This window comes from Pteropus medius, unplaced genomic scaffold (genome assembly GCF_902729225.1).
Source record: "Pteropus medius unplaced genomic scaffold, Ma_sr-lr_union100, whole genome shotgun sequence".
In the NCBI taxonomy this organism is placed as follows: Eukaryota; Metazoa; Chordata; class Mammalia; order Chiroptera; family Pteropodidae; genus Pteropus; species Pteropus medius.
In genome coordinates this window covers 17,522,269-17,582,258 of record NW_024349802.1, presented here as the reverse complement: position 1 = coordinate 17,582,258, position 59,990 = coordinate 17,522,269, and the positions used below count along the sequence as shown (strand labels likewise).

The 59,990-nt window shown below is 45.4% G+C and overlaps 1 protein-coding gene, 1 non-coding gene and 1 pseudogene across 7 annotated transcripts; 2 read left to right on the top strand and 1 right to left on the bottom strand.

The window, feature by feature from the left end:
* Nucleotides 1-18,708: 18,708 nt before the first annotated feature.
* On the bottom strand, nucleotides 18,709-54,850 carry ARHGEF37 (Rho guanine nucleotide exchange factor 37). 6 transcript variants are annotated; one of them, XM_039836516.1, is made up of 14 exons: nucleotides 54,570-54,850; nucleotides 53,838-53,935; nucleotides 42,224-42,420; nucleotides 40,921-41,044; nucleotides 37,804-37,951; nucleotides 34,746-34,945; nucleotides 33,242-33,372; nucleotides 32,447-32,551; nucleotides 30,627-30,713; nucleotides 29,619-29,948; nucleotides 27,018-27,146; nucleotides 23,860-24,055; nucleotides 22,227-22,384; nucleotides 18,709-21,548 (listed from the first exon to the last, which is right to left on the bottom strand). In XM_039836516.1, the coding sequence occupies exons 3-14, from the start codon at nucleotides 42,407-42,409 to the stop codon at nucleotides 21,339-21,341; spliced, it is 2,004 nt and encodes a 667-aa protein (XP_039692450.1). In that variant the 5' UTR covers nucleotides 42,410-42,420; nucleotides 53,838-53,935; nucleotides 54,570-54,850; the 3' UTR covers nucleotides 18,709-21,338. The 6 variants fall into 6 exon arrangements, with proteins under 6 accessions (XP_039692450.1, XP_039692447.1, XP_039692445.1 ...); XM_039836513.1 differs by having other exon boundaries at nucleotides 30,627-30,737; nucleotides 53,825-53,935; nucleotides 54,570-54,848; XM_039836511.1 differs by having other exon boundaries at nucleotides 30,627-30,737; nucleotides 54,570-54,848.
* Nucleotides 26,173-26,290, top strand: LOC120581682 (uncharacterized; annotated as a pseudogene).
* Nucleotides 39,151-39,258, top strand: LOC120581878 (U6 spliceosomal RNA). The gene has a single exon (XR_005647395.1). It is a non-coding gene; the product is annotated as a U6 spliceosomal RNA (small nuclear RNA).
* Nucleotides 54,851-59,990: the final 5,140 nt, after the last annotated feature.

The window sequence follows — 59,990 nt, the reverse complement described above, 5'->3', positions numbered from 1 at the left end:
TCTTGAAAAATAAGCTAACTTGTCTCGATAATGGAAGGAAAGAGTAAGAGAAGTATAAATTTATGTTAGTCCTTAAGCCAGAAAATGGAAGCTTTGGAGAAACTGCATGGGAGAAGATTGGACCCAGTGGAGGGCCTGATGGGGGTGGGGGGTGGGGTGCTCCGATTCTAAAAGTGACAAAGTTCACCTTCTTCTCCAAACAGTAATTTTTTTCAAAAGCAATTTATAAAACCATTTTTAGCAGTCAACAGCAATAACAATGCCAATAACAAAAAGCACCTCTTTGGTAAACAGGAGAAGAAACTGCAGAGTAGTTGAAAAAGCATCTGACGTGTAGCAGGGAGAGAGATGTAACCCTTGGTAGAAATGGGGTTTTGGAGCAAGGCAATTGCTCTAGCAAAGATCTCCACACATATAAATTTAGGGTTCACAAAGGTCGTAAACTACTAGTCTGGAGAAGATTGGAGGCCCCCTGGGAAGTCTTGCCTCACCCCATCTACCTGCTCATTTTTTCATTTTACCCCCACTCCCAGCCTATCCCAATTGGGCTGTCATGGTGGCACGCCATCTCGTGGTCAAAATGATTACTGCAAGTACTGCCTCGGGCTTTCTGGTTTGATTTCATTACACCTTCACTTAATTTTTCATTCAATGGATTGTACCATGTGCCTGATGCTGAGAATATACTAGAGAACAATATACACATGGTCTTTCCTTCAGAAACCTTATAGTCTAGCGTGGTGATCAGACATATAATATATATGATATGAAGGCAGGATCATGACGTATTATAGGGAGCTACAGAACACAGAGGAGGTGACACTTAAGCCAGATTCGGTGGTCAGGGAAGACTTCCCAGAGAAAGGGCCATCAATGCTGGGGCCTGAAGGATGAGAAGTTCCTTAAGCAAAGGAGAGGTATGGAAGAGACAGCCTTCCAGGCAGAGGCAACAGCATGCTTAAAAGCCAGGTGTTGAGAGAGTGCGACCAGCTCTCCGGGCTTTGAGATTTGTTAAAAACTTTGAACTTCATCCTCGGGAATAGTGAGAGCTATTTCTTTTCAGGGAAAAATAAAGAAAGCCTATAGAATTTGAATTTCCCCCAGGTGCTGGCTTACACCTCTTCCTCTTAGAGTTCCTACCCTTACAACCACCATCCCCTCCGGGAGTGGCCTGATGTTACTCTTTATTTTTTTTGCTTTTGTCCCAGGCAGGAGTTACTCATCCCGCATGCCCTTGATCTCCCTTTTCCTTCTGTCAGCAAAGAAGTTTTTCTTGCATTGCAATCATTCCTAAGCCAGAGCAAAGATTCGGCTCCTGCAAGAATAGGTCTGGGAATGTCAAACTCTTTTCTAAGGCCAAAGCCCTTGATGGGACAATAGCTACTCTCCTGACAGATTCCGGAACCTTTGTGCATCAGAATCCTCTGAAGCATTTGTTAAAGAGGTAGCTTCCCAGATCCCATCTTGGGCCTGCTCAGTCCTTATACAGAGCAGGGTGGTCCTGGAATGGGCCCGGTGCCCCCGGGGACCCTGCTGCTCTCTCAGGTTAGAAGCATAGGTGCCATGGTCAAGAGCACAGGCTGAGGGGTCATTCCCTCCGTGTCTGGCCACAGCCCTGCCCTAACCTGTGTGCAGCTCAGCTGTTTGACCTTAGGCCAGTTACTTCATCTCCCTAAGCCACCACTTCCTCTTCTTGAAAGTGAAAATGATAATCATAAAACGTACTTGTTAGGGTTATTGAGAGGAGTAGATGAGGTTATGCGTGTTACTCAAGTGACACAGAGTCTGGCATACAGGAGGTGTTCCATAAAGGTTAAAGAATGATAATGGTCCTGTCTTGGACCCCGTTTCAGTCATAAATGAGCATGGAGGTTAATGGCAGCAGGCCTGCATAATCAAGAGGCTAGAATCTACGATTAAACACATCCAGAGGAGTGGGCTGGTGCTGAGGGGAGGAGAGAAAGCCTAGTCACGTTAGACACGTTGCCCGGAGAGGGTGGGAAGCAGCAGGTCAGACAAGCAGACTGCCTCCGGGCAGCTGGGAAGGGTAACAGAGGGTCCCAAGTGCACAGCAAAAAGGGGTGGAAATAAAATCTCCACGAATTGTTCAGAGAATCTGATAAGAAGCTCGTCTCTGCCGACCTGAGTAACAACCATGATTCTTGCCACTACAAACCAACTAAGCAAAGAAAAAAAAAAAAGGAACATTTGGTTCATTTAACTAAGAAGACCAGGGGTAGCTGAATCCAATTTAAACAGTATCATCAGAAACCAATTACTAGTTCTCGGTTCTATTCCTTCTGTCTTAGCTTTGTCCTCAGGCAGACTCGCTCTTTGCAGTGGCCGAGGTAAACCAGCAGCTCCTAGGGTAGCTCTGCAAGCTACAGCCCCTTCGAAGAGGACCTTTCCCGCGATAGCGCAAGCGAAAATCCTAAGGCTGACAGTCATTAGCTTGGTCTGGCTCACACGCCCATCTCTGAACCAATCACCGTGACCAGAGAAATAAAATGTTCTGATTGGTCAGACCTGTACCACGTGTCCAACCTGGTTGAGCCCCACCCAACTGCATAGACTGAGCATAAAGTGTTCCCTGAATCAGATAAGGGCTCTGTTTCTGGAAGAAGGGATGAGGGCAAGCACAAAAACAGTCGTCCTCAGTTTGCCCTTGTATGAGACACTCGTGTTGTCTTCTGTGCCTGGAGCCAAGTACCTAGACACCTGAACATCCATGTACCTCTGCTGCAGCCACCACGGGCTTGGTCCTTGGGCAGGGGACTCTCGCAGCACTGAAGGGCAGGCAGGAGTCTAATCCGTAGAGAGAGATGACACCACAGATGGTGCTTGCCGAAAGGCGGTTGGAGGGAGCAGCAGACACAGCTGGTTTGCATAAGGCCTCAGCTAGATGCCCCTAGCGTCCTTCAAGAGAGATTGTAAAAAGGACAAAAAATTGGGGACCTGATGGGGGAGGAGGGGGAGAGATTCAAATGCCTCCAGCTCTCAGAAAGGCTAGGGCTTCTCAACCGAACTACCGACAGACTGTGGGGAGTTAGCAGCCTTGGCTGGAGGAGGCGCTCGGCATGATGTCCCTGTTTAGCCACTCTTGCCTTCCCTCTCCCTTCCTCCCAGGACATCCTGCCCCACCCCAGCACCCTCTGCACTATGCATTCCTCCTCTGAGTGCACCCTGCAGACACATCTCTTGGGCACTCGTATTCATTCAATAACCAGATTAGTGCCAACAATAAGCCACACCCTGTGCCTGGAGCTACACTGAGTCCCCACATAACTCAAAACCTCGAAGAATGCACAGCTCTAGAAAATGTACATTCTTTGAGGTTTTGAATTGCACAAGTTATACATGAAGTGATTCTCCTTGTAAAATATTCCAATGTTTACTACTGAAGCTGCTTGCCTCCCGATTCCCCAGCCAGCCTCTTTCTCAAAGTAACCTTGGATATTCATTCGGCATATAGCGGTTGAGATATTTTCCTGCATATGAACATCCTAATATGTTCACACATGGAAATATAGTGCTTTTGGTTGATTGACACTTTTAATATTGGTGAAAAGCCTCCCTCCTGCCCCATCCCCCAGCTCCTCGGTGCCCTTTGGAGCCCAAGTCACCAGTTTCCAGTGCTTCCTTCCAGATAAGCTAGGCCAGAAGTCAGCAAACCTTGTCTGTAAGTGGCCAGATCATAAATATTTCAGGCTTTGCAGGCTTATGGTCTCTGTCACGACTAATCAACTTTTCCATTATATTGAAAGAGCAGCCACAGATAATACACAAATGACTAAGTGTGGCTGTGTGCCAATAAAACTTTATTTATGGGCAATGACATTTGAATTTCATATCATTTTCACATGCAATGGAATATTATTCTTCTTTTGATTGTTTTCCAGCTGTTGAAAAATCTAAACACCATTCTCAGCTCAACAACTGTATCAAGATAGGCAGCAGGTTGGATTTGGCCCATGGGCTGTAGTTCCCCCTCCTGGTCTAGGCGCATAAAAAACAAAGTGTCACATGAGGGGGGCATGTTATACACATTGTTCTAGACCTTGGTTCTCTCACTTCATGATATGTCTCTAAGATCATACCACATCAGGTCATACAGAACTTCGTGTTGCCCTCTAAACCTTGAAGAAATAAACCACGATCTTCCACTGGCCCAGGAAGCAATTCTCCAGTAACCAGCAGGACTAGAACATCTGGTCAGGCAGGAACACGGAACACGGAAGTGTTTCAGAACAGAGCCTAGGATCCCGGGAAGCAGGTTCTTCTGCTGGAAACTTCCTCATAGACCATTATCCAAGCAGGACTACCAAAAAAAACCCGTAGGGGCCAATTAAAGCCAACCTCTTGTACAGATTGGGGTACTCAGGCCCCAGCTAGGGAAGTGACTTGCTTCGGGTCACACAGCTAATCAAGAGTAAAGCTGTGAGTGCAGCCTGGGTTCTGATTCTAGGTTGGTGCTCTTTCCTCAAAATGTGTGGGATCAGCGGATTCTCCTCTAAACCCCTCCCCGAGTTTTACTCCTAACTGGAGACCACGACCTTTCCTATGCAGCAGCATAGGATGGTGCTCGAGGCCCTAGTTTTTGAACCAGACAGCCCTGGATTCAAATCCCAGCTCAGCCACTGAGCTCTGCTTTACCCTTTGACCTTCAATGTCCTCCTCTTTGAGAGTTAATATTACCTACTTATCAGCTTGAGTTGCTGCCTCCCAAGTCCTTTAATAAACCGTCATTCACAGCAGGGGGACTGTCCACATCCTTGTTTATCTCCACTGCATAAAGTAGAAGGTGCTGAAAGTAAGAGCTCCTCTGAGCTCAGCGGTGCTTTCGATGTTGGCCACCATTAGAATCACACACTAGGGGAACATTTCTAAAATGCCAAGGACTGGGCCCCATCCCCGCTCTTATCCTGATCAGATTCGTTGGGAGTGGGGTCCAGGCATCGTCAAAGCTCCCCAGGTGGTTCTAATGGAAGTCAGGTGCGAGATCCACTGGTTTACATGGTCTTCCAAATTTACCATGCATTTGAACCATCTGTAGGACTGGGCCTCTTCCACTCTGTAGGTCTGGATTGGGGCCTATGAATTTGCATTTCCAACAAGTTACCATGTGATGTTGATGGTGGTGATCTGGGGAAAACAATTTGATAATTGCCGATATAGATGAACCTGAGAAGACCCCCATCACGGCTCCCGACTTGCCTTTGGTCAAGTACCGCTCCTCACCTCTTAGGCCCTAAAGAATAAGTGATACTCACCCTGCCTCCCAGCTTCAGGAGTGAGGACATGACCAAGCCTAGCCAGTCAACAGAATTAAACCCCAGCTCCAGTGAGTGAGTGGCGCAGCGATGGGCATGTCGCTTATCAGAGTCCAATGAGAGTCAGTGCTGGGACTTTCACTGGAACCCTTGGGAAGAGACACTAAGCGGGCAAGATGTCAGCCTGGAGCTGCTGGTGACTATCTGTCTTTGCATAAGAACCTTCCTGAGGATGAAGCAGGCAAAGGAAAGCAGAAGAGACTAACAGAGACCAAGTCCTGATGCTGCCCTTTTATCCTCTGGATCCAGCCACGCCTGACTTCAGGTCTAAAATTTTCAGTTATATGAACCAATGAATTTCCTTGTTTCTTAAGCAAGTTTGATGTGGGTTTTTGTCCTGTGCGACTTAAAGAGGGCTGACTACGTGGGACATGTAAGTGTCTTTCCCCCAGAGAGTAGGATTTCAGCTTCTCTCCTGGATGCAGCTGACATCAGGCAATGAACTTCAGAAAGGCCCCAGGATTGAGCAGTAGAACTCTTAGAGGTCATTTAGTCCCGTCTCTTGCTTGTTCGTGTGGGGAGAGCTGGGGGGCTAGGAGGGGGGAGGACTTCTACGTTACGCATACAACAAAGCCAAGGGGATATCAGCCCTCGCTTCTGTCAATAACTACACCCCTCCCAGCGGGTGATAACGGCCAGCAGTGCAGTGCCAAAACCCTGACTAAGTCTCCTTCTCAAGGACACCCACGCAGGGACACAAGGGGGACAGGGGCTCACTCCTTCAGCATGACAAAGGGCTTTATTGCCCTTTTCTTAGTATCTCAGTTTCTCTCATTGCAATTGTATAAACGCACATGGAAATGTTGTTGTTTTAATCATAAATGGAGTGTACGAACATGGACATGGGAAAAATTTTTTCAGAAGACAAAGATGAACGGAAGAAGGAAAATAAAATCCTTTAGTAATCTTACCACCTGCACTGACCCTTACAACATTTTGGAAGCATATTCTTTTGTGTTTATTTGCTTTTTCCTAGAAAAATTTATGTTAGGAAATTTGGGGATTAGCTTCGGGGGACCCAAACCATCTTCTTAAGAAAGAAATTGGAAGAGAGGGAGAGAGACCTTTCATTCTTGGGGGTTGTATCAGACAGAGTTCTTGGTGCGAGCACCACAAACTAAAGTGAAGGGGATTTTTTTGGAAGGCCAGTGAAAGCCTATGTAATTGATGAAAGGCTAGAATAGCAGGCTTGAGTCAGCAGGAATTAAGGGAACTCTGAGGGCCAGAAGCAGAAAGTAGGAAAAACAGTCACTGCCTTTAACGGGGACAGAGGTGGAGATGCTATCAATGACCCCACAACTGCTGGTGCCACAAAGAATAGCCAGAAACCATTTCCTTGTCCTTGCCAGAGTCAACACCCTGGGAAAGCTCCATTTAGATCAATGTCCCCAGAGATTCACCCAGGTGAAGAGAGGAAAGAGATGATCCCTTTGACTTTAGGCCAGCAGTGGGAGGAAGGAGCCAAGAAGGACCCCTGCCCCAAGACCCAAGGCAGTGGGGGAGAGGCAATTTTCCTTAATGAAACTCTTTAATGAGGCTCTTTTAGGAGGGGATGGGTTCTGTGCAGTCTCAAATCAAGAGCTACCCATAAGTGAGCCTAGAATGAGCCAGCGCTTGGGGGCTGCTGCTTCTGGAGATAGCGTGTATGTGAGTCAGGAGTCTTGGTCCTAGCTTGGCCATTAGCCTGCTGCGTGATCTTCGTGAGTTGCTGGAGCTCTCTGTGCTCCACATCCCTCCTCAGGCAAATGACCTCTGCACTGCCCATCTCAGGGTCTACTCGTTCATTGGTTTGAATGAAGTTAAGGTTATGGAAAGCTAGAAAAGACAAAATAAATAAAGGATTATTAACAATTAGTAACACAGGGAAACTTTCTGCTGCAATATTGGTTTTTCTGTGCCCGCAAAGTTGAGGAACTAGGAAATAGGGTTCTGGTTCAGAAAAACAGTTGTCACAGGATGTTTCTTTGTGAGCTCTGTGCCTGTGTCTCCATCTCTCTCTGACTCCACGTTTCTTTCTGTCTCTCTGTTGCTCTCTTTGCCCCTCTGCTCTGTCTCTCTCCCTCCTCCATGCCTTCCCCCACCTTCTTTTCCCAGTCTTATCCAGGTCAGAGCTGAGGGTTCTCACCAGTGGCAGCTCAGGGCCCTTTTAGACCAGATTCGCCTTCCCCTAATGGCTGTGGTTGGCAAGATCAGACCAAGGCAAGATAGTCTCTGGCTTTTTCTGGGGCTCTGGCTCCAGACTTGCACGGCAGAACATTTTAGTGTGTTGCGAGTCTCAGGAGTGTGTGAAAATAGAACCTTAGTGACAGATCAAGGCAGAGAGGCCCCAGGCTGCTGCACTGAGCTCCTGCGGGAAGAGAGGGAGGAAGAAGGGGGATCCTCCAGCATTTGGTGCATGATGGTTTCAAGCCAAGGTAGGCAGCACTGATTCTCTCCCCCCCCCGCCACCCCCCCCCAGCCCTCACGCTCAGCCTGCTTCCTGCCCACCCCAGGACTCTGCCAGCTGTCCTGTCACTCAAACCTCTGTGTCAAGACAAACCTGGGTGAGAATCCTGACTCTCCCACCTACTCACTGTGTAATCTTGGGCAAGTCATTAACCTCTCCTAACCTCGATTTCTTAGTCTGAAAAATGGAGCTAGTAAAAGGTGAATTGTAAGGATCTTGTTGAACAATAGCATAAGCATAGAGCAGCAGTCAGCACACGACAGCCTGCAGGCCAAGTCCGGCTCACCACCTGTTTTTATGTGACCTGCAAGCAAAGAAAGGAGTTTATATTTCTAAATGGTTGGGAGTGGGGGGAGTGGTGAGAATCCAAAGAAGAGCAATATTTTATGACATTGAAGATGATGCAAAATTCAAATCTTAGTGTCTCTAAATAAAGTTTTATTCACACATAGTCATGTCCATTCATTTACGTATTGTCTATGAGTGCTTTTGTACTCCAATGACAGACCTGAGGACTTAGGACAGAGACTATGTATGGCACTCAAATATCTAAAATACCGCTGGCCTTTTATAGAAAAAGTTTGCCTATCCTTAGCATAGGTTTAAGAGTACAAACTACCTGGGTTCAAATCTCTGCTCTGTCGCTCATTCTGTGACTTTGGAAAGGTCACCTAATCTACAAAATCTACAATTTCTTCTTCTGTAAAATGGGAATAACAATTGTTACTGTGGGTTGTTTTGAGGATTAAATGAGTTAATATTTGTAGAGCAGCAGGATCGATGTCTGTACATAGTATTATTTAAATTTTAAAAATGAGATCATATATATGAAGAATTAAGCTTGTATCGTGTGTTTTGGATTTGGTTGAAAACAAAATCAGAAAGAATAGTGGCTTCGTCCCTATTAGACACACAAGTGAAGACCTCTTTTACAAGACAGTGGAATGCACGGAGCATGTGCAGGTGGACAGGGTCACCGGGGAGGAACAGAACTGGATTCCCAGAGGCTCTGTCAGGAACAAATGCACCAAGTGTATAGACGATGGTTTGGAGACATAAACCTAAGTGTGTCCAGTTACTTTACAAAGATATCAATATGTGTTTGTTTTGTTTTGTTTTGTTTGCTGATATTGAAAAATAAAAAAGAATGAGAGCTGGTTTCTTATCTCCTCCTTGACCACTCCACCTTCTGAAGAGGACAAGATTTTGACTCATGGTCTCTAAAAAAGGAGTTGAACATAGAGTCATTTTTCCCAAGGTGGGAGAGGGCTTTGAAGAATTAGGGTGACTGGGGAGACATGACATAGTAGCAACATGTATGACATGGTTTAAATACAAAGCATAATGGGCTGCCACCAAAGCGAGTGTAATCTCAGACTACATTAATAGAAGTAGGTCTTGTAGGAGAAGGGAGGTGATGTTCTTCCCACTACTGCTCCTGTCCTATTCTGGGCAATTCAAGAGGGATGAGGACACATTTGTTGATATCCCAAGACCTTCCCATCAATTGCACTGGGTTTCTCCCCACCCTTATTATCCCTGGCCAACAGGAGCAATTGATAAATGCCAATAGTTCCTGTCTTCCAATTACACAGAACTCACCCAACTCTCCCCTGGTGAAAGCATGCCTGGAGGGTCAATCCTGCCTCAGGTCAAGATTTCTACTTTATCGGCAGCTACAAAAACATTAACCTGATCCCTGGGGGCAAAGTTCAGCCTGTTTGGCAACTCCTGGAATCACCTGGCCTCAGGAGCCCCTGCATTCCCCCTGGTTTTAGAGACAGGATGGTCCATCTCAGTCTTCAAGGCCCCCTGCCATGTATCCGCAGCCTAATTTCCCAATCTTATCTCTCGTTAGTTACTCCCCTTTACACATATACAACTCAGCCAAAGGAGAGCACAGTTCAACTTTTTCAAAAACACATGCTATATTAGCTGTTTTTCAGTGCAAGGGGCAGAATGCCAACTCAGACCAGTTGACCAAGAAAGGAAAGTTTATTGGTTCATGTGACTGAGATGTACAGGGTTGTTTGGCATCAGGCCCAGTTGGATACAGCAGCTTAGTCTCTCTGTCTCGGTTTCTCAGCTCTGTGTTAGCTTCATTCTCAGACCAGCTTTCCCCTTGGAAGTTACAAAATGGTTGCTGAAAGCTCCAGACTCAAAGCTTGTAGTTCAACAACGTTAGCAGAAATCGAATTTCTCTCCTCCAAGAGTTTGAGCCCAAGGCCCAGGATTGGCTCTCATAGAACAGACTGGGGTTCTGTGAAGACAATTATTATTCCCATTCTACTGAAGAAGAAACTGAGGCACATATAGATTAAATGACCTTCCCAAAGTTACAAAATTAATGATGGAAAAGAGATTTATCTACCCCAAGCCAAGTCCTATGGCAAGAGCCATTGAACACAGTAACTGAATAGACCTAAGTCACATGCCCCAGGATGCAGGGGAAGAGACTTCCTAAGATTGGGGGTACCATAAGAGCCAGTGTTGCTTATGTTGCAGAAAAATCAGACTGGCAAGAAACCAAGCACCACTCAGAGAGTTGGAAAATTCAGGTTTATTATGCCAGTGGCCTCAGAAGAGCTAGCACTCTGAAGCTCTGGGCCCCGAGCTCAGGGGTAACCTTACTTTTTATAGGGCTCAACAAACAAAGGCAATAATACATCTGTTAATCTAGACAGAACAAGCAAAAGGAAGGGTAAGTCTTCAGTTGTTCTGAGATCTCCCTGCCCTCCAGCCTATGCAGCAAGCATGTCTACAGAAGCAGAACAAAGAGCTGATTACAAGGTTAGCCATTTCAATGGAAAATTCCTCTTCACTTATACCACGGCGCTTGAGAGTGAGAAAGGGTGAGTCTCTAAGGGAAATGTGCATTCTGTAATTAGGAGCAGGAAAACCAGGTGATGGGCAAGCAACAGCACGTGCTCACTACCACACAAGCCGTGTCAGTCTTCCTAGCACCCCAGTGAACTGGTAGTAAAGGAAGTCAAGCCAGGAAGAGCACCTCTGGGTGCTGGAGGGAAAGTCCCGCATTCTTTCAGAACGCCCCACTGGCTGTGGGCGAGGACTGGAAGAAAAGGCAAGGGAGCTACAGAGAGGAATTTGAACTTTGACCTCCTGGCAAGGATCATGACTTATGAAAACAGAGATGCCTCTGGAGCCTGGCCTCAGAATCAGGGGGGGAGCCCCAGGGGGCAGGAGAGGAATTGCGCGCAAATACTACCCAGCACCTTTTATCCCCCTCCTTCCTTCCTGGAGAGCCCTGTACTGTATTCAGGTGTCCACTCAGCCCAGCCTAGGGGTGAACCATGATTGGTCAAAGCCCCATGGTGATGCTCAACCACTCTCGCCAATGACTGGACTAGGTATGAACATGGGATGCGACTCTGACCAATGATATGCGGGGCGGGGAAGCACGGTTGCTTTCCAGAACCATTTTCTTCACTGATAAAGAAACACAGAGGAATAAACAGACCAAAACCTTATGCTGGACATTGTTGTGTCTGGAAGTGCAGCATCTATGTTATAACCAAGAGGAGAGCCTCCCTGAAGGTTGGCTGACCACTGAAGAGGACAGAGCAGAAAAATGGAAAGAACCCGAGGCCTTATGACATCGAGACACTGGATTAATCAACCCTGGAGCCGTCCTACATTGGGACCTCTTAGAGTGTAGTGTGATAAATTTCCCTTTTTGTTTAAGCCAATTGTACTAGCATCCTGTTTTATCATAGCCATAGTACACTAAGTGACTCAAATAGGCTTTACTGATTGAGAGAGAGTCTAAAGAGAGAGGACATTTTCAACACCAGCTATTGAGGCCCTCGGCAAGGCGCACCACCATCCTGGGAAGTGTAATATGGTGAACAGAGGACCAGCTTCAGAGACTCATACTCCTAGGTCCATGCCCTTGGACACATTAATTCACCTCTCTAGGCCTCAGTATTTTCATCTCTAAAATGGAAGAGTAACCTGCACTTGAACAACCTGTGAGAATTGAGACCACATGTAGGGTTCTAACATATAGTTATAATGGCCATTAATGGAAAGATCATTTTTATCTGTGTGACATTGGACCAGGATCTCAAATACAACCCAACAATGCCTTATAAAGTGATGACATTTTATCAGAATTCCTTCGGAAGCTTTTTGAAAAGTCCAGATTCCTGGACTCAATCCATGGAGATCACGGTGTTGATAGATCTGAGATGGGGTCTGTGGATTAATCAGGACTCTCTCAATTGCAAGTGGCAGAACCCCAATTCAAACTGGCTGAAGCCCCACCACCACCAAAAAAAAAGAGCAATTTATTGGCTCACATATCTGAATAGCTCAGAGGGATAAGCTTAAGACATAGCTGGATCCAGGTGCTCATAACATGTCAGAAAGTGGGTGAATGAGTGTCTGTCTCTAATTTCTGGTTATGGTTTGTCTCTGTGTTGGCTCTATTCTTAACCAGCAGTTCCAAATTGAGAACTACCAGCCTAGAGCCTCCGATAAAGAGAGCATCTCTTCCCATAGAGCTCTGCCAAGATTCTGGGGCTGCCGCTCTGGCGAGCTTTCGCCCTGGACTGATTATTCTGCCCATGACTGGCCCAGCCTGAGAAACATTCTCGCCTCTGGAAACTTAGTGAGCAGAGTCTTTGCTCAAACCACAGGGGTTGTGTGTAGGGCAGGGAGGACTCTGTAAGAGAACACAGAGGCCATTCCTTGGGGGAAGAGGAAGTGGATGCTGAGCAGGCAAACACCCTACAGGGCTCAGAATTCCTATCTCTTACCAAGTCACCCAGTTGATTTTGATACACAGACACAGTGGAGAAAGACTGCTGGATAGATCACTGGTTTCAGGACCTACTGGAGCCATGGAATCCCTTTCTTCCTAAAAAAAAAATAAAAAATAAAAAATAAAAAAATCTTAAACAGGAGCAAATAAAATAGATCTCAAAAGGGCCCTGTGCTGGTAGATGGAGGGGTCTGGGAGCTTCCATCATCCCCCAAGCAACCCTGAAGGAGTCCAAGGGCTCCCCTGAGCGCCCTGATTTTATTGCTCTCCGAGGTCCCTTTTGTTCTGATTCTCCAACCCTGCATTTGGTGCATGAGCAGAGTGGTGGTGGTGGCGGCCAGTCTCATAGAGCTCACCTAATGCTGTCCCCACTCCGGTCCCTGCCCCTGCCCCTGCCTTAGTAGCCAGTGCCAGAGGAGTGGACAGAGACAGGAGGGGCCAGTGGCTGACTTAGAAGGTGTATCAGACATGCCACATCGGATGCTTCTGGCTTTGAAAGCCCATCCTGGCCTGAGGCCAAACAGCTTCACGGGCTCTGCAGATTGCTGGGCCCTTGGGCTGCGTGGGCGTTGATGACCCGCCTGTCTGCCAGTGACAGAGGGGACGGCGACAGCACTTGCATCAGCTGAAGCAGAGGGAGTGCTACAGGGACACACTGGCTGGGAGACGTGGCAGAGGATGAAGTCAATTTCACACTTTATTAGTCAGTCTGAGCCAACCGAGGCCATCCTGAAACGGAGCTGAGGCCCTGACTCTCCCTCCTCCCTTCGCCAGCAAGAAAGGCCTCTATTGCCTAGAACACTTCGTGTGGAAGGAACAGTATATATATTTTTTTCTGTTCAAAACCCCACAACATTCAAACAAGGAGTTGGGATCCCTTTTATTCTGCAAGGGACTGCTGCAGCTGAAAGGCCCACAAGGCTGAGAGGTGAACAAATCTGATGTGTGCGTCAGAGGGAAGGGAGGAATGAGCTGAGACGTGGGACCGTGAGCTTCAAGTAGGATCACCAGCTAAATCACAGGGCAATTAGTTAAATTTAGATTTCAGGTAAATCATCAGTGATTTTTCAGTATAAGCATGTTCCATTTGGGCCATCCTAAAGCATATTTGAATTTAGCATTAAATAAGATGGATAAAATGCCCACCTTTGAGGACCTTCCTTTCTAATGGGGAAATCAGACAACAAACAAACAAGAATGTAACAAGGAGTGATATCTATATAAACAAGAATAGAGAGGGAATCTATAACCACAGTAAGATAGGAGGATGCATGAATGAGGGATGGGGGACAGGGTGGGGACGGTGGGAGGCTTCCCAGATGCAGTGGCCAGTGAAGGCATCACCGAAGAGTTGACCTGCGTGGCGAGAAGCCAGCCTTGAGCAGACCTGGGAGAAGAGCATCCCAGGGAAGGGAAGGGCCAGTGCAAAGGCCCCGGGTCGGGAATGAGCTTAGAGTCACTGAGGGATGGAAAGGGAGCAAACGAATACAGTGAGAAAGTCGTAGCACGGTGATGAAGGCAGAGGGAGCAGCGAGAGGGAGGCAGGAGGCCCATCAAGCAGGGCTTTTTTGGTCAGAGCAAGGAGCTTGGGTTTTGTTCGGTTTTGAGCAGAGGCGTGACAGCCTCTAATTTCCTTCTTTCAAAGACTCATTCTTCTCTATGGAGAGTAGGCTGAGGGCGAAGGACAAAAGCAGAAACCTAGAGACTATCAGGAGGCACCTGCAGGGGACCAGGTGAGGGACGATGCCGCTCTGCCTGAGCGGAGGCTGTGGAAATGGGAGAAGTGAACCAATCTGGGAAAGATTTTAGAGGCCTCGCCGAAGAATTAAATGTGAAGGGCAGAGAGGAAGAGAGGAATCGGGGCGAATCCCAAGTTTTTGGCATGAACAGCTGAATGGATGATGGCAGCATTTACTGAGAGGGGAAGAGTGGCTTTGGGGTTGCAGTTGCAGGTTAGGTATTTGTTGGCACTGTCCCTTATAGGAGGCAAAGGAGCATGACAGACTCTCAAGGGAGAGGGCTATAATCCAAATTCCATATTCAACTCTATTAAAAATAATGTATTACATGCATGCAGCAATACCTTAAAAAAAAAAAACAGAGCACATTATTGTCACAATACAAGCTATGAAGAGGAAATCTGGACCAACTGTTTTTAGCTGGTAGCTCTGATTCTCTAGGCGGGAGTGGGGACACATGGCCCCTAAGGAAAGTGCCATACCTTGGAACCTCTGGCCTGGGAGGTGGCCAGGAGAGTGGTGTCAAGGGGAAGAGGATGAGTGTTGAAATTTTTCCACTAGTTTTTGTGCGTGCGTTGTATTTGTTTTTTAATTACGTAGTTGCCATTCTGACCTATGGCTTCTTTTTTTTTTTTTTTTTGGCTGGAAGAGAGGAGATGAAAAAGAATTTGTGATAAAAACATTTCGAAATTTGATTATAGTGGACAATTTGGTGACAGACAGAGGAGAGAGGGGTTGGGAGGCTGAGAGAATGGGGTGAAGGGTTAAAGAAGTACAAATTCGCAGTTGATAGTTGGTCATGGGGATGGGGAGCACAGCAGAGGCAACGCAGTTAATATTAATGTCATGGCTAGGTGGAGGGCCAGGGGAGGGAGGGAGCAATTGGAGGGATCATTTTATGAACTATATAGATGTCTACCCAATGTATTGTATACTTGAAACTAATTTAAATAAATAAATTAAAAAAAAAACATTTAGAAATTTGAAAAAAAATAAAATAAAGGTAGGGGGAAGGTAGACTCACAAGCACTGGCCCTACCAGAAGACTATCTACAAATGAGCTGTGGGCTGGCGAAGAAGCTTCTTGAGAGAATAAAGTAATTCAAGATGGCTGACTCTAATCACCGGAGAGCATCTGAGGACATGGTCACAGCTACGTTGTCAGGGGAGCAACCTTTGGCCTCTTATGACATCCACTAGTTTTCAGTTTTGAAAGAGATCACGCAGACTCTTGAACCTATTTTTCAGAGTCTGAAGTGGTGAAGGGTCAGAAGCACAGACATGAGAGGAGAGTTTGAAGGCACAGGGGAGTGTCAGCCCAGAGAAGAGAAAATTCGGGCATGGGATCCCTGCCTGCAGTTTGGAAGGATACCGCCGAGGGAGTGGGAGGCAGTAGTATGGGCTTGTACGATCAAGCACTCATATGTCCCAGATACAGTACCAAACGCTTCCATGCCTTATCCCATTTCAACATCCCAACAACACTTCGAGGTAAGGCTATTTCCTGGGTTTACCCACAAAGAGGAAAGTGAGGTTTTAGAGAGATGAAGTAACTCGTTCAGAGGTTACACAGCTGGTAAGTGTGAAGTCAGGATTTGAACTCAGGCACTGGCATTGTGAAGTCTGGGCTCCTGACCTCCCCTGCCTCTTTCCCAGAACTGCTCCCAGGTCCAACCCAACTTGCTCCCTCGGTCCAATCCTGTCCTCAGATAGGACGGTTTCAAGCAGTCCCTAGGGTTCAATACAAAGTCCCCTGTGCTCAAAGCTGGACCCTAAGCTTGTGCCCAGCTCTCGATCCTGCCTCCTGCCATGATCTGCATATCTTTAGGGAGCCTCATCCTGGAGTCCCCAGGACCTGATACTTGAACCTCAACCCAAAGACTGGAACCCCACTGCCCACTCAGTGAGCTGGCCTATATCTCTATCCTGTCCTCAATTGCCCCCTTGGGGCTCTGACTGTCTGCTGGACATCTGCCGCCTCCCCCACATCCCTGGAGAGTGTGCCCGGGGGTCGCTGCCTCCCAGCCTCACAACTCTGTCACTTGACTTGACCCTCTTCTAGGACTGACAGCTGGATCTGTGTCCCCAACCTCAGTCTTGCCGCGTGGTAGAGACAAAGACCTCAATCCCGACGGCAACACCAGCGCATCTGGTGAAATGCCTGCAGAATGAGGTCCACCGTGGCTGGCTACTGTCGAGCTTTGTATTTGGTTTTTTAATTTGCAGTTCTTGAGAGCTTCCTATGCGCCAGGTTCTGGATTAATCCTATAAAGTGGATGCTATCACGTAAACCTCCAACCGTCCTGGGAGTAGCGAATTGAAGGTACGGTGGTTGTTATTAACACACCAGTTCTTTTTTCAGGCCAGAGGCTCTGCTGACACGCCCAGAAGCCCTGAGACCCCAGAATCAAGACAAGCAGCCTTTTCCCTAGACGCCTCACCCCCACTTCCCATCCTCCTGACCTGGGGCTCACTGCCCTCCCATCCCCCCCAGGATCGTCAACCCACACTCAGGCAGAAGATGCAAGAATGGGTTTTTGAGACCCACACAATCTCCGCACAGAATACTTCACATCAAAAGGTTAAAACAAACAAACAAACAAAACCCTGGTTTCTGGCTTCTCTTGAAAAATCAGAATGTCTGGCCCCACTGAGCCCTGATTCTGATGTGGCAACGTAGATGGGAGCCAAGAAGTTGCTCCTTCAGACTGAGTATGTATGCTTGGGTCCAACACAGTCCCCACCACTCCCTAATGTCCTTCACCTGGCTCTTCCTCTCATTTGTACCACTTGCCCAGCGCCAATGGGCATTTATTTGACTCCACAGCGCCTCCCAGCCCTCCCTCAGCTGGCCAGTGGAGCTCTGCTGCCACCTGATGGCCATAGTTCACATGTTCCCTCACTGCCCGTTGGTGATGCTCCTGATGTGGTCCAGGACCACATGCACTGTCATTTACTCCTCTCGGCCATCCTGTGAGGACAGGAATTGTACCCACTTTACAGATGAGAAAAAATGGAAAGATAAGTTCAGAAATTACAGATAAAAAACAGATGAGAAAGGTTAAGTGAATGGATTGTTCGGGATCCTAGCTCCTGGTGATGTGCCAGGAGGGGAAATCAGCTCTTTCTCTCCTTAACACCAGTCCAAGGCATTTCAGTCTCCTCCTTGCCTTAACAGGCCCTAAAATGACTCTTCTACACTGGAAGTTGGGTCCTGGAAGAGGGAGCCAGGGACTCGAGATAAGCCAGAACTGTACAGTGAGTACTTCAGGGGCTGAGTGGGAAGGACAGGGGAGGCTGGGGACCCTCATCAAACTTTGTCATATGCAGAAATCATAAGAGCATTTGCTACTTGCCTATGGTCAAGTAGGCCTTGAACTCGGGTTTTCTAAGGCCAAATAAGTTCCAGGCACTTTTCACAGCACCACACTACCTCCCCAGGCCTGCAAAGGCCTCTCTTTCCCCTTTTGCTTTCTTCAATCTTATTTGTCCTGCATGGCCCAGCACCTGCCCCACCTCCTCCAGGAAGGCTCCTTAACCACCTCAGCCCCCGTCCCCTGCTCCCACCAAATCTCCCCCTTGTCTCCTGCCCTGGAGTGCCAAGTAACTGCCTGATGCTTGCATGTCTTGCCTCTCCAGCTGGCTGGGAGGTTCCTCAGAAACTGGGCCTCTGTGTTCCCATCCCCTCTGGGATGTTTATCTGAGCAATATGTATAGAACTTGAGGCACAAGACGGATGCTTAGGGAGAGTCTGGGGTGAACGAGAGCTTGCATCCTAAAATAGAAACCCTGGATGTGTCACTCCTCCGCTTCAAACCTCTTAGTGCCCCACCCTCACTGCCCTTAGAATAAAACCCAAAGCTCCTTACCATGTTGACCTAAACCATCTCTCACTGCACCCACCACCTCTACCCATACCCTGTGTTTTAGCTCTACAGCATTTCAATTCCCATACTCGCTCTTACCTCTGGGCCTCTGCACACGCCCTGTCTCCCAACTTCTCGTAACCCTAGTTCCTCATCGGGCCTCAGCTTGGATGTCACTTCTTTCAGAAAGCCTTCATTAGCCACCACATCCAAGTAGGGGCTGGCCCCACCCCTGGGCTCCAGTGGCACCTGTTATTGCCCTATCCTAACACTTAATGCTGCATTTGACTGACTCTTGACTTGCTTCTCTCGCCAGACTGTGGGCTTAGGGAGGAAAGCATAGCCCCACCACCACATCTGTATGGTTTCTTGCTGTGACCTAAGGTCAACTCCCGGAGGCATCAAAGGTGTGTTGTAGATACTTCTTAAATAAACACGTGGATGAATGAGGTACCATTTTTATGTACAGCAAGTGTCCAGCAAACAAATGTCACACTGGGGTAACTGACTATCCAATGGATAGAGCACACAAATTCCAGAGACATTTTCACCTTTGAAGTTCTTTATTCCCAGTAGTTCACATCAGTTATTCACCAAGCTAGATCTCATTGTATTAACCGAGAATTCACTCATCTTTCCTTTGATATTGTAATCTTGTCCTCATGTCCAAAACTGGGCTGGGGCCCAAAAGCTTAAAGAGGTCTCACTCCGCTGCAGGGAGCAAGAGGCACCCCTGTGAATCAGTCTTCAACTCCTAGAAGTCTTGTTGGGTTTATAGGCAAACACCTTAGCAAGTTCAATATGTGACAGCCCAACAGTGAAATAAACAAGACACAATACAACGGTTCTAGGCATTTTGGTGGGGAAAGGCACATTATACAGAGTCCCCTGGAGAAAATACAGGCCATTCTTCATCTTCTCAATATGCATTTTCTCACCCTTCAGTGACTTTTAATCTCATCCACGAGAAACTGCAACCCATGTGCTACTGAATACTTTATTTTCCCTTCACGAGATAGATTTGGTTCCAAGTGTATTTCAGTTTTCTCCCTTATGCCTACAAAACATCCAGTTTTGTTCGGGTCCCTTTTAATGGCACTTATAAATATACATTCTGGGACCTGACAGAACAGGCTGTCCTATTTCAAACCACCTCTAGAGCTGCCTGTTCCAAACATCAGAGCTAGTACAAAACTCGGATGGGGCATGTCCTAGCTTATAGCTTGTGGTCATTTCTGACCCCAGGTCTCTCTCATCCACCACTGGGTATCTAGGGTAGAGGTCTCCAACCCTGGCCACACAGTAAGCACCTGAGTTCCGGAGGCCTGGGCCGCACCCCAAACCAATTACATCAGAATCTCCAGGTGGGGTCCTGGTGTCAGTCATAGTGGAAAGCTGCCCAGGTGACTACAACTGGTAGCCACGTTAAGAAGCCCCGAGCTAAGGTTCTAGCACACAGCAGACTCTCAGTGAGTGTTGTGGAACCACAAATGGATTTCTCATTTTATTATCTGCTCTCCTATGCTTCCTGTTTGTATCAGAAATCTGAGCGCGAAAGAGAAAGGAAAACGAGTCAAGAGCATCTTTTAAAGTGAATTTGGGGCTGGGAAAGGGGTTATGGGGACTGAGTTTCTCCTGCATTATGTAGTCTTCACGCTTTCACAAGCCCAAAGGAGGTGAGTTACAGGCTGACACTGATCTGTATATGTTTCTTAAATGCCCTCTAAAAACTGGAGCTTATCGTTACATTAACAAAAGATATTCTTGGAAATAAGTCTTAACTGACACCTGTTTTTACACATACTGTATCTTGGGTTGGTTCCAAAATTTGTATTAAGGACCATGTTGGATCACCTTTATACTCTTCTGTGACTCCTGTAATTTATCTTAGCCCAACCTAGTGACAACCTAGAGATCATGATTCAACAGTGGCCGCACCCAAAATCGCCCCAGTGGGTCGGTCTTTCTTGAACAGGAACCATTTTCAGGGGCTTCCCTTTCCAGGTTCTACAAAGGGATGATAATAGGTTTGATCTCACGAAGTTCGAGAGTTTGGCTACCCAGAATGCAGTACTGAGAAGGCTCCTGCGGCAGATGCTGGGTTGGTGGGAAAGGACGCCACGCTGACGAACAGTGCCTGCCATGGGCGCAGGAATGGAAAGTGGGCAGAGATGCTGATGCTGAGACCACTCCCCAAACATCCTGCAACTAAAGGCAATTTAGTTGCCTTTATAGATGGGAGACCGGAGATTGTGTCCTATGTCTAAGGTCCCACAGCCAACTGACATCATGTCTACGGTTGCTTCCAGGCCCTCAGTGGCCTCCTGAAATTACTGGGGGTTCCCCTGCCTCTCCTTCTTCCAGAAACAAGCCATGACCAAGTCTCCCCCACCCACCAGGCCTGTAATCACCTGCTTCACAGTCTCCTCTGTGATTTGCATGCTCCTTTGTCCCCTAGTCCAAAGAAAACAGTAGCAGTGTATAACTGCTGCCAGCAGCCTCACACACCCCACTTAACACACCCTCAAAAATCCCCTCCTCCCTGGGACAGTTCTGAATTTGCCTACACACATTCCAGAACTGTGACTTGGTCACACCCACTCCCAGGCCCCGGCAAGAGTCTCCTGGGAACCCCTCCTCTGCCCCACAAGCCCTTGCTCTCCCGCTAGGGGGTGCTGTCTGGGGTTCACCGCCCAAGATAACTCAGCTCCCAGAGAGGAGAAAGAAAAGAGGACTGGCTGGCTGTGGTGCCTCCTGATGCCACACGCAGAAAAGTGAGCTGTCAGACCTGGCAGTTTGAGGATTCTCCAGCGCCCCTCCCTGCAACCACACAGCACACAGGTAACGTTCACTGGGTGACTCTCTCCATGGCGCACATGGGGGCACGGGAAAGACTGGCCTTCAGCTATGGCAAGTCCTGATCGCCCTGACTTGCCATCCAGGGTGTTGTGACTCCGGGTTGGAACGACTTCATGAGTGGTCCCAGCTGGAGCCTTTCACGCCCATCCACACCAGGGCACACCCTCCTCTTCTGGCTGCCTTCTGGGTGCCTGTCACCCCACCCTGGCCTGATGTCCCTTTCTACCCCACCTTCTCGTTGCTTTTTCTCCCTCCCAGAGTCATAGCCTCCAAGCCTGTCCATCCCTTGGTAACATGGGCTCTAAGGAAGGCGCCCTAGGAGGGCAGACTCCAGCCCCACGGAGCTGGGCTTGGGGCCCTGGCCAGGAAGCTAGAAGGCACGTATCCCCTCTGTCCGTTCACTTCTACGAGGCTCCATTCCGGGTTTCCTTTCTTGTCCTGGGCCTCCAGGACAGTCACAGACTGGCCTGCCTGCAGACTCACTTCATGGCTGCTTCTGGCCACAAAGGGGTACACCGCCACCATCTGAAACACATGGGGAGCGACACAGAATCGATCAGGGTGGGAAGACAGACAGATGCAATCCAGAGAAGCTGTTTAACTTCATCCCTCCCAGCAACTCGGTCCCTCTTGCCGGGCAGTCGTCACCAGCTAAACATAGCCTCTGTGCTAAAGACGATGGCTCCTTCTGCTACCTCCACCCCTAACATCTACAACGCGATAGGCTCTGTTCTAGCACTTTGTGTGGCTTTGACTTTCACAATTCTAAAACTATTTGGCCCATTTTTTAGGTAAGGGAATTGAGACTGAGAGAAGTCAAGGAACTTATTCAAAATCACACAGGTAGTTTTCAATGTGCTCACAAGGTTGTGCAACCATCACTAGTTAGCAGTTACTTCCCATTGCCCCTGCCCCCAGCCCCTGCCAACCGCGGATCTATTTTCCATGTCTATGCATTTGCCTCTTCCGGACATTTCGTATCAATAGAGTCAGACAAAATGCGGCCTTCTGTGTCTAACTACACGTGGTAGTAGGTATCGGCACTTCCTTTCTCCAGGACCCACCCCCGGCCAGGACACTGGTGTGGCCATTGATCAAGGCCCTGGCCTCACAGGATGGTAGCCCCCCCAGGCAGGAGGAAAATCAGAGCCCCACTCCAGGTGGCCATTGGAAGGCAAGCCCCTACCCCTCTCCCAGACTCACCTGGGTCCCGGTTGGGACAGAGGGGACTGGGACTGGGGTGGGTTCTGGAGATAGATGTCGGAAGCTCTCATGAGGTCCAGCCTGCCCTCTGAGCTTCTCCTCACCGGGGACGACGCGGTACTGCTCCAGTCTCCCAGCAGGCACATATCCTCGATGTCCTACAGGACATGCAGAATGTTACCTGGCTGTGGGCCACCTTTTCCACCCCTTTAATGACAGAGGAGGTCACCACCATTCATAGATGTTCAATGCCTCCAACACAGCTTCTTAGCAGTAAAGAGGGCTTGAAAAGCTCACCTAGGAAGCTCACAAACCCACCCCGCACCCTGCACTCACAGTCTCTAGCTTCCGCTTGCACACCTCCAGAGACAGGGAGCTCACTCCCTCTTGAGGCAGCCCACTCTGCTTTGAACAGCTCTGACAGAGAGAAAAAGCGTTTCCTCAGACTGGGATAAAGACTGCTTTCCCGGTGCTGGTGCCGCTGGCCCCCTTCCCTCTGGTGGCATCCCTGAGCAAGGCTGCTGTCCCAGGAGGCAGAAATTGCCTTTCTCTTCTCCAAGTGCTCCCAGTTTCTTCCTCATGGAACCACTCCTCCAGTGCCGCTCTGGTTGCTGTCATTATGAATGGCCACCACTGCCCAAGAGCGCCCTAGGCACAAGGACTGGCACTGATTACCTAGACTTCACAGCGCCCTGGTCGGTGCTGTCTCCATTTCCTGCTGAGCCAACCAAGCTCCGAGCTCTGAGAGGCTCTGTGACCTCTCCAAGGTCGTAGGGCTAGTAAAGTGGCATTGCTGGGAGCCACGCCCAGTCCTCTTGACCCCAGGAGCCTTGTTTTAACCCCCGTTCAGCTGTTTTTCAACATGAATCATGATTTCTGCTGAATTTGTGCTGTTTCCTTAATTTTTTAACAGGCTCACTTCTTTAAAATTCTTCTTGCACTATGCAATACGAATAAAATCATGGTTTTATGTACTAATTTTGATTTTTTCCAATACACATTAAGGTCCTTAAGTAACAATTATAATAATAAACTGTCTGAAGTGGGAAAACTGTAGCTACGTCACCTCCCAACAATCCTGTGTAACCCTCATCCTGCCTGTCACATGTCCTCTGCTGGGCCATCTCCTCCCGGGTTCACGCTGCCACTTGCCTCTGGTTGCACTGGGGCACCCAAACCTGAGCGGCACACCGCAAGGGTGTGACCAGTGCAGAGGGGACAGGATAACACCTCTCTCGATCTGGATGTGAGACATCCGTTCACGTAGCCGAGAGCTAAGCATCCCCTCTCTGCGTATCTCCATCTTCCAGGGTGACGCTGAAGTTGCTGAAGTCTTTCCACCCCAGTGGTTTGTGGGGTCCCCCAGGCAGGGTCCTTGTCTTCCTTGCATAGCACCCAGCACACAGTAGGTGCTTGACAATGAATGTTACAGTGAAAGACTCAAACTCCTCTTTTTGGCATTTCACGCACCGCATTAGGCCACCCGTGCCCCAAGCCCTGCATTTTGACCTGTGCTCATTCCCTGTCTGGATGTTCACAGCCAGACTCTGGCCCACACTGCCCATGTCTCCCCACTGGCTCCTGCTGGGTGGTTTTCTCAGAAGGAACAAGAGGGCGACAAAGTCCCACGTACCCCCAGTGTCCACCAGCCAGCGGCTGCTGTTGCCTTTGGTGTCCTTGTTTTGAAGGAGAGCCACGACTTGGCCCTGCAGCAGTGTCAGGTCCAGGGTCCCAGACCCGCGGATGTTGCTTGTCACCTGGTACAGCTTTTCTGGGCCATACCTGCTCAGGAGAGCCTGCACCTGGCGTTCAGCTCCTGGAAGGAGTGGCTGGGGAGAGGCGGGACAGAGACAGGTGCTCAAGTTAGCACGTCAAAGCTGGGCCAACGCTTGCCCTCATGGTGAGAGCCAGCAGTCCTGGGCAGATGCTGGCCCTACCCCTGCCACCTCGATGGGGGCAACAGTCCCCTACTGGACAGCTGGATTGGATGAGGAAGACATAGTCTTCGTATCCAAAGGCATCTCAGAAGAAACTTCTAATTTAACCCCTAAAATCCCTCCCAGGTCTACACTGAAAGGGTTTCCTACAATACTAATTCAGGTTCTGAAATTGCTCAGTTACAGAACTCCAGAACTGGGCCCGGGATTCTGCCCCTAGCACCAAGCTAAGTTATCCCTCAGGAAAATGCCTTGCACAGGTCTTTCAATACCATTAGGTGTTAGATTGTGAGCTTCATGCGGACACCAGGCCTTACTCATCTGGCATCTTAGCCAGCCGGCACAGGGCAGGCACAGGTAGACCCTCCCACATGTATGAATGAAGGGAATGCCATCTTTTACTCCATGAGTTTTCAGTCCACAAATATTTACGAAGCACCTACTGTTTAAAGGCTCGGTAACCCTTGTGAATGGTGTAGCAGAAACACAGGAGAGATCTTTGCCCTCATGGAAACTGCCATCTAGCTGGGGAGAATGAGTCTCCCAGAGGCACTTTTAAACTCATCCAAAAATCTTTTGACAGGTCCTGTGTTTTATCGTTCACTGTTTCCAGCAAAAGTATCAACAAGAAGGGACTCAGGGGTGACAGTTCCCTTTTCGTAAAACAAAGAAAAAACTAAAAATGTTGAATAGAGATTTACTACACATTCTCTCTCTCTCTCTCTCTCTCTCTCTCTTCACATATATATTCACCATGTTCTACACAGTTAGTTATTTCTAGGTGGGGAGGTGCAGGGTTTAGGGAGGTAGACAGAGGTGCCTTTCAGGGACATTTGGACACAGACTCTGCCATTATTCGTACTCCAATGGGTTCACTGAGTCAGGATCAGGAACCAGCAGAACCTGATGTTTCAAAACAGGCCTCTAAATGGAAGTGTAGAGACAGGGCAGCTTTTTATTTCAAACGGGTGGTGTTAGCATGAGCATAAAAGCCAGCGGTACAGCAAGCATCTGCCTTCTTTCCCGAGTCTGGCAGCTCCTACCTGTGCAGAGAACAGCAGCGCTCCCTGGAGGGACTGGGGTGGAGTGGAGGGAGGCCGTTAAAGATATTGTCACTAGGACTGTCCTGTGGGCCACCTCACCTCACGTGGGTTCTGTGCCTTAGCCAAGTAAGTCAGGAATTTATAGGACGGGTGTGTGCGTGTGCGTGTGCGTGTGTGTGTGTGTGTGCATGTGCGTGTGTCCTGTCAGGGGTGGATGGCAGAGGTGGGATCTATTCTCTTCCTACCAATTTGCATATGGTGCGCACTGGGATTCCCATGTTCCTATTTGTTTCTTCTTTTTGTTTTTCCGCGTCTTCTCTTTTTTCTAGTATCGGCATAGATTGCTTTTCCAATAAGATAACCGTTATTTTAAGTAGAATGAGAGAGAAGTTTCCCCAACTCACTCGAGTGGCTGATCCGTTCTTCATTTTCTGCACCCTTCCTCTGTTCAAGTTGAAGGGCCCATGTCACACCCCCGTTGAGAACTCGGCTGGGGCAGCCTCAGTGTGGGGGAGGAAGTGGGGACAGCTGAGGCCCCGGGAGCAGACACGCATCTCTGATGGTCTTTGACATTCTCTGCACTCTGGCCAGGTGTGAAGGCTGCCTGTATCTGCCCAGCTCTTCTGGGCTCCTTGTCTCTCTGTGTCTCTGGGCCCCCTTCTCTGCTGGGGAAGCTTGGGGCGGTCTCCTGACCCTTCACCTCACATCTCTCATGTGACTGAACACACAGTTTCAGTTTTCTCAGACCCAGGTGTGTCATACTCTGGGAGGCCCTCCTCCCTTCATCTACTTTAGTTACTCGTAAAACATGCACTACCTGGGTATATTCTTCAAGTGGACCGGAAGATACACTTTCTTTATATTTTAGAGAAAACTGCTTTACTACGAAAAGGATTTGGCCAGCCAAAGTTTTGTAAACTATAATGCAGCTGAAATACTGTCTTTTGCAGTTAAAAATTCCATAGCATCTACAGCCATGCCACCCTGAACACGCCGATCTTGTCTGATCTTGGAAGCTAAGCAGGGTTGGGCCTGGTTAGTACTTGGATGGGAGACCACCTAGGAAGACCAGGTGCTGTAGGCGCTAACAGATAAATAAATAAACAAACAAACAAACAAATAAATAAATAAATAAATAAAGATCCGATAGCATACAAACTTCAAGTTAAAAAATAAATAAGTCATGGGGATACAATGTACAGCACAAGGAATATACTCAATAATACCATAATAACTTCATATGGTGACAGATGGTCTTATCATGGCAATTATACTGTAAAGTATGTAAATGTCAAATATACTCAAAACTACTATAATGTTGTATGTCAACTATACCTTTAAAAAATTCCATAGCAAAAAAAAAGAATTTAAATGACTCCTTATTCAAACTTTTTATTCATCCCAAATGCTGGTATTGAGAGCAGGTTCAGTGAGAAGGTGGTGAGGAAATGGGAAATTACGGTAAAAAATTTGAATAAGTTCTAGGTTTGCGGATGTTAATGCTACTTGCCCATTATTAGACCTAATTTTACTTACTATTAAAATGCTTGGGTTCCCTTATTCTCGACCCAAGAGTTCTGTTCTGCTCTTTTGCTTATTGGCCGTGAAAGACGAGTGTGTATGGGGTGTGCTTCCCACCTGACGCCCACTCCCCAGCTCACACAGAGAAAGGAGAAAGGGAGAGGGAGAATGTTTCATGGGTAACAGGAGACAATGGAAAAAGAAAAGAGAGAGGAAATAAGAGACTGAGCCTCACCCCCACTGGCAGGTGGAGGACTGGACAGTCTTTGCAGGGGAGGAGGGACACTTACTTGTATGGTCGGAGGTGGCAGCACTTTCTTGAAGTTCTCTTGAAAGGAGCAAAGCTGGTGACCAGCCTGGCCTAGTGCATCCTCCACCAGCTTCCTGAAGGCTGGCTCAGAGAGCTGGTGGTGGGGCAGCTGGGTGGGAACAGACACTGTCATCACAACCTTCTTCGAGGGAGAGGGGACAGGGAGATCCTGGCAGCCCACATGCTCGCCTCAGATGTGTCATGATGGGCCTTTTTATCTTGGCCAGCTGTCATTTGTTGCCTGGCTACTGTCCCACTTTCCTTTGAGAAAGCACCTTCTACGGCAGTCCCAGAGACTTGCCAGTCACGGTGCTCTAGCCACAGAACTGGCAGTTGTGGCCTCCCTTCTCCTATCCACCATGATCAGTCCAAGGACTGGACAATAGACTCGAGCAAGGCCAATCGGAATGCCCTCATCAGATTCAGCATGTGACAGCTAGGAATCCGAGGGTCACTCTTCCTTTGGGTTCTGAGATGTAAAAGTTCACGCTTGGAGCTATTGGGAGCCACCATTCCCACCATGCAGGAAAAAGCCTGCCTGAGAATCGGGTCGTCCCAGAGAGGGAAACAGCACCAGGGATGGAGCGAAAGTCAGAGCCCTGACGATGTTATTTGTACTGAATGCAGCCAGGCTTTAGCACGACCTCCTCATGGCCTCCCAGGTGTGCAAGTCAATGTTCTTTATGCCTAAACTGGCTACAGGAGTTCTGAGTAACACTGTCCAGCCACTTTGACCCTGTTGGGCATCTCCTGCACTCTCATCTGACAATCTAGGAGTGAGTGAGACCCCACAGCTGACAGAGACTTGTTCTCTCTGCGTGGCACCAAACTCACTGCTCTTCTGCTCTTGGTTCTCATTTAAAGCCTGCCCCACCCCTGTGCTGACAGACTGAGGTTCTACCACACAGCACTTTCCCAAGCTCCGCGGGACAAATCCAGGTGGGTGGGTCGTGGGATACAGACAAGGAAGATGGCATCGGTCACTGACAGGCTCTAACATTCTACATTACAGAACCAAGCAAGAAATGCTCTCTTTCTGCTTTTATAAAGTTGACCTCCCCTACTGGCATCTGAAGACACTCCCCAGCCCCGCACATTGCAGCCTAAATACAAGGGGGTCTGGTAGCCCTGGAGAGAAAATTAGAGAGCGCGAGGAGAATGAAAAGATCATCTAATCAGATTTACCCTCTGCCTTCAGGAAAGAGAAATGCTTCTTATGGCAGATGGTTCAGGCCTAATTCAATTCAAAAAGAGTGTCTGAGACAGAACTCTGTACTAAATGCTGCGAGGGCCAAAAAGAAGAAAAGCTCATAGTCCCAGGCCCTCTTAATGAGGAAAAACAGCTTCATCCATCACCCCAGCAGAAGGCTGGCTCTGATAAGTGCTTAGCAGCAATACATCCTAAGGGCTGCTGGAGTACAGAGGATGGGAGATGGGGTCTTCCGCCTGGGAGAGGGCAATTCTGAGAGCTTCACGGAAAGATTCATTCACCTGTCACATATTTGAGGAGTTCCTACCACATGACAGACACTGTGAAAGGCCTGGGGGACAATGGGGAGGAGTGTCCAGACCAAGGAAGGAGTCTGTGCAAAGGGACCAGAGTCACACTCAGAAGTAGCATGCTGCAAGTGGGGGCTACAGGCATAGAGTGGGACTATGGGGTGGTGGTGGGGGAGGTAGTAAAGGGGGCAAATTTTAGAATAATTTTCATGCAAAGGAATAGATGGGAAAGCCGAGCTGGGGAACAGGAAGCAAAGGAGACAACGTGTGGTATCAGGAGTACTGAAACTGCTCCCGAGGTTGGACCCACAGACCATTCAGTTCTGATGTTGACATCAGAGAAAGACCTGAAAGCAGCTAAGGATTCAACCCCCATCTTCAAAATTCGAAAATCAAAGTTTGCATTGGGAGGTTTGTCCAAACCTCTTTGCAACCTATTTCTGCTTTCAGCAGACAGCTTCTCTTACAGGCTGCTGAGCATTTGGTCCAGAGCCCGGGCTCTGGAGGTGACCTGTCAGGGTTCACATCCCACTTCTGGCTGTGTGGCCTTGGGCAAACGGCTGTGCATCAGTATCCTTTTGAATAAAGATAATAATAAAACTTAGTCTGTAGGGGTGTTCAAGGAGTAAATGATATAATGCACAGATGATGCTCCAGACAGGTACACGGTAAGTGCTCGCGAGGAGGCGGCTGCTAGAAGCAGTGAGTGTAGCAGGAACACCAGCTGGACACATTCACTCCTGACTACGAAGAAGGGGCCTTGTCTCTGCCAACTTCTAATCCACTCCAGGGAATGGCCTCAAGGTCTACCATTTTCCCATCAGAGCTTCCTCTGCTTCTGAGTTCTGGAGCCTGGGCTGCAATCCAAGTTCTATTCTTGTTTTCATGGTCCGGCTCCATTAATGGAGAGGGAACAGGCACAAGAGATCCCCACAAGGTCCCTACAGCCTCCTCTTAAGCACCTGAGGATCTGTTCAGAAGGTCCACCCTCCATCACAGCCCCTGCAGACAAAGAGCTGAAGGGGCTTCGAGGCCTCGCCTGGCTACTCCCCCAGAGCTGTCCCAGTCCCAGAGGCCTTACCTGGGCCAAACTGCCCTCTGCCCTCTGTAGCGCTTGCTTTGCAAAGTCCCTCTGGAGAGCCACGAATGTACACAGGATCTGGCCCAGCCACTGCATGGCCAGCTGGTTAAACTGGGGGAGCTCAGCCACCAGCAGGGAGTTGAGCGCCTGGTACGTGTGCCAGGCCTCCTTCTCCTCATAGGTCATGCTGCCCTCCTCCAACTGCTTCTCTTCCAGCCGCTCAAAGTCCAGTAGTTTGTCCAGACGCTTCTTGATCAGGTTCTGAGGGCCGCCCAGGGCTTTGGCCAGGCTGCACAGCGGCTGCCAGACCAGGCCTTCCAGCCTCTGCTTCTGTGGGGAGAGACAAACTTGGGAGTCCAGGAAAGAGATGGCAGAGCGTGGGCACTGGGTAAAGGGGCTATAGGTAGGCAGATAGGCAGGCCTGGGCTCCAGTCCTCCCCTCACTGACTAGCCATCACCTCTAGCATATTATCTATCCTTTCTGGGACTCAGTGTGCCCATCTGAAAAATGGGGACAATGCAGGTAACTAGATTAGCTGAGTGCCTGGCACAGAATAAGTATTCAGTATGCCATTTCTTAATATCGATACTGTGCACAGATCTTGCAAAAGATTTTATAAAGAGTGGTGGTCAAAGCATAGATTTGGGGGCTCAGATCCCATCTTCACTTTGACTATCTGAGTAACCTGGGCGTTCACCCTCTCTGAGCCTCTGCTCTCATCTGCAGAATGGGCTATTAATAGAATCTACCCTGTAAGCTGTGTTGTGAGGATTAAATGAGGTGAAGAATGTAAAAGGCTTATCGCATTGCCTGGCAGACAGGCTCAGTAAACATCGGCTGGGGCTATTTTTATCAGTAAAATGCACTATTAATAATCTCTGCCCTGCTGACTACCCAGGGTGGTTATGGATGTGACAATCACGTAAAGGGCCTGACGTCTAAAGATTATTCTTATAGGCTCTGTCAGCTGCTCAAGAGACAAAGAGGCAAGGAGAAGTTCCACTTACAAACTCAGGGAAAGCCTGGAGCTGAAGGTCTCTCGCCAGGTTGCAGTACTGCAGCACAGGCCCCCCGCAGATGTCCAGAACGCATTCCTGTGGCCAGAAGCGGAGGAAAGCCTGGACCCAGGGAAATGAGAGACAGCCAATCATGGCCTGTGATAGCCATCTCACACCTGAATCTTCCTCCACCATATTCCTAGAGAGGTTGTCCAGGCTGCCTGCACATCCCTCCTGACAGGGAAGCATCTAGCCTATTCTATCCTTGGACAACTGGGTTGATTAGAAAGTTCTTCCTTAGACTAACATCTTTCTCCCTGTTCCAAGCACTTCCCCAAACTTTACACATTTGCCCGTCTTCTTTGTGATTTTTTTTTTTGCCATGTCCATATCCCATGCATTCTATTAATACTTTTCTATAAGTTAACTAAGCATTCCTATTTAAATTGATGCATTAAAGAAACACCTTATGATAGTACCACGAAGGGAAAACCAGTAATAATTGCCATAAATAGGCATGCAAGAATAACTGCTATAAAAACAAAGTTATTAAGTTCTGTCTGGATGTCATTGCCTGCTGAAGGCTTCCAGCCAGAAACTGGCTCTGTCTGTGCTAAAGAGATGCCAGCAAAAGAGGCTTTTCCTGGACTCCGAGGATGAACAGAGGGAGTCACTTTCTCGCCATGGAATTCCATGTCAACACTGTATCTGTCGTGTAAGTCCTGTGTCTAGAGAAATGCAGCCTGAAGCTTCCAAATATTCATCCTCCCCTGCAAAGCCAGGCATGTCTTGTGACTCTGGGTTCTCTCTCTAAAGACCCCTCCGTTCCTTTTCATGTCATGGCTCTGAGTGTTTTTCCTTTCCAGCTCCCTGTGTTGCTCACATCCTTCCACTGGGGGCCCGGGATGGAGCAGGAACTAGCAGGGAGATCTGCTAACGCAGAGAAGTGGGAAACTACCACCCCCTCCTCAAACACACTTCCGATAACGCCACTCAAACAGCTACCCGAACAGCCCATTATCGTCTGACTGAGCCGGTTTGCGCAAATGGACATGACTGAGAAGAAAACCGCGTAAAAAGGAACAGAGTGGATGGAATGAGTCGGCATCAATGACAAGAATGGGGTGGGGGGAGGTTGGCACAGGGAAAGTGACGTGATGGATGGGAATGCAGCCTGCAGTTCCTGTGCGCTGAAGTTGGTGTGTAGAAACATGCATTTTCTTGGACCTACATAACATTTAAATTTTTATTTAGTTAGTTGCTCACATGAACACATCATGACATTGCACCTAAAAGTCTGAATTTCCAATTTTCTTTTTTCCTAAAAATCAGAACTGACAGCACTGGGCCCACATTGCCACACAGCACCATCTTCCCCGAATCAAGTAATAACTGCCCTTTAGATTTTACTCATTCATTTGGTCATTCAAATTCTAAATATTATTACCTATTTAACTACCAAGAAAGTCTCATAAACAAACAGGCTTTGTACACCTGCACGCTTTGCTCAGTAATATTAAGCCTGAGTTTGTCACCCCTGCTCTGAGTACCACTCTGAGGGCTCTGACGCCAGGGAATTTTGACCTTGCCCTGTGGGAAACTCATCCCCTGTGGGAACCCCACCTTGCCCAGTGGGAACCCCACTCCCTGAAAGCTCAACGGGCTCAGAACCTGCCCGAATCCAATGAGCCCTCTTCTGGCTTGCAGCCAGCCACTGGACGATCTCTTCCATTTGGTTCCTGCAGCTGGTGCTTGTGCGATGGGACCCGCATGCCCTCTGGCCAGGGAATCCGGCCAGGCCCGGCCCATTATTCACTGCGGGACTCTACCTCCATGTTATCCAGGTAAACGGCCATGTTGTTCTTCAGCTCGGTCACACACAGCGACACCCAGTGGAACCTTTCTTCTAAGTTATCAAATTCTTTGTCTTCTGTCTGAAAGTGAAGTTATGCTTGTGAGGACCAAGAATATCCACATGGGGGCAGTGTACACCCTGTACCCGCACCCCAAGTCTTCCCTGGGGACCACTTTTACGCAGACCTGCTATCAGAGCCAGTTCCTCCCGCCCCAAAGCTGGAGGGGACAGTTAAAGGCAGCGAATGCAGCTTAGTGGTTTTGTATTCAGATCACAGAATCAGACACACAAGCATATGAGTCCTGGTTCGCTTGCTTCCAAGCCGTGTGATCTTGGGCAAGTGTTTTACCCTCTCTGAGCCTCTCATCTACAAAATGGTGAGGAGCTGGGGTGTAAAAAGAGTACTTACTTCAGTGTGTGGATCAAGTAATGCCTGAGTCAGAGTAAGTACTTGATCAACTGGTAGCTATTCGAGGCTGGTTCCATGCCCAGACCCAAAGATTAGCTCCCTTACCTGTGTAAAGAGGCCTCAGAGAGAGAGATCCAATAGCACAAGGTGCAGTGGGAAAAGCCTTTCCCTGGCTCCTTAGAGTCAAGTGGTGCCAATTCTACCTCCTCCTGGCTATCAATGCTGGCAAATCGCTTACTTCCCTTCAACTCAGCTTACTCTTCTCTGAAAGTAGTCTAAGCCTCCTTCTCCACCCACTGCACAGTCTTTCTTGCCCCTTGGGATGACTGAGACATGACTCTTCCTCCTGACCATGCTCACCCTGGGCACAAGCCCTGCCTCCTGCTTCAGCAGATGGCTCAGCCGGTTGGTCTTCTTGGAGAGGGTGTGTGTGTTGATGCGGGCCAGCCGCTCCCGGAGGGACAGCTGCTCCACCTTGGTGTACTTGGAGGCTGCATCAACAGAGACGAAGGGCATAGGGACAGAAGGTGACCCAGGAAAGCAAGCATCCCTGACACGCCTGGCTAGGCACCTGCTTGGGCCCTCTTCTCAAACATCAGGGTCATGTCCATTAGAATGGCAGGTCACGGACGACAGACACGAGGCTGATCCCTCACTCCAAGGTGTGAGCCCCAGCTGAACAGCTTCCTGCCTGCTTCACTTTGGCAAGTCACTACTTCTTGGGCTTCAGTTTCTTCATCTATAAATGAAGCCAGCCAGCTCACAGGATTGCTGGGAGGATCACATAAGATGATGGGTCTGAATGTACTTCCTAAAGAAGAACCCAAGCAACAGGTGATTTTCCTGAGGTCCTTCAGTCACTGTCAGCCTGGGCAGGCTGGGACCACACTTTTCCATTCCTGGCTCAGGGCTTTCTACTGATCGCCAGACCCCAGATCTGAGTTTGAAACCTGGCTCTGTACCTTACCGGCTCTGTGACCTGGAGCACATGACTGAAGCTCTCATTTTACCCTGTGAAATGAGGCTAACAGTGCCAACCTGGTTAGGGCTATTGTAAGGATCAAACATGACAACAAATGAAAAATGTGTCATAGTTAGCCTGTAGTAAACATTAGCTAAATTATCAGTACTACAGTCTCAGTTGTACAAATGAGTTTCTCCCTACTCGAGACACTGCTTCATTTTCCAAACCTTTCTATTTTAACTGAGAGGCAGGATCTCCACTTCCCGCCTTCCCCTGTCCAGATATACAGTCCTTTGCCTCTCCGGTATTCATTTCTTCTCCAAAGAATAGCAGGCATGTGGTTAGGATGGGATTAATCTCACTTTATAGTTCAAGGGGTAGGTGCTGAGTGGTATAAACCAATCCATATAATCCCATCCTCCTGGCCACAGTAATTGGTTCAAAGAAGGGAACATAACCCAGGCCTAAGCCAATCAGCTCATGGTATTCCCCTAACCATGGCGATTGGTTCAGGGTGAGCACATGACTCAAGTGGGTCCTATCAGAGTGAAGCTATAATTTAATTTTTATGGCTAAAGGGAGAATGGCTTTGTTGTATCTTGGAGGGTGTGGTATGTAGATGTGAGTCTTGGAACAGCAACAGCCATTTACTACTATGAGGGAAGGCAGCCTGGAAATGAAGGTGACACACAGTAAAGAGCAGAGACAAGAGAATTAGAGGCAAACTGAGCTAGCACCCTGATCAAACCCTACCTAGTGAACACTTACCTCTGGACTTGTGGTTACAGGAGCTACTACCTTCCCTGTATTGGTGAAGCCAATTGGTGAGATGATTTTTTTTTTGTTATATAATTTGAAGTAATCTCACCGATGTATCCTTTAACCTCCCCAGGTGCTTACCCACTTCCTTGCGCCTCTTGTACTCATTGATGTTGGTGTTCACATCCTGGAGGGCAGAGGCGGCCCTCTGAAGGACAGGATAGGCACTGGCATCAGGGAGTGTGTTCTCCAGAATTTTCTGCAGCAGCAATGGGTACTTGGTAATCCTCTGGAGAGGGATTACCAGCAAGAAACTGAGGCCTGAAGGTCCAGCTTGTGGCCTGAGGGAGAAGGCTTATGTTAGGTAGGTAAAGCCTACCCTTTGGGGCACCAGAGGGACCGGGCTCTAATCCCAGCTTTGCCATTGAAGTCGCTGAGTGATTTCGGGCAAGCCACCTCCTTCTGTGGTTCTCATTTTCTTCATTTGTGATTTGTGAGGTCTAGAGGTTAGATAGGCGCTTTTAAGTTTTCACTTTCTGGGGCTTGGTTCTCCATTTGTATCAAACCCAATGGTCAATTCTTTGCCCTTGGCCTCTCACTCACTCAACAGCAGACACAGCTGACCAGTCCCTCTTTCTTGAAACACTTTCTTCTTTTGCCCCTAGAGCCACCAGAGACACCCTCTGCCCTGCTTCTCTTACTCCACAGGCCGCTCTCTTGGCCAACTCTGCTGGCCTCTCTCCAAAGCTAGAGTGCTCTGAGGCCTCCTCTCCCTGCTCCCCACCCATTCTCTTACTGACCTCATTTAGTCCTATGGCTTTAAACACATCCCAAAACCCTATCTCCACCTCCAACTTCTGTCCAGAGCTTCAGACTCACACGGTCAACTGCCTTCACTCAGATATGTCTCAAACACAACACTATATATTGGGCATCCACATGCTATTTTATGTCATAAATGGTTCTGCTGCTTTAGTTAAAAAAAAAAAAAAATTCTAAAAATGACAGAAACTTAATGCTTGGAGATGCATTTAAAGTATTTAAAGGAAAAAATCATAATATCTGAATCTTCCTTTAAATAGTTTAGCATAAAAATAGATGAAGCAAACACCAAAAGATTAGCACTGGTTCATTTCAGGTTGTGGGTATACAAGTGTTCATTACATTCTTCTCTTTTTCTATAGGTTTGAAGTTTTTCTTTTAGAAAAGTAAACAAAGAAAACAAAAACAGGAGCTAATAGTGTCAAGGACCCTTTCAGATGCACTATTTCACAAATGGATGACTGTTTCTCTAATCCCCTTCTTGACGGCGGCTGGAATTTGCAGAAAGAGTGTCCAAGTCAATGGCATCTGGGACATCTAGGATATCTCCAATAGTCTTTCCTTAATCATGACCAGTAGCCCTCAGCCCTGCTTTTTGAGAAACCCATGAAGATTTCAAACCTCAATGTCCAAGCATACTTCTTCCAAGAAGACTCACAAACACTGCTCACGACCATTCTCTGGCCCCCTCTCCATGGTACCCTGGCCTCTTACTCTTTCTGCTAAGAAAAAATCTCCAGATCAAATGGCTAGGAAAGTTCAGCCATGAAGCTAAAAATAGGCAGAGCAGGTGGGAGCCCCCTCGTCAGCTGCAGGAAGTGGGGAGGCAGGGCTAGGATCACCATCAGGACATACCTACACTGACCATCTGCTCCCACCAAGGGTTTCCTAGTGTTTGGCTGACCATGGGCAGGGGAGGTGGAAACAATTGCCACATATTTCAAGACTCTGTCCTCGGCTTACTTTCCATGGGAAAAGGCCACCTGCCTCATGGGGACACCTGTCACCTCACCAACCAGAGGGCAAGGGGGTCTTCAAAGAGATGATCACATCTCTTCCCCACAATCATCAAGGAATCACTACGGAATTATGGCAGCCTTTTACATGTACAGCCCTCCTACGGTAATTTGGAGGGGAAAAAAATTGTATGCAGCCTTTCAGATAGGCTGTAAAAAGTACAAGATAATACCCAGAGCTCGGTGAGTGTGAGGAAACAAGCCTTCTTACATTCTCTCAGTGGGAATATCAATTGGTGAGGTCTCTTTGGAGAGCAGTTTGGCAGTATATGAAATATACAAACCCTTTGTTCTATCAATCCGACTCTAGAAATCTACCCACAGAAATGTCAACTCAAGTGAGCAAGGTAGAAGTTAAAGTAGAAGTTATTCAGCAACTGTATTTAGGACAGTAAAAATTTGGAACCAACCCAAATACCTACCAACAGGCAATGGTTAAATAAACCATAAACCCACCCTGTTAAGGAACTCTATACAGCTATATATTTGAATTTGCTTTTATATGCATAAATGAACTCTGCAAAAATCCATACAAAATTTAAAAGTAGTTACCGTAACTTTGGGGTGGGAGTAGCAGTTGGGTGGATGAGGGACAAGGTTGAAAAGATTTTTTTTTACCATTAAATTTGGAATGTTTTAAAGCTTTTAAACCATGTAACTATGTTACTCATTCAAATTTTTAATTTAAAAAGTTTATTCTCTGTATATCTCTACCTGAAGCTTCCACCCAATGTTGCCACCCAGGGCAGTATGATCCTCTCCCATGGGGCAAGACTTCAGCCATCTGTAGAGAGGCCCCCCCAGGTGATACTCACCTGCTTCCCAACACTATTGCTTCCAGCACATGATTCCCTGCATCTCACTAATCTTCCTGTGGTGTCATAAGAGCTGTTCACCAACAGTTCCTACTTTTTCACGTCTGGACACATGACAGGATAGCACTACCTGGCCTCCTGGTAGTTGGATAAAGCTATGGTATTAGTTCTGGCCCATGAATTATGAGCAGCAACAGATATCATTTCTCGGCTACAGCATTTAATTATCAACATTAGACCTTCTAGAACTCTTTTTATCTTTGCCACAGTTACTGATGATATTCTAGATAGTGGCTGCTGTCAGCTTGGGTCCCAGAGTGAGGATGATGTAAAGAGCCCCAAGTCGACCCACAGTGGAGCAAAAGGAAAGTATAAACCTTTGTGGTTTGAAGCCACCATGGAGAGTTGTGAGTTGTTTGTTTCTGCAGCATAGTCTATCCCCTCCTGATTGAGACATTCCTGAAGCAGTGAGAGTAGCATCAAATGAAGGTGACACCTTAATGGCCCCTGACCTTGGGGTAAGTGTAGCAAGGTCATTCTACTCACATCACTGACTCAATGATGCCCTGGATCTCCCGCTGCAGCTCCGGCTCCCTCCGATACGACTCTACCAGCAGCAAGGCCTGGTCATAGTTGGCACAGTAGAACTTATAGACTCGCTCCAACTCCTCTTGGAATTCCAGGAATAGGTTACCTGATAGCGAAAAAGCAACAAGGAGTTCACAAAGGCATGTCTGTATGTCCCTTGCTTGGGACAGGGAGGCAGTGAGTGAGACAGCTGAGCACCCCAGCTCTAGAGTGAGACTGCCAGGCTTAACCAGCTTTGTCACCTTGAGCAAGTTACCTTCTCTTGCTGAGTTTCCATTCGTTTCATTTTACTTTCATAATGTTGCTGTAAGAATTAAGTGACAGAATGATATAGAGCTCAGGCTGGTGTTCTGTGAGCACTTAATAAGTGGTAGCTATAATTCCAGCAATAATATTGATAGTGCTCATATTTGTACAGTGCTTTACAGTTTGCAATCTACACTCATGTTATATCTTTACAATTACCGTGTGTGGCAAATATAACCACTAACCCCCAGTTTATAAACGCATGCATTAGCACAGCACAGGAAGTTACAAGCATGGACTTTGGACTCAGAGAGAACTAGGGCCAGATCTCCAGTCAACCCTGTTCCAGTTTTGTAAACTGGGGCAAGCCTTGGACTCTTGGACCCTCCATTTCCCCATCTATAGACTGGAATAAAAATAGTACTCACTTCAGAGTGTTTTTTGGTGAAAATTAAATGAAATAATACATGTAAAGCATTTGACACAAACTTCATTCATCAAATATTAACCAACAACTTATTTATTGACTATGTACCAGGCACTATTCTAAGCTCTGTGAACAAAACAACGCTCCTGCCTCATGGGGCTTATATTCTAGTGGGGGAGACAAACAATAAATAAATATATTATATATGCTAGGTAGTGATGAGTACCATGAATGAAGACAAAGCCAGAAAAAGAGTTAGAGAGTGCTAGGAGATCTGTTTATGGAAAGCTCCTATGAAGAATGTTTACCAGAGACCCAGAGTACCCAGCCCTGGACATGTCAGGGGGTAGAGCAGCATTTCGGGCCTGGGGAAGGACAAATGCAAAGGCCTGAAGGCAGGTGAGAACTTGGCATATAGGCAACAGCAAGAAGGCAAGTGTAGATGTAGCAGAGTGAGCAAGGGCACAAAGTAGAGAAAATAAACAGGAAACTGAAGCCAAATCATGGAAGATCTCAAAGGAAGTAAGGTGGAGTAAGGCATTTGGATTTTATTCTAACGGTGGCAGGAAGCAACTGGAAGGTTTTGAGTGGAGATTACACGATCTGGTCTTTGTTTTAAAAGGATCACTCCGGTGCTCAATTTCAGCAGCACATACACTAAAGTTAGAACAATATAGTGAAGATTAGCGTGGCCCCTATACAAGAATAACATGGAAATTCTTGAAGTGTCTTATGTTTTTAAATCAGAAACTTACGAGATAGGTTATTTGCAGGGAGAGACAGAATGGGGTATAAAGGATGAGGGATGACAGGGGAGCAATGCTTTGCTGAATATACCTTTCTGTATAGTTCTGACTCTTGGAACTACGATAATATTTCACATACTGTCCCTCCATGTATATAATTTAGACCAACCAAGATGTGGAGGGAGAACCCACAATGAAATACTAACAATAGGAATAAACCTAATTCTATTACAAATGAATAACATAACCACACTGAAGGGCATGGGAGAGAAATTAACATAAGTAACTGTCTTTTTTTACAGGGGTACAGGTTAGTAATTCTGAAACTACTTTATGTGTCTACTAACTTTGAACAAATAAGTAAATATATTGGAGTTAATGATAGCCATTTCTCTGTCAGAGAAAGATGTTACAGATAAGAAAAAGAAGAAGGTTTGAATGGATCCTGTGATCCTGGTGGAATTGCAGGTAACAGTATGAACTCACGGATTTAAATGTAAAAATGTAGATGGATATAGAAAGAAATATAGATACGTGTATAGGCATGTATTAGTATATAAACACATATTTCCTAGCGCTATTAGCTGAGAAGGCCTAGGAGCAATGGCATCCCAGGAGCAATGAACACTGACCTGGACCAGGCCCGCCTTGGACATGTTGAATGGTGCCTAGTAGACCAGCATGGTCCAACTCTCAGCAAAGACTCCCACAGAGAGATTACCAGCCCAGGACCAAACCCTTCCCCAGTGCTGGTCCAGTCAATTCTCAGAGAAAACTCCCTCAGGAGAAGCCTTCAGAATTAGGGAGAACATGACCAGGAAGGGTTACCCAACACTGCAGCTAGGGAGAATCAGCGTGACAGGGAGATCAGACAACTGCAGAGATAATTCTCGCTAAGAGAGAACTTGGTGTAGCCAGGAAATCTAGGGCAGTTCCCACATTCTCAATGTGGGTGTTTCTACAGGACTGTGACTGATGCCAAAGAAACTGCATCATACAGTATGGCCAGGGGCATGGGGCATGTCAGTAACTGAAGGGCAGACAAAGGCAAACTCCCAGAGAGCAGAGAATTCCAAAGAGCGGGAATGCCTGGGACACCAAAAAAAAAAAAGAGATTTATATCTGTTCCTCTTGCCCTTCTCTAGTCACAGATTATAAAGAAATCATAGCAGCAATGAAGTTACTCCCAGTATCTAAAGGGCACTCTACCTCTAGGTGGGATTAGTCAGAAAGAAGGGAAAAGGAGGCAAGATGGTGAAGAGCTAGGGCTCTAGAATCTAAAAGGGCTAGGTTCAAATCCTGACTCTGCCTGGTCGAGCTGTGTAACCCTGGGAAAGTTACCTAACCTCGCTGAGCCTCAGGTTTTTCTTTATTAAGACGAGGTTAATAATAATCGATAAGTAATGGTGTCGTGAGAATGAAAAGGGTTACTACATGTTAAGTACTCATATTCTCCATCTTGTAAAGTGATGGGGTTGGACCAGATATTATTTGAGGGTCCTGCCAGTGCTGACACGCTATGTTTCAGGGATCCCAAACACAGACTCCCATCAAGCTGCATTTCCCTAGAACTCTGGAGACAGTTCTGCAATGACCACATGCTGAGGACAACTCCACGGGAATCTAAGGCTGACAGCTGCCTTGTCTTTTGCTTACCAATTAGCTGTACTTGTTCTTCTTCCTTGGAGTCTGTCTCCTGCAGATCCTGAAGAAATTTGCTGTTCACCTTGATAATATCATCAATGTTTGAGAACAGGACATCCAGATCTCCCTGTGGCAGCTGGAAGGAACAAAGAAGCCACAGGAGGTCACTGGGAGGTCAGAAAAGTAACTCGATTTGCAGGCTTTGAAGAACATCCAGAACATTCACACCCACGGGGGCCCATCACTCTTGGGTAGACTGCCCCAGTGGACTTTGACATTTTATAAATCAGGTATTTCTATTATGCTATAAGAAAAGAGGAAGAGATGGGGTGCTTGGCATGGAAGGAAAGTGAGCTGGGGTTTTATCCTAGTCTGCTGCCAACTATCATTTTTCTTCTCTCAGTTTCCCTAATTGTCATATAAATGTGGGAAGTTGGACTTCTTTCCAGCTCTGACATACTTGGCCCCTACAACCATGACCTTGAGATGTATTCTGAACTCCAGCCCCTATTAACCAGGCTGTACCATTGTTTAAAAGGATGCAAGATATCTATTTATGGACATATATAAGAGATAGATCTGTAGGAAGATAGTTCTAGATGCATGATTAAATGGGAAAAACTATAGAAAAATATCTAGAGTATGCTCTTATTTTTGTGAAAATAAGTAATAATCTATATTGTTTGTCTAATGCCTATGGAAAATAATCCTAATTTCTGGAAAGTAAAATATGAGAGAACTTTTTACCTTTTACATTATCTACTTTAGTATTTCCTTCATTCAAGAAACGCTAATTGAATTCTATTATTTTTGGTCAAGCACTGGGATATATTGAACTAAACAGTCTTTCTCCTGATGGAGCTTCCAAGCTAGGGATGCTTGAAATTTTATGTAGAGAACCTGTACAATTTCTGAAATGGGGGGGAGGGAGAGATATAAAATATGAACACTACATTAGAAACCCATCAGAGCGATAACTTCCCCATGTCCCCTCCCCCAAAATAAGACATAGAATGTAGGTCATTTTAACCAATCTGTTCTAAACTTGATAAAGGGCTATTTCATCCATTAGTTCACTTCTTTGAGGTGATTATTGCTTTTTCCGTTTAGCAGATGAATACACTAAGTTTCCTAGGCCTTGCTGAAAGTTTCATAACCAATAAATGGAAGTATGAGGATTACATCCAAGGAACTTCACAACCACCATGCCTTCCCCTCCATCAAGGCTGCCTCAGGAACAGATGTGAGGTGTCGGAACCTGGGACCCACTTTTGCCCCTAGAAAGACAGGCTGTGTGTGGCCCCAACTCAAATACCTGCTGCAGGCGGCTCCTAATGTCCAAGGCACAGAGCCGGAGTAGGTGCAAGTAGGAGACTTCTGTGTCAATCAGCTCCCTGACGGCCAGCCTCTGATGGAGTGACCATCTGTCCTCAGAGACCTGACTTTCCTGGTCCGGACTCCCTGTCCTGGAGGATGGCTCATCAGCCTCACAATCGGCCATGTCAGCAGGTTCTGGGGAAGGCAAACATTCAGCTCATTTCCGGGAGCTCTACTGGGACATGCTGTCTCTAATCCAAAGACACTATTCATCGAGCAACCGAAAAACATCTTTAGCTCCATTCAGAGTCAAGATGAACTGCATGTTAGCGTTTGTGGGCAGTAGAACAAAGCTCAGAAAATTGTTGACATTTTAAATTCATTTCCCAGGATTTAGATAATGTGCTTGCCTCGCTTTTCTTCTATATTTTCCCCAGCTCTTGACCCAGATTTCTTCATCTGGTTCAGCTGAGTCTCTGTCTGTCTCTCTGTCTCTCTCTCTACCTTTCTCACAGAGGTTCTCTCCTATCCCCGCCACTACTCCATTCAGACCTTACTACTTGTCACCTGGGCTATTTCCACAGGCTCCAGGATCATCCTTCCAAATCCAAACCCCTCTCCCACCTGCTCCCACCCACACCTATTTATCCTGGACATGCTTCCAGTTTAAATTTCCTGAAAGAAAGCTTGCGACTGTGGCAATCCCTGCTGTGAGATGCCACCTGCAGCTCCGTGGTGCTGCTCCAACCTCATTTTTCCCTTCACAGCCATATTCCAGTGAGAGTTGCATGCTTTTCTCCATACCTGCATGGTCACTTCCTGCCTCTGTGCTTTTGCACCTGCTGTGCCCCCTCCCATGTCTCTATCCTCCAACATTCCTCTCCTTTAAGGCCTTACCTGATCCTCCCAGCCAGATACGCTTTTCTTCTTTATCTCTAAGTTTAAAAAGTACAAATGGCCATACTGTGGACAAGATGGCCTGAAAAACTTCCCTACTGAAAAACACCTAGAAATGCTAGATCAGCTGTAACAAACTTCCTTTTCACTGCAAGGCAGGGCTTGCAAGAGAGTAAAGGAAATCAGGGCACTGAAAACAGAGGGAACCGAAAACCAGAGCAGGAGCAGCTGAGCTGATGCAGCTGTGGCCCAAGCGGATCCGTTGGACAGCGAAGAGGGCATTGCCAAGCGTGGTGACCCAGGGACTTGGGAGCTAGCGCCAGACAGGATCAGGAGACAAGCACCTTCCTAGAACTGGGACGCCGAGGACTCTGGTGAAGTGGCAGATCAGAAAAAAACATCTCTCCACCCACACAGAAGATGACAAGTCGTTTCTCCATCTTGGCTCGGGTCCTGAGTGAGGGAAAGTCTCCTCTGAAAATTCCTAACAACAGGCCTGCCTTCACTAAGCTTCAAGTTCTAATTGATATGGGAGAGGGACTGAGGGAATCCTAGGTTTGACTGTTGGCAATAGGCAGACAGTAAACAGTCTGGACTAGAGTCAGAAGGTACTAGAAGGTCTTGATAACAGACTTATTAAATAGGTAGAGAATATGGTGTTTATTTTGCCATAATGACACAGATAATATATATACAAAACTAAGACACAAAATAATTGTTATAACAATTTTTTTATAACAAAAAATATAGGTTACTACCTGGCTCAGCTATAAATAGAATTAACACACATAATAATGCAAGTGACCTAATTAACATTATGTATAACTATATTGAGAGGATAGGAGAGGGAAAAGCTGTACATATGTGATAGGAGAGTAGAAAAAATTAGCTAAATCCTCATTTTCCATAGTGGAAAGTCAAAGAACAATGCCTAACCTGAAAGCTCAACAAGTGGCAGTACATGCATGCTATTTAAAGACATGGAGGTAAATACTAAAATAATCAGCTGAAGATGACAGAAAAAATTACCTCGTAGTGACTGGAGCAGGAAGGAATGAGAAGAGAACAGGCTGTTTTGCATAATAAACATCGAAGAATTATCTGTCTCTGTTTCTCATAACAAATGCAGAATGATCCATCCCCTTAAGTTATATGCTTTTATAGCTTTGATATGAACTAAAATCTAAATATAAGAAAAAATGAGTTCCTCAGTTTTGCTGGAGATAAATATTCAAAAAAAATCATATTCCGATATATGCCAACAATATTTAAAAGTATAATTTAAAGAAAGATAGCAACATAATAATAAAAAGATTTAATAATATAATAAAAATAAATATTCCTTTCTAAATATCTCAATTTAACAAAAGATGTACAAGATGATCTTCATGAAGAAAATTTTAAAACTTTATTGAAATACCTTTAAGAACTAATAAGTAGAGATATACTATGTTCATGGGTAGGGAGAATCAGTATCATAAAGATGAAAATTCTCTTTACGATTCCATACAATTCCAATAAAACTTCCAATAGAGTGTTTTTGGTTTTTTATGTTTTTGTTGTCAGTAGACCATAATAAAATGATTCCAAAATATATAAGAAAGAGTAAAAGGTTAATAATGGCTAAGGCAATTCTGAAGATGGAGGGACCTCTCCTACCAGATATCTAGATCTCTTTGAAAGCCATAATAATTAAGCAGTATGGTATTGACACGAGAGCAAACAGAACAGATTACAGAGCCCAGAAACAGACCATAGTAAATATGGAAACCTGATATATGACATAGTACCATTACAGGTCACTGGGAAAGGGCTGTCCATGGGATAATTGGCTTCCAATATAGAAAAATAAACAAATGTATTTCCACATCAAACCCCAAATAAACTCCAAATGTATTAAAGGCCTAAATGTTAAAAGTGAAACTCTAAAATTCTTAGAAAACATAGGGAAATATTTTTATGTCCTTTAGATGAGAAGGATTTCTTCAATAAGACATAAAATGTATAAACTCCACAAGAAAAGACTGATAAAGATTGATCAATCTGACTACAATAATATTGAAATGTTCTGTTTGTTAACAATTTTACAATCACAAGGAAAAGAGAGGCCTCAGACCAGCAGATATCTGTAATGAATATAACCTGCAAAAGTATGTAGACTATATAAAGAACTTCTATGAACCATTAAAACAAGGCCATCTAAAAGAAAAATAGACAAAGAATGTTGTTGTAGATGCAATGTTGGGTTCATTTAATGTCAAGTTAACCTTCTCCTATCGGTTGCTGTAATGCTGAAACTGGAGAGCTAAAACAGCTTTTCAAACTCCCTTGCAACAAAGATTCCAAAATGCGTTTTCAGTCTCACCAATCAGATGGTCTCACATGAGCCCCAATTTAGAACGGAGCTAAATAGGAAGAGGCGGGTGCTTGAGGTATCCATTTAGTGGGGCAGGTACTGCATTGTTCTGAAGTCAACACTTTTAGCAAGTCATACAATCCTGAAGCCAGCAGCAAGAACAGTAGTTTTCCAGTTCTCCAGTTTCCTGATTATTACAAAGCATAGCAGCACCATTGGAGGGCCTTTCCTGTAGCACTGCTCTGGGACTCATTCCTAGAGACCCATTCTGTGGCCTGCTTTTCCAGCTCCTCCACCAATTTGGTAGGCATCCTAATACCCTCTATTAAATCCCCTTCTGGTTAAAACAGAATGATTTGTGTTATCTCCAACTAAACCCTGATTGACACAACTATGAACATGTATTTCACAAGAGAAGTAATTTAAATGGCTTAATACACAAATGAAAAGACACTCAACTCACTAGTAACTAGGCAAATGTGAATAATTAAAACCACAACAAGATAACTATTTCATGCTCATCAGATTGGCAAAATATAAAAATAAAATGCTGGTGAGATTGTAGGTGAATGAGAAGTCTCGTATACTGATATGACAATATAAATCGTTGCAACCACTCTAAAGAGCAATTTGGTAATCTCTAGAAAAGTTGAAAATGCACACCAAGGAGTTCCACTCCTAAATATATCCTACTTCGAGAAACTTCCACATATACACAAGGAATGCACACAAGAATGTTCACTGCTGCACTTTTGATAATAACATAAAATTAGAAACAACTTAAATGTCCCAAGGAGAGTAACTAAAGTAACTTGTGGTGTAGCCATGTAATGGAATTCTGAACCATAGTGAAAATGAATAAATTATGTATCTGCGTATCAATATGGATATCCTCAAAAACATTGTAAAGAGGGAAAAAACAAAAACCAAGTCCTAGAAGGGTACATAGGATACTATTTTTTAAAGTTTAAACCATAAAAAACAATGCTAGATATTGTTTAAGATACATAGACCAGTAGCATGGGTATTAAAATTTTGATGGAAGATATTAATAATAAATTCAGGACAACAGTGACCTCTCGAAAAGGTAGCAGAGGAACGGAATTGGGGAGGTATCAAAGGGGACTTACTGGTGTCTGGGACATTTTTTTTAACTTTTAATTTTGAGTTAATTATAGGCTCACATGCAATTGTAAGAAATAATACATATACCCTTTAACCAATTTTTCTCTCATACGAAACTATGGTACAATATCACAACCAGGAGACTGACATTAATCCTGTCAAGATACAGAACTTTTCATTGGCTGGGCTCCCGCCCCATGCCATCCTTAACCCCTGGCAACAAGGAATCTGTTCTCCATTTCTATAATCTTGTCAGTACAAGAATGTACGTAAATCATAAAGTATGTTTGGGACTCACTTTATTGAATCAGCATAATTCCCTGGAGACTCATGTAAGTTGTTGCATGTATTAGTTTTTATTGCTGAGCATCTGAGATGTCTTATTTATTTAAAAAAAAAAAACTGAGGCAAATATGACAAAAATGTTCAAATTAAACAGAGCCAGGCAATAAGGTCACGGGCATTTGTTGTACTGTTTTTTTGTTCTTTTCTGGATGGTTAAAATATTTCCTAATATTTAAAGTGGCACACATCCCATTCAACCTTGTTCTCACATTATTTAGGGCCGTGCCTCATCTTCTTGGCTAGACGCTAAGCTCTTAGAGACAACATAAGCACCAATTTATCTTGTTCCTCCTCTGTGCCTCACGATACTGATGATTACTACATATTTACGTACATAAATGGTCCTTTTGCATCTACTAGTAGCAGTAGAAGTTTCTGTCCTGAGTCACAAGCACCGACCCCATGGATCAGATAAATTGTAAACTGAGTGTTTGGAGAAAGCGAGGTTGTTCAGAAAGTGAAGGGTCCAGAAAGATCCTGGAACGCTTCTGTCTGTTGCACAGCTCTATTTCAGCTCCTGAACACTGCCTGTGGTCTGCTGACCTGTCTCTGGCCCGAATCGCTGACATTTGCCACCCTGTGCACAGCTTCTCTAGAAAGATCCCAGTGGTATTTCAGGAGAGCTACTCAGGGCCCACTACTCACAACTGTTGCTAAATAAAATATATATATATATTATATATATATATATAATACTTTATAGGGAACTGCTAAATATTTAAAGTAGCATTAATTTGTACTTGGGTTAATTGCAATCTAGATCTCCAAGCAGGCCTGGCAAAACTTCTCAATAGCAGCATTTTGTTATTTCTTGTTGTCTAGCCCACGTAATGGAAGAAAACACACTTTTATGTCTTTAAAAGTATAATATATTTTGGGGCAATGAAAGGAATGAAGTACTGATATGTGCTACAACATGAACGAATCTTGAAAACATGCTAAGTAAAAGAAGTCAATCACAAAGGACCGCCTATTTTATGATTCTCCTTATATAAATTGTCCAGAATAGGCAAATCTATAAAAAAGGAAAGTAGATTAGTGGTTTCCAGGCTGAAGGGATAGGGGATTAGGGTGTGGTGGTTAATGGGTACACGGTTTCTTTTGGGGATGATGAAACTGTTCTACATTTGTTGTGGTGACAGCTGCACAACTCAGTGGCTATACTAAAAAACACTGATTTGTATACTTTAAATGGGTGAATTATATGATGTGAATTATATTTCAAGAAAGCTGTTATCAAAAAAATATTCTCTGCTGGTAAGGTTTCAAAGAAGCTGCACGCTCATACATTGCTGGTGGGAATGTAAAATGGCACAGTCACTCTGGAAAATAGTTTGTCAGTTTCTTTTAAAACTAAACATACACTTACTAGCACAATCACACCCCAGGGCATCTATTCTAAAGAAAGAAAACTTATGTCCATAGAAAAATATGTTCATGAACGTTCATAGAAGCTTTATTCATAATTGCCCAAAACTGAAATCAAAATGTTGTTTTAATAGGTGAATTTAATAGGTGAATGGTTAAAAAAAAAAACTGTGGTACATCCAACATCACTGAACACTCAGAAATAAGAAAGAATAAACTTGATACGTTGCAACAATGTGCATGGTTCTTGAGGGTATCGTGCTGTCTGAAACAAACCAATCTGAACAGGTTACATACTGTGTGAGTCCATTTATATGACATACAAAATTATAGTGACAGAACAGATTAGTGGCCACTTGATTAGGAATGAGGGCAGAGGGCAGATGGGTGTGACTATAAAGAATGGCACTGTGGGAACTTTGTGGTAATAGAATGGATCTATTATCTTAATTGAGGTGATGGTTACACAAATATACACGTTATAAAATGGCATAGAACAATCATGCAAATATATTATACTGATGCCAATTTCCTGGTTTTGATATTGTGCTATCTTTAAATAAGATGTAACCATTGAAAGAAGCTAGTAAAAGGTACACAGAACCCATCTGTACTATCCTTGCAACTTTATGTTGATCTATAATTATTTCAAAATAAAAAGTTAAAAACAAACAAAATAGTATGTAGCTTAATGATCCACTATCTTTGCAACACTCTCAGGGCAAATGCAGCTTAAAAGCCTGGGAGAGCAGGCTGGGTGCCCTAGTTCCATTTCTTGGTCTTGCCTGATAAGGAGGTTTGTCTTGGAGAAAGGACTAGGGGACATGTGGCTTTCCTTATAGTTCAGTCTATGCTCAGTCCTGAGATCTTTTTGATACTTCGTGATAGGCAATTAAGAACTAAAATCAGTCTAGCACATAGTCAGCGCTAAAAGAAAAGTTTCTATTGAATGTTCTACAGCAATTGCTTCTGACTTTCAGATAGGATAAAACAGTTAATTCTCTTCTCTCTCTTCTCCTCTGTCCACACTGGCACAGAGGTATCTGGACATTCACACATTCACTCAACAAATCTTTGGAGTAGCTACTTCATGCCAAGAACAGATTAGTGGCTACCTGAATTCTGATGATACAAAGGTCAAGAAAAAAACAGCTCTACGATAAGAATAGGACATTTAAAATATCTGGTTATTTGCTCTGATTTTCATTCCTCTAAAAGTAAATGTTATGGACATCCTGATTATTTCCTCCCTTTCAAGACAGAAGAAGTAACAAGGGGAAATGATACTTTGAACCTAATTCTGACCAATCAGAAGAACTGGAGAAATGGAAGTAAGCAGATCTGTGAGGGAAAGTGAAACCATCAACTTGAAAGTTCTTTCAGAAAGTCAAATGTCACTGCAGGGAAAGTTAAACATCCATAATCTTCCCATCCCAGATTTTAGAGATAAACCAGTTTAAATATTTAAGAGAAAAAAAAAAAAGGAAGCAAAACCTCTGGTCTGAGACTCTAAGGATTAAGGAAAGCTGTCAAAGGTAAAGTTCAAGCATCATGATAGCAGGACTGTATTGAGGAATAAAGGGAGGAAACACTTATAGAAACACGGGTGATCACATGGGGGATCCTGGCTAATGAGCCTGGTTTATAAAGATATGGACAGTAGTCAGAGGGCAAGGTCCTGTACATGGAGCTTCCAAGACTCTCAAACCCAGAAGGATCTGGGATGGACAAAATTATAAGAACCCCACAGCTCTGCCCCTGCTATGACTGCCAACTACATTGTAGGGTTCATGTTCAGAAAAAAGTAAGAAACGGGCACATTATTTGATGGCTTTGCTTTCCTCTTCTTAGCCCTGAAGAGTGACTGCAGGAGGCATTGTGAAGGTTCAGAGCCCAGAAAACATGATTTCGAATTTTGATTCTGCAATCAATTAGCTGGCTTTCTTGGGATAATTATGTAACCTTCCTCTTAATAAGATAATATTATAAGTGTCTAACAGACTGCTTGATACACCATAAGCTCTCAATTATAGTAGCTGTTGTTTTTGTTACTATTACTGTTAAACTGGAAATGATAACATTACTAGGGATCAGATGGATGAAGAACTTGTCTAAGGATACCTGGCTGGTCATACTCAAGCAGATGGCGAGAACAGGAAATCACGATGATAATAAGAAGGACTATATAGCAGAGGCTGACTGAGAATGCAGCTAACACCAAAGAAATGGAGCTGAGAGATGGAGAGACCATGAGACTGAGCCCTGATGGCATTACTCAATCCAGCCATGATAGAATCCGATTTCCTTTGGATTTTTTTTTACATGGGCTAAAACATTTTCATTTTCCACCCTGCTTTGACATAAGTCACGCTGAGCTGCGTTTCTGCCACCTGATTAAAACAGATGGTCTGTCAGCCCTTGGAAAGAGAAACAGAGATCATATGAAGCCAGCATAGGTTACAAGAACAACAGACAGGTCATGCCAGACTATCTTCATTCCCTTACTTCAAGTTAACTAGATCAGTAGATCAAAGGAATGCTGCATGCTTAGTGTAACTAACCCAGCAAAGTGTTGACATTAGTCTCTTGTAATATCCTTACGAATAAGAAATAAGATGTGGTGACAGAGGCTAGAGGTGGGAAGAGGCAATAGGTCAATAATATGGACAAAAAACTGGTACAACTTTCTAACTCTACGACCACTTGAATCTAAACCTCTGCCACCTTTCTCCTCAACCAGGACAACAGCCTCCTGACTGGATGTGGTCATTTAAAAACATGAAACTGACTGCTTTGCTTCCCTGCTCAAAACCTAGACAATTCCTCCCCGACTCCCATCCTCCTTCCAAAGAACCACTCCATTCTCACAATAGTTATTTTTCTTATCTATTTGTTTCACTGGTTCATTCAATAGAGTATAAGCTCTAAAAGGGCAGGGATCATGTCTCTTTTATTCATCAACGCATTATCTAGTGTCTACTCTAGATTTTGCACTTAGTGGGTACTCAGTTGAATTAATGAATGAATGACATTGGCAGAATCATGATCAAATTGCCAATGACACTATTATAAGACTAATATGATCATACACAACTCTTGGAAGCCACCAAAAGTTTGATGTCAGGTAAGAGATAGCAATGCCTCTTTAATTTTATATAAATGGAATTGTATAGCATGTACTCTTTTTTTTTTTCTTTTTTGGTCTAGCTTCTTTTCGAAAACTTATTTTGAGATCAATCCATGTTGTAGTACGTATCAATAGTTCATTACTTTTTATTGCTTAGCAGTATTCTATTGTATGCATATACCATAGTATGTTTATCCATACATTGGATAAACAATTGGTTGTTTTCCATTTTTCTACTACAGTAAAGTCGGACCTAGGAATTAAATGTCTGGATCACATTATAGGTATATATTTAACTTTTAAAGAAGATGTCAAACTTTTTAAAAGTGTTTGCGCCATTTTACATTCCCACCAACAGTGTATAAGAGTTCCAGCTCCCACACAACCTCATCAACACTTAGTGTATTCAGTCTTTTTAGCCATCCCAATAGGTACGAAGTGATATCTCATTGCGGTTTTAACATGCATTTCCCAATGATTAATGATCCTGAGCATCTTTTCAAGTACTTATTTGCTATCCATATATCTTTGTTGGATGTCATGAGTTGTTTGTTTGTTTGTTGAAGTTAAAAAAGAGGCTCTCGCTCATTATATAACTAGACAAACAATACAGAAATTTACAAAGAATGAATAGTCCCGCACTACCAAGCCCCATTCCCAAACACACATATAAGTAACCAAAAGTTCATAAGAATCACCAGGAGCCCTTATCAGACATGCACATTTCTGTCTTACTCTGGAAGATTCTGACTCAGTAGGTCAGAAATGGTGCATTTTAACAAGCTCCTAGGTGATTCTGATGCAAGCAGTCTAAAGACCATTTTCTGCTCTTAAACTTGTCCTCCATAGGAATGGTTGGAGGATTGAAGGTGGTGAGTCTGGAGGGGAAAACACACAAAGGGTACACAGGCTGCCTTCAAATAAGGGAGAGCCTTTGCCTGAGAGAATGAGCATGTTTGCTCCATGCTGTACCATGGAGTCCCTAAAGTTTGCAACCTAAAAGTCAAATTAGAAAAAACTTTCTAACAGAGCTACTGTGAAACGAAATCAGGCCACAAAGCCAAAAAGAGAGGGAACTTGCCAAAGTCACAGGGCTTGCAGTAAAAAGAACTTCTCTGGGTTGAGAAATGGCTGATTGAGAGTGAAGTAGAGAGTGGACAAGACAAATCCCAAACACACGCATTCATATTCTCTCTCTCTCTCCCTCCTTCTCTCCTCCTTTCTCTCTCTCCACAACCTCAACCCCCTCTCTCTGAGGAAAAACTCCCCTTTTACAAATACATGGAGAAGAATGTAACCCACCATACAGGTAGTATGTATCTTAACCCAAATTAAAGAGCAGCTATTTGCCCTAAGCCATATTTCTATTTGCAAGGCCTAAAATGGTAGTGAAAAGAGAAAACACAGTATTTTGTAAGAGCAGTCCTTTTTATAGAATAAGTAGGCATGCCCAGACCCTGTCCCCACAATTTTGGATCCACAGATTTTTAAATTCTTAAGCTTGTCAGTAAACAAGCAATGTGTTTTGGAAAATCAACGTCAACAAATGTCATTTCGCTTCTGTTGCAGCACCCAAAGACATCCCCGCCCCCATCAGTTAAATAAAAAGCCATTTATCTGATCTAGAGCAGAATCAGTCAAGGCACTGTTTACCACAGCAAGTCACCGATCCAAGAGGGATGTGAGCCAACTGCTAGCAATTCCTGTACCCTGGCAGAAACAGAGCTGAGTTTCCATCACCTGGTGACTGAGTTTTGCACAGGTATGTCTTCCTCTTTCTTCTCATTTAAAAACAAACTATACAGCTGCTGGCTCCATTTAAAAGAGGCAAATGAGGCCCAATAAACTCCTTGTTAGAATGTCCGGTAGTTTTGTTTTCTTTTTTGTTTGTGTTCTCTTTGTATTTATTTATTATTATTTTTTGAGTGTCTGGTGGTTTCTACCATCAGCATTTGACCTTGGGTCAACTATTGAGTGTAGTGCATCATTCTAAGTGAGTATTTTCTAATTTAGATTACTATCACCAAAGTAGATACTGCCATTTGTAAGTCACAACAGAGTTGACTTTGTATTTGCAGGTTTCTAATTTTTAAAATTTTGTTTTATTTCATTTCAGGTATAGCCCAGTTTCCTCCAGATCGTCACCCTTTCCAACTGGCACAGCTGTGATTCACACTGTGTTACATGGGCCAGCACTTTTCTTAAGCACCTACTACGTGCCAGGATCCAAACTCAGCATTCATACTTAAGTCTAACAATAGCCTGCAGGGTGAAGCGGCCAATCTTATCTCCATTTTACAAAGAAAATTGGGCCTTGAAGAAAGTGAGCTATGTGTCCAAGATCACACAGCTGGGGGCACTAGGATGCTGTCTGGACTCACAGCAGGTACTCACTCCTTCCCCAGCTGCCTTCAGCTGCTCTGCAACCGGCAGCCTGAGCGCCAGCCTTCAGTCACTCCCAACAGCAGGAATGCTTCATATCAAATCTGAAACTGTGTACAAGATTATGAGTATACTCTGTGAGGAGGGGACCCTGATTTCTAAGGGGTCAGTGATCCCAAGAAGATTAAGAACCCGCACCAGGCAGGCTGTCAGCTTCCGCATTCCCCTCTAAGGTCCAGGCGCTCACCGGGCAGGGAGTACTGTAAGGGGAGACCGAACTCCGCCTTCCGGTCCCAGCTTTGGCACTGCTCTGCTGAGGGCTTCGGCCAAGGCAGCTCACCTTACTGACCGCAGATATCGGATCTCTTTTCCCCTGGCCTTGACTATTTATAATTATACTTTCATTGGCAAGGATTCTTTAGCATTGTTTGTATTATCCATTGTCTTAACATATGGGTTCTTACTAAAAGTCTCCCCAAATCCTACACTGACGCAGGCAGGGATAAACAAACAGACACAAGGAATAGTTTTTACTAGACCAGCTTACCTCTCCGGGCCTCAGTTTGTCACCTTTAACACACCTCGGTTGGATCACATGGATCAGGTTGATTGCATTCTCTAAGGCTACAGAGCAACCCGGGACCAGGCGTCATCGCTCCCCCCGCTCCTCCACCTCCCGCTTGGGATCTGACAGCCGCTGTTTTCCCGCACCTCTCCCCGGCCCCCTCTGGCCGACTGACTCACCGTGTGTGCAAGGTGCGGGTATTCACGCGGAGCTCGACGGCGGAGGTGACTGCGCAGTCGAGGCAGACGGGGTGCCGGGCTCCCGGGACCTGCGCCACGCTGGCCTTTGCGCGGCTGTTCCCACGGAGAGCGCGAGCGGGCGCGGCTCTGCTCACGCCGCGTGCGAGCGCCAGGAAGGGGCGGCCCGGTTTCCAGCCTTTGTTAGCTGTCTGGAGCCAGGTTGTTTCCCACTTGCAGCTCCTGGGAGTCAGCTGGAGCTGGGGTGGCCCAGTAGCAACAGCAACAGCCCTGCACTGGCCTGCAGCCAGCGCAAACTACTGCAAGTGAGTGTTAGCGCCGCACCCGGGGACACACCCACTCGCGGTTTCTCATTAAGCATTAAGCAGCCTTCTGGTTCCGGCTCGTCAGCCCGAACACGGGTCAGCACTTAGGCCGCCCGGTGGGAACGCTGATGCCTGAATCACTGGATATTTGTGTTCCCGCCCAAATCACCAAACTTTAGGGCTGGAGCTTGATTTAATTTTGCGTGTCCTCTGCCCAGGACCTCTGGGTTCTTGTTCTCTCGTGGGAGCCCTCTGCCCAATCTTAGACAATTCTGACGGTCTCTCTACACCCCAGTTTTCTTTTCTATGATGTGAAGGTGTTGGTCTATTCTCTCACTGTGAGTGGGACACTGTTCTAGGCACTAAGCATGCAGCAGTCAACACAGCAGGCAAGGTCCTCGCTGTCTTGGGGGTGGGTCAGACACTGAATACACAATTTAAAGTGATAATTGCTATGAAAAGTATGGAAAGTTTCGTATCCGGGCAACCAAACCTTTCTAGAATCATAAATGGATTCGACTGATATGTCTTAATCCTTCCAGTTCTAACATTTATTCTTAGTCTCATTATTAGAACTTATTATTTATTATTAGTGATAATGGTAGTAATGTTGCTTACTAAGTGCCAGGTACCATACTAGACATTTTACTTGTATTTTCTCATTTATCTCATGCACTACGTCTCTAAGAGAGGAGTGCTACTGCTGCTACTGTTCTTACTATCCTCATTTTAGAGAGAAAAACTGAGGCTAGAGAAAGTAACTTGCCCAATGTCACACAACTTAGTGACCAGTATTTAAATTCAAACTGTCTGAGGCCTCAGGGTGCTTAACTACTACTCTACATCCATAAAATCATGAAGACCAGAATGGCGTGGTATCTTGAATTTGATGGATGAGAACAATGGAAGAAGAGAGGGTGGTTTTACCCTGCAGAGAAGAAAAGCAAAGGAAGTGGAGAGCTTTCTTAAAGAGCTGTCCATAGATTAGACTTAACCTTATGACTTTAGGGGTCACTAGCATGGGGAAAGCTATAGGAAGACACACTGCAAAAATGTAACGAAGGACTTCTCTAATAATCAGAGCATAGTAAAATGACATCAGTCATCTGGAGTGAGTGAGCATCCTGTCACTAAAAGTCAGCATTCAAGCAGAAAGGCTTATTGAGGATGCTTCAGAGAAAAGTCATGTAAAAGTTAAAGACTGGCTTAGGCGATTTCTTCCAATTCTGAAGGGAAATTGAGTCCTAGAGCAGCTGAGTGACTTGTCCAAAGTCATCCAGGAAGTAAAGACCTGACCCCCAAACCAAGTCTGACTTCAAGATCACATTTGTGTCTGTAGGTGAGCATCTCGTGAGTGCTCAGCGCCTGTTTAAGCTCCTGTAAAGTAAATGTGGTGGGTGTGTGTGTGTGTGTGTGTGTGTGTGTGTAGAGAGAGAGAGAGAGAGACAGAGAGAGAGAGACAGAGAACAGGACAGAGACAGAGACAAAGGCAGAGACAGACAGTGGACTTTTCCTGGGTGTATGGAATCATCTGCTTTACGTGTTTTTCTTTACATCACTTTATATCAGATGCAAGTGTCAACCCACCCCAGGCAATTGCTGTATTATAGGGGTCCCAGAGGTAGCAGGGTCCTGACTCCCCTGGAGACAAGCTGGATAGTATTTCTACCTGAAACTAATGTTTCTTTGATTCTATTTTAGGACTCTGAGCTATCTAGAGTTAAATTTCTAACACACTGGCACTAATTCCCCATCTCTCATCCTAGTCACAAATATTTTGATGAGCAACAATCTAGTTGTCAACTTCAGAAGGGGCATTTTTTCTTCAGTGCTCTAGAGAGCTACTTGTTTCTTTTCTACTGGAAACCTCTAACAAAGGAATCCAACTGTCTTTTGGGATTGATTTCTAGAACATTTACAAAGAAATGAACATCACTTCGCCCTTAGTGACAGTAACTCAAAGATAAAAAATGTTCCCTGTTACTTCTACCCTTAATAGAGTGATCGATTTTTAAGTTAACTTTTGAAAAGAAAATATATTTACCTGGTTCAAAATTCAAAAGTATACTGTCAGGGCTATAGGTTATTGATCTTGGAGTCTTCTAAGTACCTGGAATATTGCCTTGTATATAGTAGGTGCTGAATAAGTGTTTATTGACTGAGTGGATGAGTGAGTGTGAATTAAGAAGTTGTGGGAGACAGAGACAGACGTGGTTTAGGGTGGGGCAGCAGACATTCTGCCTGAGGTGCATGGGTTTAAAGGAAGCCCAGACAGAACTCACAGAACAACTGCAAATTTGACCATGATTTTATCCAGAAGTTAGTCTATACTAAAAGCAGCTGCAGCAGACTCTTTTGGGTTGAATATTACCTAAAGGCTATGTACTAGCCAGAATCTTTTGGTTGCAACCAACAAAAATTGATTCTGGTTAACTAAAGCAGAAAAAGAATTTATTAAAAGAGTGGTGAGGAGCTCAAAGAATCAAAAGAAAGGAAAACCTAGCTGGAGAACCAGGCTAGGAATACAGACAGGTACCAAGGGAGAGTGGGTGGCCAGACCCACAGAGGAAACCATGCCACAGGAAAGATGCTGCTGCGGAAACTGGCAATGCCCTGGGGACTGAGTGCCATCGCTGATCTAGCTGCCATCACTACCACGAGGTACTGAATGTCACCACTACCAGAATAAATTTTAAATTGAACTGCTCCTGTTGACTCTTATCTCCAGAATCACAGTCCAGGAGGGGTTGGCTGACCAGTCATGCCTGGGTTCTAAGCAGTTGGTGGTCAGGAAAAACTGCTACCCAAGCCTTTTGGCTTCCTTGAAGGAGATGCAGGGGCTCTGCCTCACACAATGTCCTGTTCCCCAAACTTATAAAACCATTTTGGAGACCAAGCAACCAGAAATAGGACAAATGTCCACTAAGCAGTCATCTTCTAATAATTTTTAGGCCAAAGCTGGAAAGAATGAAAAATATATTCTGTATAAAATGCTTAATAATACAACACCTGAGCTGGACTCTCACAACCAGAAGAGATGCCTAGCATACCTATTACTCAACCTTTTACATTTTTAGCTGATCAAGAAGTTATTTACAGTACCAATATTTTCTTCCCAAGTCTCTCCTTTCCTTTCCTGTTGGAATCACTTGCAATTACAGAGTTGAGCAAAGAAAGGTTGAGAAGAAAGAGGTAAATTGTGCCAAATGCATATTTAGCCACACAAGAGAAGGGCAGTGCCATGAGCCTAATAAATCTAATTCAATTTTCTGATACATTTTTAAAAACTACCTACTTCTTTTAGAGTCTCAGGCTTGGGATCACATCTATTATTTCATTCAACTTTGTGAAATCTACCTCTCTAATCTCTACAGTAGTAATAAAAATCGATGCTATTTATTGAGTGCCTAATACATGTCAGAAAATATTTATGGATTATTTCTAATTCTGACAAATACCCAATGCGATAGATATTATTTGCACTTTACAGATGAGGAAATAGAAGCTCAGAGGGATTAAGTAATCCAAAATTACATGGCTCACAGGTGATGAGTCACAGCCAAGTCTACTACTACACATACTACCTCTCATGTGAGTCTCTTCTCCAAAGATTCCCTTTGCCTTTTAAAAAAAAATTCTACCAAGTCCAAATGTAAGTTTTGCAAATTATTTCTTCTATTTTCTGAAATATTGAACTGTCAAAAAGACAAGTCAAGATTTATTGGTTGCCATGTCTTTAGCAGAATTAAACTTTTATAAGAACACAGCCTAGTGTAATAACCTCATTACTTACATATAAAAATGTGTATAACAAGACTGTCTACTGAGTCTATATTATAAACTCTGCTAGCCCTAACAGGTAAGCATTACCATCTTCTTTTTACAAATGAGAAACCCAAGATTTAGAAAAATTCAGAAACTTGCCAGGGGCCTTGCTGCTAAAAACTGGCAGAACTGGGACTGTAACCTCAGCAGTGAGACTCCAAAGCCTGCATCTTTTCCACTATGTCATATGCCCTCTAGGCCAGCTTTATAATTTGTATTGAGAAATACCATTTAGCATCCCTGGAAACAGTCCTGTTCTCATTTTGCAGAAATATGTGGAGCCTTAGATTTGAAGCTGATTCCCTCTAAGTCTACTTTGCTGGAACTCCATCACTGAATAAATGCCTCTATTCTAGCAATTGGCTTGAAGGTCATCAAGAAGACATGACCACCAGTTTGACCTGGGAGCTGGACCCGGCAATTGGAGGCACCTGACTCCCTGTCCCGTGCACTCTTCTTGCCTTCCATGAGCTAGAAGCTACCCAAGGACACAGCCTTGGGACAGTATGGTGGTGATGAGACCACTGGACTGGGTACATGACTGAACTCTGTGAAGGCCTCCTGTGTACGTGACTGATCCCAGTTAAGCTCTCTATGTAAATTTTTAAGATTTGGCAGGTGGGTGTGGAAAAATATTCATCATGTAGACACCTAAGACAAGCCCCGTAACTAAGTTTCTTTGCTTATTAAACCTGCCACCTACCCATCTGGAATGGTCTGCTTTTTTCTTCGGTCTCTCCCTGCCCTCTGTGCATGGGGGCTGCTTTCAGATGATACCTGGGAAATTCCCAAAGAGGCTGCAACCGAAAACCCATTGCCATCATGATTTTTAGCCCAGTTTTGGGGGGAACTTCTTTGCTTTTACTATACTCTTTGTTTAGTCAGTACTCCATTGGTCCCAGAGCCAGAAATCCAACTCATCCAGAAACAATATTGTCCATTTGAAGAACAAAGACCAAAGAAGAAAAGACCATCTCTGCCTATATGTCTCTTTCAGAGAGCAATCCCTCCAAAAAGCTCTCCAGCAGACTCTTCCTCCTATCCCATTGACTAGAATCACTGACTGGCTTAGATGAAGACCCAACACTGGGCCAGTCCCCTCTTCGAAGCATATAGTCATGTAGCCTTAACAAAATTGAAGTCTCATTGGGAAAGAGGAAGGACAAGGTGGAATGCTCTTGAGGAGGCAGCCAGGAATATCTGCTGCAAGAGGGGAGTGGACAATTCTACAGGGAAGTTGAGGAGCACCTCAAATATTATTTTAAGTTCCCTG

Coding starts and splice junctions, on each gene's coding strand:
- ARHGEF37 (XM_039836513.1), bottom strand. CDS start 42,409: ATGGCCGATTGTGAGGCTGATGAGCCATCCTCCAGGACAGGGAGTCCG. Junction 29,949..30,626: donor TCCAGGCTTTCCCTGAGTTT/GTAAGTGGAACT, acceptor CTCTCCCCACAG/AAGCAGAGGCTGGAAGGCCT. Junction 21,549..22,226: donor CTGTCCCAACCGGGACCCAG/GTGAGTCTGGGA, acceptor CATGTGTTTCAG/ATGGTGGCGGTGTACCCCTT.